Genomic DNA, 66,494 nt, shown 5'->3' with positions numbered 1-66,494 from the left:
TTCACTGCCGGGTTAAGTAAATGCAGAGAAGATAAATCTGCACACCCTAGGAATCGCCAGCAGAGCACGCTTTAGTACAAGTTCACAGTCAACTCGCCTGCCTGGGCCAGCTCGCCCAACAATTAGGGCTGTGTCTTTATTTTTAAATAAAGGGGGAAAAATGTCTCCAACTTCCATTCCCTGCTTTCCCCCATCTTCTTTTTCCTTTTGCTATTTGTGGGGCTCCCCCGCCCTGCTCCCAATTGTCCTTGTAAATGTAATGATGAGTGATTTGAAAATAATCTCTTTCCTATTTTAAGTGCTGACAAAAAGAAGTAGGAGGCTGGTTTGGCAGGAAATACAGTCACAAACACACACACACACACACACACATCTAGTGCACCCTCTTGTTCTAAAAGGCTGTGGCAGAAGTAGGGCATCCCTGAGATCCTGGGAGGGGGGCTTCCCCTGAGAGAAAGGGCGCAGCTTTGTATATCTTTGTGGTTAGTGCGTTGCAACTGCAGGTCAAAAAGTTGAGGGTCAAAAGTTTACGTTGTGCAGCACCCTTAGTCATCTGCCCAGACAGAGCTTGATGTCAATGTTAGCTGCGATCTTGACTATCAGCACAAAAGATAAAATGGCTTGGAGTGACGCGTGTATCACGGTATGGACTCCAGGTGAACCCTCGTGGTTGAATGACCTCAATTACGGAGAAAAGGATAGAAAATTCCTCTTTTCAAGAGTAATACATGCTGTATTTCATCTTGAATTATCGCTCCCATTCTGAGGGAATAGCAGCAGGTAAATAGGCTTAGATTACTGAAAAACCAACACCTTAGATTGCTGGAGAACCAGGAGTCTTCGGGTGTGTCCAAAAATAAAAAAGCTCAGAAGTCATCAGTGGACCTTTAAGAAATAACGTAGCAAGTTTCCAATGCCCCGTGGTACCTTCAAAGGCAAGAGAACCGGCAGGAAACTTCCTTTATTTGAAAACAGTGATTTTGATTTGCCATTTCTCTTTTTAGTGCCCATAATGATCCCTAAAGTGTGTGAGAGAAGGGCAAACACAGGCATTTCTTGCAAAATGTGTTCTTTGCAATTTTCAAACACAGAATGCTTTTTCTGAAATTGCCACTCACTAAATGCCAAGAGTTCTTAGAGCTGGGAAGGGGAGGGAGGAAACGGAAACCCTCCCCTGAAGGGACAGGGTTCTTCCACCCCTCCAGCAGTGAGAAAATGCTCATTGGTACCCTGAAAATGTTCCTGTTGTCGGACATTTTTCATTACGGTTATTGTTAACCCTACACTGAATGTAAGAGAAATGCTACAATCCATAAGTGAATAGCCACACTGTAAAGAATATGCCATTTGAGCAGGAAGGTGGAATCCAGAAATGTCAGAGCACCGTGACAGACTTCTGTTCTCCAGAAAATACTCTTTAAAAACACATTTGGAATAAAAGCTAAGGAGAGGAGAAGCGAGCTAAGGAGGAAGGGTGGGAGAGTGGGAAAGAAAGGGAACAGTGTGTTAAGGAAGCCGACTGGAACCATGCCTCCTGTGCGAGTTGCAACTGGAGAGCTAAACACTATTTTATTTCTCATGCACCTATATTAGCTGTAAGTGTTGGTGCCATTAGAATCTATTTTCTGGGAGACGTAATTTCCTTTTCCAGGTATTGATCTTTAAGTAATCATTGTAGGGAAGCAGAGAAGAGAAAGATGAAAAAATATTTCTAGGTTTTTCTTTTTTAACTATAGAGATAAGTTAATTTAACTACTCAGAATGCAGAGTCTTGTTAGGCATGTGTAAGATCATCCCCATATATTCTGGTTGATTGGATTTGCTGGTGCCAGGGCCATTCAGTGGTGAATATTTCCCAAACAGTGCCATAGTGGAAGTAATCAGATTGCTTCCACTGTTGGATGTGTAAAGTTTTCACTCTGGCCAAGAGCTTGAAGCCAAATGGGGGTGTGCCAGATGAAAACAAGAAAGGGAACAACTGTGGTGATTGCTGTTACAGCAGTGAACACTTCACCACATCTGGGCCAGCAAAATGGAGAAAACTGAAACCCCCGCTATTACTCACCAAGACAATTATGTGTCCCTTTGAGAAAAGCTTGTTATTGTATTATTGGTTAAAAATGTCCCACGCCTTAGAAACATGTCAGATTCAATAATCATAGACACCTCTTCGCCAGTTTTTAAAGTAAAAGAAAAAGTTACCTGAAGAAGTTATTGCTTTTAGAGTGCATACGTTTTTTATTTGGAGGATCTTGATTATTAGGCCTCTTACACAATCCTGGTGAAAATTCATATATAATGCAAGTATAAATTTCAGTCTTTATGCCTGGGTCATGCTCATCGCTATAAACTACTGCAAGGAAATTACCCCCAAACAATTAATGGTTCAAATGGATGATAAAGTATTGCTTGTCTAAAATCATGCGCCTAGAGTAGGTGGGGGAGAGCCCTCAAAGGCCACCATCAGGCATTCTGAAATTCAGCCATTCCCGCGTGCACTCAGAGATGAGCAGTCAGTCTGAGGGACTCATTCTAAAGAACAAAGGACAAATACAGTCAATGCATTCCATAACGTTTACATTTCCTTTGCCTCCCTCCCCCACCCCTCCCTGGTTTTCCCGGAGAAGGAGTGACCTGGGCCAGGACCCTGCTCTCTAAGAGACGCTGTGTAGACCTTTTAGAAGCGCAAAGTCCAAGGCCGAGGTGAACTTCAGGTCAGCGCGTCTAACAAATATGAAAATGTCGGCTGGTGAAGGGCGCGCCTTGTGATTTAACAAAGACTGTCAATGTGTAAGATTAATAAGAAACAAAATGCACACGGTGTCACTGTTCGGTCACTTTGAATCTTGGGACAGGGTTGCATTCAAGAGGGCAGGCTATTCCAAAGATATTCAAAATGATTCAAATCAGATTCAAACTAGGCTGCAAACCCTGCCTTCCTCTCGCCCTCCCTCTCCCTTGGACTCCCTTCGCTCTCCTTCTCCATCTGGGATTCGAGGACATGATGAAAAGTTGTTTCATTTAATGGGATTTTAAGAAAGCCTTTGTTGGGAATATATGTTATCCCTGCACGTGGAAATGGGCAAATGTGCTTACCGAGAAAAGGATACTGCTTCCACCCTGCTTGGAACTGGAGCCAGTTGGTGTGCGAAGATTAGCACACTCCCTCTCTGCTCCATTTCAGAGCATCCCATCTTTTTCTCGGGCGAGATGCTGCTGGTAAACTTCGGTTTATGTATTAATTGAGTTAGTTTCTTTCTGGCTTTACTTTGGTGTCTTGGATCTTATGCAAAGGCAAGGAGTGGTTTTTTAAAAATGTTTTTTCAAAAGATTATTTGATTCAGTGGAATGATGCTGTGGCTTGCACAGGGAGATTGTGGAAGGATCAGAAAAGGTACTGAGATTGTTTATTACAGCCATAAATCTTGCAGTAAAATGTCAAAATGTCGGTGTGTGAGATAACACTTGGTGGTCCTGGCTCCGTTTGTGTTTATGATAGGAACCACAAAGACAAGTTACAGGCCTTGGGGGATTCTGTGTAAGCCCATCTTCCTAAAGCAATATAACCACATGAAACACAGGGGCAGTTAACTCGTTTAGGCTAACCATATACAAAACAGTGCCCATGCCTTGTTAATACTTTAAAATAGAAACCTGGTAGAAGGTTCTGAGGCTAAACAACATGAACTTTGTGTTTTTGTGTCTGTAAATAACATTAAACAAACATGGTTAAGACCCTAGTACTCAAGGCTGATGCCATGAGAATGACGACAAAATTTCATTGTCATGTTCTACCCTCCTGCAAGCTTAGCGAGCCCAATTTTGTAAATTATATTATGTATATATTATTCAAGTTATATATTCAGCATATATATATATTTTTTCTTACTGTAGAGAGATATTGGTTTAGGCAGCTGTATCACAGGCTAGATTTCCCCGGGAATCTAGAGAGAATGTCTAAAGATTACCCTCAGCATTGATTTCTGTCTGTGGCTCAGATTTCATTAAAAAAAAAAAATCAGGGTACCCCATGTCGATGGACAGCACTCTTCACAGACACACAGCGAATGTGGAAAACCTCTTTGTACCACTTCAGGGTGATTCCAGTTAAAAAGCTAACATGATCCCCCTTTAAACCTCTTTTCCTAAATTAGTTTAAAGATTAGTCCCATATAATAGGCTTTATGTGGCTAAGCATTAAATGACTATCCATCAAATGGATATTCCAGCATTTAGTAACTCATATGAGTAACCGAAATAAATGAAGATAGAATTGACATTCCTTTTGAAGTGTCTCCAGGCTTAGGCTATAGCTTTCCTTGTCTGCCTTCCAGACTCAGTTGTGAGAAGGCTGTTTATACTGCTCTTTGAAAAATCAAGTAAGATGTACCAGCTGAAAAAAAAAGTCCTGGCTGTACATGCCAATATGAAAGTATTTCAGAAGAGTGACTATTCTGGCTTGTAGTGCTTTCATCTAGGCTGAAATGTAGAGGATCTAGGTGTGTCTGTGACCCAGAAAAGGAAAGTACACAACAGTGTTGAGTAAGGCATCAGTATTTAATGCAAAGATCAACATTAGGTGGAATTAATAAGTAATTTATTTGTTAATAATGGTGTAATTAGTTTACCCATCACATTTCAATTACCAAATGGCAGGCAGCAGCCCTCTCTCCCCCTTTTCCAGAGCTACTATTATCGTTAATATGCTAATTTCCCGCAATGCAGAAATGATAGGCTGCCCTGCAAACAGAACTTTACCCTGAGATTCAGTCTGAGAGAGCAGCGTCCAAAGTACAAGACATAATCTTCTTAGCGGGACAAGACTCGCCGGCCATCAGACGGGCAGGGCGCTCTCCCCGCCGCTTGTTCCTGCTTAGGAATTGTTCTGAAATGGGACGTTGCTGGTTTCAACGCTCAGTTCTGTGCAGGCGCCGCGCCTATCCACCCCCACCCGACCACCTCCTGTCTCCCAATCGCGCCTAGAAAATGCGAGTGTTTAACTCTCACATCAACACCTCCATCAGAGGAGGGGCTATTAGAAGGTTCTGAGTGTCCTTAGGCCCCCGGCCCCGCCGTCAGATTCTGTCTCTAAAAGAAAGGCAGCATGAAACGCGCCCGTCCGGCCACACCGGGATGGCCTAGCTGATCGTTTCCAGGCCGGTTTCTCTCGGCTGCTCAGCCACCCGCTCTCGCGGCTCCTGCCAGGCTTCTCGGAGCGGCGACCCGGGCGCGGGCGCCGCGAGAGGGTGGGCAAGGGGACCAGCTGGGGAGAAAACGGGTCTATCGACCTCATTCGTTTTATTCCGGGGACAGGATTAAAATGAGACTATTTCCTCGATCCCAACCCATTCCCTCCCCCAGCCGGCCTCGAACCCGGGAGGACACCGGGCCGGGCGAGGCGGGGCCCGAGGTCAGCGCTGGGCCGCGGGCGCCTGGCTGCTCCGAGGCCTAGGCCGGGACTGGGGCGCTCACGGGGCACGGCCGGGGCGTCCGAGGGGAATTGAAGCCTGGAGGGCCCCCCAATTCCCAGCGGGGCTCAAAGTTGGGGGGCTTGTGCGGGGGGAACCAAAGCGCCAGCTCCCTCCCTCCGCCGGGGACCCGACCGCAGCATCCATCACCTCCCGCGCGCTTCCTGATCCGGGTCCGCGCGCGCCGCGCTCCCATTGGCGGGGGCGGGTCACGTGGGGGCGCGCGGGCGCGGGCGGGGGAGGAGCGGCGCGAACTTTGGTGGCATTGGCGGCGGCGGCGGGAGGGGGAGGGGTGGGCGCTTGACAGCGGGGGAGGGGACGGGAGCGGGGGGGGGGGGGATGGGAAGCGAGGCAGGAGGGGGAGGGGCCTCGGCGAGCCCAGAAAAACGACAACGCGAGAAAAATTAGTATTTTTGCACTTCACAAATTAATGACCATGAGCTCGTTTTTGATAAACTCCAACTACATCGAGCCCAAGTTCCCTCCCTTCGAGGAGTACGCGCAGCACAGCGGCCCGGGCGGCGGAGACGGCGGCCCGGGCGGGGGCTCCAGCTACCAGCAGCCCCCCGCGCCCGCGGCCCAGCACCTGCCGCCGCCGCAGCCCCAGCTCCCCCACGCGGGCGGCGGCCGCGAGCCCCCCGCCTCCTACTACGCGCCGCGGGCCGCCCGCGAGCCCTCCTACCCCGCGGCCGCGCTCTACCCCGTGCCCGGGGCCGCCGACGCCGCCTACCCTTATGGCTACCGCGCTGGCGCCAGCCCCGGGCGGCCCCCGCAGCCCGAGCAGCCCCCCGCGCACGCCAAGGGCCCCGCGCACGGCCTGCACGCGAGCCACGTCCTGCCTCCCGGGCGGCAGCCCCCGCCGCCTCCCCCGGCGCCCCCGCGGCGCTGCGAGGCGGCTCCCGCCACCCCGGGCGTCCCGACAGGGGGCAGCGCCCCCGCGTGCCCGCTGCTCCTGGCCGACAAGAGCCCGCCGGGCCTGAAGGGCAAGGAGCCCGTGGTGTACCCCTGGATGAAGAAGATCCATGTCAGCGCCGGTACGTGGCGCCGCTGGGGAGGCGCGGGAGGGTCTGGGCCGGGGTCCGAGGCGAGGCCCCGGGGCAGGGCAGGGGCAGGGCAGGGCAGGGCAGGGCCGGGAGGGGCGCCCCGGCGGCCCAGCTGCAGTGGGTGCGGTGCGCGCGCCCGCAGCCCGGGCCCAGTGTGGGAACCCTTTTGTACCCAGGGCCCTTTACGGGGAGATTTACGAGACGCCGCACGGCTAGGGCCGCAATTACCGCCCCCATAAATTCCGCGGCCCTGGCAGCGGCTCCGGGCCATGTGTCTTTGAAGCTTCTCCGCAGCCCCGAGGCCCAGCTCCGTTCCGAGGGCTCCCGGGTGTCCCCCGCGGTCAATAGCCCGTGAAACACTTTCGGTGCCGTTTTATGTGTCTTGCGTGAACTTGGTGTCAGGTTATTATATAATGATGATGTCCCCTTGCTCTTCCCACCCCACCTTCTCTCTCCTCCTCCTTCCCCGCTCCTTCCACTCCCTCCGCCTCGGCTGGCTCCCCCCTCGGGGTTCTGGGCTCTCAGTGAACCCCGGGTATCACGGAGGGGAGCCCAAGCGCTCCCGGACCGCCTACACCCGGCAGCAGGTGCTGGAGCTGGAGAAGGAGTTCCACTTTAACCGCTACCTGACCCGGCGCCGCCGCATCGAGATCGCCCACGCGCTCTGCCTGTCCGAGCGGCAGGTCAAGATCTGGTTTCAGAACCGGAGGATGAAGTGGAAGAAAGATCACAAACTGCCCAACACTAAGATGCGGTCCTCCAGCTCGGCCTCGGCCTCCTCCTCCGCAGGCCCGCCGGGGAAAGCACAGACTCAGAGCCCCCACCCAAACCCGCTCCCGCACCCCCACCCCCACCAGGGTGCCTCCACGCCCATCCCCTCCTCCATATAATCCCCTGGCGATCTAGACCCGTTTCTTTCCCTCCTCTGCGTTTCTCCTCTCTTCTGCCCCTTTCCCCATCCACCCCATCCGTCCATCTGTCCGGACCACAGCAGACCCCAAAACAAAACCCAACTTGATGAAAAGTGTAATAAAAAGAAGAGGACATTCTCCTGGTAAGAGTGTGTGCTGGTTGCCACCCAAGAGAGGCCAGTGGCCAGGATGCTGGCTGGTGGAGCGACCTGCCGGCCTAAGGAAGGCTGCCAGGGTTGGGTACCTGAGAAGGACCACTTGGCATCACATACTTTTGAGACGGCTGAAGGACCTGTGTATGTATATTTGTTGCAAACAGAAGAAAACAGACCCTTTCCTACCTTCCTTGTCTCCCCTCCCTCATTAAGGCAGCTCATACAAGCTTGTCTTGAACTGAATACTACATGAGTAGACACTGTGGACCTCACAGGATTATTTAATTCTCCAAATGTATAGACCTCGATGGTAGATGTGACACAATAGTTTCCCTTCCTTGAATTTATTTAAAATATTGTTGTAGAGATATTGTTGTCTTATTCTGAGGCACAATCTTTGGGGAGAGGGGCGTGCATTTAGACCCATGTCCAACTGTGCACACTGTGGTATGGCTGTATAGAAAGCCTTGCTGAGAATAAACTCTGTTTCAAAAAACATTAAAGTTCTAAAACACATTTGTGTGTTTCCTACTTTTAATTAAAAAAAAAAAAGTGCTCTGGATTGAAGTGCTTGACCTTGCCCGGGAGGAAATCTTGTAGATGGCTTGAGTTGTGTTCACTTGGATTCTGACTGCTCATGTAATGTGTGTGAGTGTGTTCAACTTGAGCTGAACTCTTGTCAAGTTTGACCCACGGTGGGAAAAGCTCCAAAGGGCATGAAGGCTCTTGAGCTCTGAGAGGGCTCCTTCTTCTTCCCAAACTTGGCCAGGCTGTCAGGCTTCAAGTCTCTGTGCGGCACAGAAACGTGTCCTTCTGTGCAATGAAAGGTGAAACCGTGCAGTGCTGCGGGCCCAGGAGTTGCTGCAGCTGCTCTGCTGGCTGAACTCTGAGCACACTTGGAAAGCAGTGGTCCCTCTGGTATTTATGGCACCTTCGCACTTCATCTGCCTGTTTCCCTGGAGATGAAAAATAGTTTGTGTAAAGGGTTGAGGTTGCTTTTTGTTTCTTTGCTGTTTTGAAGGCTCTCTTCGCTAACCATAGCTTGGGAATTTTTATTTGTTTGCTTCTTTCTTATGTTCTTTCTTTTTTGAAGCAAGAAATTTTAAAGTAAACTGGATTTTCCCAGTATACCCTCCAGAGTTTCTTCTGAGGAAATAAAAGGCTTAATGACACCCTAAATTGCACCCCAAAGCAAGGTAGACCTGGGAGTATTCAACACTGGAAGAAAGCCAAACTCTGAACTAGGGTCACTTGCCTCAAATGCTCCCAGATTTTTCTGCCCAACCTAGAGACCTAGATTTAAAAGGTTGAAAATAAAATCTGCTTCATAATCTCCATAACTCTAGCATTTGTTTACTGATTTACTAATCAGTCAAGAGAATTTGGACTTGGTTGTCACTGAAGGGACAAGATACAAAAAAACCCCACAACAACACAGAATATTAGAATTATTAGAATTGTCACTTGGCCTTGACTGAGGGCAATGTTTAGTTCATGTAATAATTTTAGCAGAGATGGGAGGGGGCGCTCACCTACCTCTGCAATAACGGAGGAGTTTTAAACACATTTCCCCTCAGTGGTGACCCCTGGGCCAGTGGTCAGTGCTGTTACTCTACTGCTGTGTGTAACACAGGCAGGGGCAAGCTGCTGTCTACCTGTGAACAAACCAGATCTGAGAGGGAAGTGATGGATCCCAGTCTCAGAGGGGCCTCCATCTCTCCCCAAGAAAACTCAGGGGCAAACAAGTGCCCGCCTACCCCAGGCAGGCCAAGCCTGGCATAAAGTGCATTTTATAAGGTGTGAATGAGTGCCAGGGATCTCTAGAGTCACTGCATCTGCTGCAGAGACTTATTAACCCTTCCTCTACTACACGCACTTGTAAAACGAAATTAAATCACGCTGAAAATAGCAATTTTCCCAGGAATCATTAATCACCTCATACAATAAATACTTCTTTGTAATTCAACAGCAATTCTGAAAGGCATTCTCTGGGAAAAGTCTGTGGAGAAGCAAGGGATCTTCTTGCAAATAACGTGGTCTCGGGCAAAGACGCAGCATCTTGCCTGTCTGCTCAAAAAATGCCTAGACTCTTGGTGGAAATTGAGTGTCAAGCTGCAAAACCTCACATGGCAGATTGTCATCAATTAAGGTAAATTCTTATATTTCTCCTTTGTAGTAGAGGAAGGGGATGAGAGCATTAATTAGCTACATACTAGAGGCAGTTGTATGGGGCTAAAAGGGGTAATGAAGAGAAAGGATGGAGATGTGTGTGTGTGTGTGTGTGTGTGTGTGTGTGTTTATATTCCAGTGCAAAATTGTAATTTTTACCCAAATTGTGTTGATTATTAAGGTATTGGTAAGTTTTACCAAGTCAAAATGCTCCCAAATAATCCAGATGATTGTGCCATTTCTTTAGTGTTTTGCCTGTTTCAGATTTGGTCTTTTAAAGGAGCTTGTTATAACAGCTTAGAAAATCCCACTTTGTGCTTCAAAATCGTGCATTGTCTGTCCTTTGCTAGGGCAACCATAAGAGTTCACCCAGAGGACAAATTTTCTATCTCATTAATTGTTGTTTTTTTTAAAGCAAACTCTATTGGCCCCTCAAACCCTTGACCTTTAAAGACAGTAGTATTTTGTGTGAGCTCTATACTTCTGCTGCCAAGATGACCCTTACACAGGCTCTCCTCTTCTTTCCTTTCTCTCTTTCTCTCTCCTTCCCTCTAACACACACTCATCTGCTTTAGTCACATAGCCAAGCTGTGCATGACTCTGGAGAGATAAAAGTTTTGTCAACATCTGAAATCAACCTAAATCGGATAGGAGACACTTTAATGGTCACAGTTTGAATTAAGTACTTAAGAGTCTCCCCCCTGAAGAAAAATGGCACTTTGCAGGCTCTCTTTCCTAGTTTTGCTGAAATCTACGATATACCCGGTGTTTTATTACAGCAGGAATTCAACTGTGACAGGCAGAGTAGAGTACTTAATACCCAGGATGGAGCTCATGGGAAGATTACCTAGATATATGGGGAGTGGGCCCTCTGCACAGCATCTCTGACTTTATATTCAGTTGTCACAGGGTGTACATATCCTCCCCCACCTCTCAGCCCCTCCCCATGGGGTGGGTATCACCAAGCCTCCTCCTCTCTCTCCCTGCTTCCCTAAGCTACCAAACTGTGCTGTTCTCACCCACCACTGCCTTCCCTCCAGCATTTTAACATGGAAACAGATCAACCATTCTTTAGAATGGAAAGAAAGAAAAAAACTCAAAGAATCAATGTAGCAAACAGAGACCTGGGGCTTCCCATTTGAATGAGTGGATTCTGTGCAAGCAAAAAGCTGTTCGTGACACTCTGCATCCCTAGCCCAGGTGAGGTCCTCTATTGGAGGGCACAGGCTCACCCTGCCCAACCCCTGCCCCTCCAGTGGTTGCTCCTCTCTGTATTATATACGGACCCAAGACTAATGCTGCTTCTCTCAAAGAGTATGGGCTGGAAAAAATAGGAGGAAGAAGAGAGACCTGTGTTCTAACTCTTTGATAGCACCTAGGAGGCTGCCGGGGCTGTTGTGAAATATTCTCATCTGAAATTTCTGTCTTGGAACTCTGTCAAGTCTTATTCTCAAGGCCCCAAACCTATGGAGTAACCCCTGCCCCCTTTCAGGTCAGCCCCAGTCTCTCTGAAATTGATTTCTGGGAGTAAAGGAGATCCCAGATTGAAAGAATAACTTAGGAAAAAGAGATCTGGAGGCCATTTTGGTCCCATCTTAGTTTACTGATGATGAGGGAACTGAGGCAGCTAAATGCTCCCCCTCCCATTTTTGTTTATGTTAATGAGTTATAGATTTGGTCCCACCTTGGATAGAGGTAAGTGCACAGGCATCTTTCCTTGGCAGAAGGCCAATGAGTCTGGGTTCACACTGGACATGAAGGGCCACAGGTGTGCTTCTCCAGGTTAGAAGGGTGCTGAGATAGGTGGGCTGACCTCTGAGCTCAGGAGGTGACAGATGTCAGGTTCAGGGTGCCTGGGAGAGCAGTTGACACCCCACTGTCTACAATTCTCATAGTTCCAGACTGACTCATTCTGCTATGCTTGCCCTGGAATTTCCATGGAGGTTCCCTTTCCCCAGAGCTGCGCAAGGGGGTCTGCATTCTGGAGGTCTGGGAACTAAAAAGCCGACCAAGGACCCTGGTGGCAGCAGATAAAGGTATAAGGCCTGTTCCAGGGAGAAATTGAAATTGTAATCCTGGGGGGTCACGTGACTCATTAAATAATTAATGCCGATCGTCAAGAATGGATGGAGTCAGCAGGGCCTCACTAGGAATGACTCTCTCAGAAGTAAGACCCCCAACTTCCTATTTGATTTTTTAAAACACACACCGTCAGATTTATTTCTAAAGGCTTTTAACTCCTTCAGGAGGGTCGGAGAGAGCCCTTCACGGGGAGGACCCAGCTGGCGGGCCCATGCTGGGTCTGGGAGCTCTTTCTGCAGGGTTTCTGCGAGTCCTGGGAGTGCACCGCGGCCAGCCGGGGAAATGTGAGTTGGAGCTCGGGTTTTCTGCGGTCGTAGCCTGGCTTTGGTGATGAAGTGGGACGGATGCGCAGACAGTTGGTAATGTTCTGATTCACACCGGGGAAGGCTGCAGAGATACCACAGGACAGGCGCGCGGCTTTGTTCAATTTTCCCGGTGTTCATAAATCACCCGCGCCGGGGCTAGCGAGCGAGGGAGCAAGCGAGCGCCAAAAACACCACCGAGAGAGGCCACAGCAGCGGCGGCGGCCATTGCGAGGGAGAGACCTGGGCAACATCTCTTTGTGACTCATTAGCCTGAACGATTTATGGGGAACAGCAGTCATGAATATTTGACTTGGGGATAAGGAAATAGCAACAATAATAATAACCATAATAATTACAATACTCCTAAGCATCGCCGGGTGGGGGTGGCTTGGCAGATGGTGGCATAGCAGATCTTTCTGGGATGAAGTTGAGTGGCAACGTGCTGTATGGCTAAGCTCCACCTCACTCAGGGTCATGCCAGGAGCTCCAAGGCCACCGGGGCACTGCCTTTGTAGACACAGAGGGCGAGTTTGAACAAGAGAAAGGGGCCCAGCATGGGTTCTGAGTCCCCAGTGCCTGGAGGAGGGTGGGGGCTGCGGGTTGGGCGGTGGTGGCTGAGGGCAGCCAGCTTCAGGTGTGCGGCCACTTGTTCAGTGTGCTAGGGGGCTGGGAAGCCTGGGTGGGGGTCAGGGGACCTGTCAGGTATTTGGTAGCTGCTCCTGGTACTATCAGCAGGATTGCATGGATGCCAGACAGCCATTGAGGGCTGGTTTGGGGCAGGCCAGAGTGTGGGAGGCTATGCGGGTTTGGGTGAAAGGGTAGTGGGGCAGGGACAGGGCTGTGGAAGCAATCCACTTGGCAGAGTGCCAGCCCAGCGGAGAAGTTCTCCAAGCCAGGGCTCACTGACTAGGGCGATTCTCGCCTCTTCCCCAGCGTCTTCCCCAGACCCCTCAAGTTGGCTGACCTTTTGCTAGCTAGAGAGCAAGAGAGGGGTTGCAGATATCTTGAGGGACACGGTGGTAGCAGAATTAGGGCATCTAGGAGCTTGTCCCCACTGTGCAAGGTGAGGCTGGATAGGGCCCCTCGATTGGGTATTGTCCCAGCCCACATCCTTCCCAGTTTCCCCCTATTTCCAGCAGCCATAGCTGGCCTGCTGTGAGGGACTGGGCAGCCCACTGGGGCAGAGAAGTGACCCGCCCAGGGCTTGAATGAACCAAAATACAAAACCTCTCAAGGCTGCCCGTGGCCTATGGGCTGAGCTGGAGTTTGATTTCGCGCCAAACAGAAATGAACACTATTAGCGAGGTTTCGGGAGAGTCTGTGATTGAACGCTCCCAGACAAGGCTTCCCTTTGTTAGCAAAAGAAAATAAAGCGCGCATTCACATTCCCCAAGTTGAGGTGCGTGAGGAGCTCTCGGAGCAGAGCAGGCTCCCGCGGCAAAGCCCCTTCCACCTTCCCATCTCGCTCCGCCTCGTCCATTTTCTTCCCCCTTCCCCCTGCCCGCCCCCTATATAAAGAAAGAAAAGGAAGAGTGTGGGTGCGGAGATGGAGTATGTATTTATTTTACAAAAATAAATCACCATCTTCAGGCCATTTGTAGACGGGAACCTTTCGAGCAATGAGTGTGCCGCATGGACGAATGCCCTGGCGACTCCTCCGTGTCCGCGTCACCCCGGGGGCCACCCTGGCGCCCGGAACGGCCGCGCTTCCAACTCCGGTCCTCCGACTCCCTTCCTTCGCAGCCACCGTTCACCCTCTGCTGTTTATTTATCCGCAGAGCGCCCGGACACCGGAAAAGGCGATTCCCTGAGCGCTCCGGAGTTGGAGACAATTCGGGGTTCAGTCTTAAATATCTTTGGAGGTAAGCGCTGCGCCCACACTCGTCACCGCTTGGGGCTTTGCACCGGGCCTCTGGCGGGAGTTCGCTCTCCCAGGCAGCGGCAGCCCTGGGAACGAGGCTCTGGTCAATATTTAACTTCGGAGGAGTTCTGGAGCTGGGTTATTTTCAGCTGCAAGTTCCGCGAACGCAAGGCTTCAGGCAGACAAAGAGCCCGCAGAAGCCGGCGTTCTGCGGAAAGCGCGGTGGGTCGCAGAGACCAAAGATGTATGTGCTTGGGGGGCGGGGGTGTGAGAAGGATGTATTTGTTTCTTCCAGCAAGTTCCAAACAAATCGCTACATGGAACAGCAGGGCAAAAGCCAGTAGAGGCCACGGAGGCGGTGGCCGCTGCGTGGGCCGCTGTACTTGTCCACTGTTGGCGGCGCCTGCGGAGACTGTGAGTTCGGAAAGTGTGGTTAATCCAGCTCTGCATGGAGGAAACTGGGCTCACCGCCTCGCAGTGTCTCTGGTCCTTTTGCTTTTCCTTGGCGAGAGGGAAGTTGCTTTATTTCCAAAGTATAGACTGTCGCAGGTTCCTTTAGCCAGGCTGACCCGCTGTTCTTCCTACAGGAAAAGCACAGGTTTTCTATCTCAGCGTTTTATTTTCCTCTTTGGAACAAGGGAAAACTCTTTAAAATTCTTTTCCAGTTCTGGCTTAATTTGTTCTCTTAGTTTGGGATGCAGGGAGGTAATTACTGTGGTTTATTACCTTGTAAAAGATCCATAAATTTCTTGCCTATTTGGGGGAGGGGCTGCTGGAATAGCTTCCCTAAGCTTGGTATGAAGGAATGGGTTTGCTTTGTTCTTTGAGGAATTACTTGTTTTAAAAAGTTTTCTGAGATTTTGTTTTCTATTCCCTAGGCCTCAGTCTTGCCTAAAATTTTCTCTCCAAATAGAGACTAGGTTGCTAATTTATTGCAACATGCTGTTGGAGATGCTCTACGGCTGATATGGTGTTTTAGATACAATTCTTATTTTATTAGCTAGGAAGTAAACAGAGCAATAGTAAAGTTGGGTTACTTTCTCAGCTACTGTATGTCTATTTATATCAAGTATAGACAGAGCATTTCAGGAATTTGCCACTCAGTGTGAACATTTGATTTGCATCTCTGCACACAACACTATCATTGCGTGTATAAACAGTTGCAGGAGTTTGAGACCATGTGTATAAAGTGATATACACATTCGTGTGTGTCCAGAGAACTCGGAGCCCATTTGTAGTGCAGTTGCACCCACAGGAACTATCTCATGTTAAATAATGATCTATAACCTCCACCAAAGAAAAGTGGGCTAAGAGGGCCTAACTTGACGCTGAGTAGAAAAACCACTAGAGTTAACTAAGGGGAGAAACATGTTAAGTGTATTTTTGACAGAGAAATCAGATTGCAGTGTTTGAATACAGATATATCTAATCTGCCAACAGCCTTGCAAATATTGACTAAAGCTCTGCATCCTGAGTCACCTGCTCCTTCCTAGACAACTTTCTGCCTATTTTGGCTCTGGTGGCCTGGATCCAGGGCATGTGTCCCCAGCCCAGGCTTGCCAGGTTAGGGGCTGAGAGAGTGAATGGAGCGGTACTGGCAGCTGGACCTCCTAGCCTGTGCCTAGATACTTGAGCATCTTCGCTCTTGGTCTCTGGAATGGGAGTTTAAATGGCCCATAGCCTTGCTCCAGGAAAGCAGATTTCAGAGTGGGGAAGGAGGACTCTCAGCTGCGGGTTCTCTGGTGGCTTGCCCAGCCCAAGCTCTCTCTTGGGGAAGCTGTTTTCACCTCAAAAGTTAAATTTCTTGAGACTTCCTCAGATATGTTCCTTTATAACCCACAAAATCACTGTATCCTACCCCAGGTCAGTAATGTTAATTGTTAAACAGCAGTTGGAGCATTAACTGGGCTGTTAATAGCGGCATGGAGGCTCCTGGCTGGAGCTGAGATGCCTCTGGGCCTTGCTGATGTGAAGGCATTTCTCTGAAGCACCACCAAACACTTCTCCCATTGATTTATGGCCTTGGGAATTTCAGTTTGCTCCAGAGGGTTCTGCAAGTTCTGAAGGGGGCCCCTTCTCATCATTGAGTTGAAGCCCCCGCAAAAACTTTGGTTGGGGAGAGTGGAGTTTACCAACAACTAGGCAATACTTGCAGGTTCTTTCTAGGCTATCAGGAGAGCTCAGTGTAAAATATTTGGGTGTGACGGGTAAGAGGAGCAGAGGACAGTGTGTTTCTGGTCTGAGTCCTTGGAGAGTGCTTTGTGGAAACCAGCTTTTGGTCCTGTCCACCACCCCCAAACCTGAGAGAGCAGGTTTTCATGTTAGATGCATACTTTCCAGCTTGTGGCTTAGGTCAGAGCTGGGAAAGGTGACATAGAGGTTCTCTCCTAGCTATACTACAGGCTGAACCTCATTGGAATACTGACACTGCCACCAGCTTAGGGCAGGCTCCCTTCCAGGGGGTGTGAGGTCTCCTCCTTTTATTGCCGTTCCGATTTGGATACCCTCAAGAGCAGGCCCCCTTCCTGAGGCCCTTACAGTCTCCCTAGGCCTCTCTGTTTCCCTGCAGGCCAGGAGGGGAGGGGCGGGAAGAATCATGCACAGCCTCCTGCAGCTGCTACAAGTTTGTCCTCAAGCTTAGAGAGGCCTAGCTAACCGCAGAGCCGCTCTCCAGGAACAAAAGAATATCACATGGGGATCCCTCCACCTCAGAGCATTCCCAAGTTCAGAAACTAAGATCCAAAAAGAGGAAGTTTTTAGCTAGCTCCTGAGGGGGTGAAATGTTAAAGTCAGTGGAGACTGTCCCCAAGCAGAAGGCAGGACTGTGTGTGTGTGTGTGTGTGTGTGTGTGTGTGTGTGTGTGTGTGTGGTCTTATTTATTTCAGCCAGGTTACTCCTGAGAAGAGTTGGTCCAGTTCGTTTTCTGCTGGTGGACACAGAGTTGTCTTAGGGGAGGGTGAACAGAAAGGGCCCCAGATTACGTTGCAGTAGGTTAGTTCATTCAAGGGATGCTAGGAATTTTTTTTTCTCTTCTTGCAAAGACAATGAGATCCTTTCCCCTTACGTTTTTCATCATTAGAAGCCTATAATTTCATGTATCATTCCGCTTGGCACTGAGGAAAAGTGTAAGTTCAGGTTTGGCCCGGGCACTGGGTCCTTCCAGATTCTACAAAACTCTGACCCACCCACCACTCTAGAGCCAAGTACCTATTTCCTACGGGGCTCCCATCCAAAAGAACAAAAGCAACTGGACTTTAGCCTTTTGTCAGGTAATTATGGGCCTTTTGCATTTCTACAGTGGCTGTGGTGTAAGGCGTGGGTGTTAGCACATTCCATACAATGGCAGGCCATGAGAGAGTCAACTGACTACTAGGCCAACCATTACTGGGTTTTCTTCTGGAAACAGGGCCTGGGCCTTGACTTTTGATGTACTGGCCAGAGAGGCGAGTGCTTGGGTGTGCTGGGTTCGGCAGGTCTGTGAGTGGAAAACTGTAAGGAAAGTTACGTGGTCTCTACGAATGGGGACAGTATTGCTGTTTTCTTATGTTTGTATCAAGTGCAAAGAAATATAAGAGAGATAACTGGCCTTGTGTGGCACATGTTGGGGGGGGGCAGATGCCCCCAGCAACTAACTGCCCTAGACAAAACTCTTCCCTACTGCGGGTCACGGCCCCCCTCCTCCCCTCCCCCAAAGCTAAATGTGCTGCTTGGAAACCTAGTTCCTTCAGTGATTCCCTATTTCAAATAAAAGGATTTAAGTTGACGTATGACCACGTGAGCACATAATACAGCACATTATTGTGGCATTTGGAGCTGAGACCCGGGCGGCTTCGCCTGTGATTACGTTTTCTAGATTCTCTACAGAGAGGCTCCCCCCCCCCCCCCCATGCACCCACCTCCTCCTCTCCTTCCCCTTCTCCGGAGAGTGCTCTCCTAGCGGGTTGCAGTTTTCAGCACTCATGGAGCGGCTCTGGGCCAGCTAGCCGATGGGACTCGAAGCCACGCCAGGAGGATGGAATTTATTTTAAGGTATTTCCGTTGATTGTTCATATCTAGAGTGAGTTATGGCTGTGAGAGACAAAGGTCAGGCGAGGAGACCCTGGTTCAGGGACAGGACCCTCAGCCCATCTCTTCCTTTGTTTCTCCTTTAGAACCGAAACCATTTGAAAGATCCCCAGTAGCGCCTCAGACTGAGTTTAATTCCCTGAAAAGTGTCTGGGGGTGTAAAGGAAGGGGCACTTGGGTGCTAGTTGGTGGGCCTGGTAGCCTCCGGTGCTAGTGTGGCTTTGTCCACTACAGCGGGGCTTGAGACCCGGAGCGGAGCCCCAGGCGGAGGGAGGGTCCCGAAGTGCCCACGCAGGTTAAGGTGGCCAGCGCTGCTCTCCCAGGCGACACTGCCTGGAGGGGGTGGACGCTGAGTGAAGGAGAAAGAGAATCGCTGCTCCCCCCATTGCTGCTGTTTGCCGGTGAGGGATGGTGGGCTAGGGCTGACCAGGGCAGCAGGAGCAGCTGGGAGAAGGAAATCAATGAGTGTGCAGATGCGCTGCCATTTTATTGATGATGCTTCAGGCCACTTTGTTCAGTGCTGGGTTGCAGAATGCGATTTCTCACACACGGGATGGAAGGAGCTGGACCCCAGGACACGCCTTTGTTTCTCCGCACACCCTCTGCCCGGTAGGGGTGGAGAAGGACAGCTCGGATTTAGGAGAGGCTTGGGGTGGCCAGCGTGCTGGGTGCCCAAGAGCTCTGTTATTCGAATGTTGGGGAGACAGAGGGAAGAGGGAGTCTGAGCTGGGTTTGGGCTTGGTAATGAGGGTGGCCCGGCCACCCGCCGCGGGCCTGGAGAGTGGGAGAACTGGCTGGGGCACTGAGGGCTGGAGGGAGTCCGGAGGCAGAGTCCGCAGGAAGCAGAGGCAGACTTTTCTCCGGCCTCCGAGCCCCAGAAATGGTGCTGCAGCCGGAATGGAGGCAGATGAGAGCGAAACTGTGTGCTTCCAAATTACTGGGAAAGCCCTAACTAATTGGGCTTTGGGGACCCAGCGCTCCTGGGAGAGATGGGAACTCCAGGATAAGGTGAGGGAAACTTCGCTTTCCTCCCCTCCCAGAGCTCTCGGAGCAGAAGAAAGGGGTGCCTACCAAGTCAGGAAGGCGGTTTGCCCCGTGACTTTTTTAAAAAAAAAATCTTATTTTTTCTTTCTACTTGAAAAAAATCAAATGAAGCTTACCCTACTTGAGTGGGATTTATTCCCTAGAATGGAAGGGCTGCTCCACCCTCCCCCTCTGCCAGCCTCGGCAGTAACATGTTTAACTGAGGCCGTTTCAAGTGCTCTAAAACACCCCTTAGAAATAAAATGTAAGCTTTAATTGCTGTTCAATTACTTGTCAGCATTTCATTTGATTTATGACCCAGTTCTGGCGCATTTTTGACCCAGTTAAAGACTCATAAATAATATAGTTTCACTAGAAAGAACAAGAGAGGGAATAGAGGTTTGTTAAAGGCATCTTTTTATTGTTGCTTCAGTACTAGCGAGCAGAATAAGTATCTAAGGGAGGGCTCTCCAGCCGGTTCTGTACAAAAGTGTGCACAGTGCGAGGAAACCAGCAGCCACATACAGAGAGCACCGGCTTTTCCTCCAAGGAAAGAGCTAGGGCTACTGTTACAGCTAAACTGTAGCTATAAGAAAGCTTAGCCCCTTTTCACCCTCCCAGCGCCAGCCTCACCCTCACAGGCAAGTGTATTTCCTCATGAACTTTCCTCCCCATTTGGGGGTTTTGATGCCTCTTCTTGCCAACAGTCCTTCCTCACCTTGGTCCCTGGCTGCCCAGCCAGCGCTCCAGCCACGGTGGCCTCTCAGACACTTCACAAGAAGACCCCTGAGAAGGCAGCAGCGTGCCCTCGCTGATCCAAATATTCTTCTAGTGCTGAGAACAGGGTTTCTTCTGGTCCCCGTGGGCGGGAGGCTGGGAGCACGGGGACTTGGGGGGAATTTGGGGAGCCATGGAGTCTTCTTAGCAAAGAAAACCTCAGTGGTTTTGGTGGAGCCGGGTGCATGGCTGCGGGATTTGCCTGGAAAGGACACAGCAGCAGCAAAGGGTAGTTTCTGGCCATGAAACATTGACAGGAGGGATTTTCCTCTTTAAAAGAAATAAACAAAAAATGACCTTTAGCTGTTATAAATTAGTATCTTTTAATCACCTCACCTGCCTTGTTTCAAAAACCAACACTTTGGATTTCAGCAGAGAGGCCTGAACCCAAGGCGCCAGACTCCAGCCTTGAGGTCCGAACCCCGCTTCTGCCCGCGGCAGCCCGCGCCCAGAAGCCACCCGGGCCCCGTTCCTGTCCCAGCTCTCCCCGGCTGCCCGGCTGCCCGGCTCCCCAGCTTGGCGGGTCCAGCCCCGCATTTTGCCCAGCACAGTGTTGGCGCTGGTGGAAAGGTGTGCGCCCCGGGCGCTCCAGCCCTCACCTCGGTGCCCTCGATCCCGCGGCCGGGCCATCCCTTCCCTGGCAGGTCTCACAGAGATCTGGCCGTCCCTGCAGGCAGCTGGCTGAGTTGAGAAGCGTGAGAGTCGCGTCAGCAGTTTGGAGGAGAAAGTGCGGGTTGATTATTGACCCACGCCTTCTTTCTTCAAATGCCACATCGGACCTGGACAGTTTGAAGAGAAAATGCCGCCGAGCGGATTTCTGTGGCCGGCTCTCGCCTCCTACGCGGCCCGGCTCCCCCTTTCAAGTTGAGCTGCTGCAATATGCCATAAGGAGCAAGTGTTTGCTGTTTTGTGCTCTGTTTACAGCTTTGGGGCGCCGAGTCATAAATCTTGCCCAGCCATAAATGACAAAAACCATTGGTATGCATGAGGCCACCCTGGCCCGGAGTGCTTTTTGATTTCTCCCTTCTCCCTTGGCTTTGTTTTTGCTCTAAGGTGACACTTTGGCTCCCTGACAGTTTAAACATACTACTTATATTTTTAACACCTTCCTTTGAGAAGGACCGGCCGTTGACACCTTAGAATTGCACGAAAGCTCCATTTCTCCCTTTTTGTCACACACATACCCTTGCAGGGTTCACTTCTGAATCTGGGGAGTTGAGCGAGGAATGGGAGGGAGGGAGACTATCCTCCTTAAAGTTGTGGAAATATCGCGGGCACATTCAGGCCTTTCCTCAGCTCGGCTTCCCTGTGTGCCACTGACTAGGGTGGGGGTGGTACCGTGGATGTCGGTGGCTGTTGGGGTCAGAGCTTTATCAGTCCTCCCCTGTGAGTGGCCTGCATGTTTGTCCTGTGACCCCGCACACAAGGGCTGGAGGCCCAGGTTTCTGGAACCTTGTGCGTACCTGAGCCTGGGGCTGCCCATTTCCTGGCCCCCCACCGTGCATCTCCCGGCTCCTTCGCTCCCGGCTGCCAGGATTTCAGTGTTTCTGCCTAGAAACATAACCACGGGCAGCCCTGTAGGCTCGTGGGGAGGTCTCTCGAGAAAGGAGGCCCTATCCGAGCCCCCCAGAGACTGGCTTTGTGGTTCTTGGATTAGGGGTGGCAGGTGAGGGCAACCGCCCGAAGTCTGGGGGACTCTCTCTGGTTCTTGTTCTCCTCGCCCCTCAACTGGAAGTGTCTAGGGCAGAGGGTGACACGGTTTCTCAAACGGCTTCCTAAGAAATAGAACCCGGCGAGAGACCCCTTTGTGAGAGCCCGTTGTCCTCATTAGCATAATTTTCCTGGACTTTAGTGACGCCCAGGAGCGAGGAGAGGGAGGGCGTGGGGTTTGGGGGGGAGGCTGCCCTCCTCCCGCCGCCGCTGAGCTCCCCACCTCGCTCCCGGCCCTCCCCTCGCTCAGCCCCATCCCCCACGCGGGCCCGCCAGCCCCAGCCCCAGCCGCCTCGGTCTCCCCTCCCGCCCGCCCCCAAACCCCCCCGCCCCCCGCACCCCCTACCAGCCGCTGCTCCGCGTGTAATATTCATAAGAAACATACCCAAGTCGGTGCCACTAGCCCAGGCGGAGCCCCGCGCGGCTAGCGCTTATCTCCGGGCCACGGCTGCTGCCCTCGGGAAGGGCAGGGGGCGGGGGTGTGGGGGAGGGGAGGGTGGGTGGGGTGGGTGGGAGGGGGGGTCCAAGCCGCCCCAGTCCGCCCTGGGCGAGCGGTGCCGGAGCAGCGAGGCGGCCACGCTCTGCGCCTGGGCGCCTGGGCCTCGGGGTCTCCCTCCCGCCCGCCGTCTCGGCTGATGCCGAGGCTCGGTGCCCATCCCGCGCCGAGGGGACCCGGCCGGGCCGCCGAGCCGGGCCGGGGCCGGAGCCCGAGCCCAGCCTGCGCTCGCGGCGCTCGTCAGAAGTTAAGGTAAGCGGGGCCGCCGCCGGCGCTCTCGGCGCTGAATGGCGGAGTGTACGTCGCGGTGATTTATGGCCGCAGACTTAGATCTCGGTTCAAGAAGAGTTCACAAGCCCGAGCTTCCTTCCCGGCAGTGACTGATACCCTTACACTTCGAGTTCAGGCCGCGTTCCCGTCCCCGCCCCCACCTCTGCCCGCTCCCCTAGCCCAGCCGCAACTTTCCGGGGTTGGGAAGGGAGGGAGGGGTGGACAAGGGGCGCTGGGGGCTCGTACCCGCGTTCCCAGTCACACTCGGGGTGAGGGCAGGCTAAGGAAGGGGCGGGAGTGGAAAGAGAGAGCGGTGGCTGAAGGCAAGAGGTTGAAATTTGGGCAGATCTTCCGGAGAGACAATGGGGCTTGCTTCCCGCACTCAACTCAGCCTCTTCAACTCTCAGCTCTCGCACCTGGGGGCTACTGAGACAGATCTTCTCGGAGGAATCTGCTCCTTCCCCAGCCCTTGTTTGGGGGTGCAAAGCAAAGTTTCCTGGCTGGCAAATCTCCAACTTCTTTACTAGGTTGTAAACTTTGGGGGCTGGGTTGGGGGTGGTGGACTGTGTGGGCCCCAGCTGGTTATCTGCTGACCTTAAACAATAGGAAGCGCTTTAGTGAGGTCTGGGAGGTGAATTCATATTTTAAGTTTATGTGGGTTGTTGTTTGCTCTTTGATTTTAAAAGGTATTTTTGTTATTTTACAACTTGACAAAAAGACTTAGTAAACAGCAGGCCGGTGTAGCTTATGATAATGGGTTAGCAATTCACTTGAAATAGTGCACATTCAAAATCAACTTAATTTTGTTTTATCTAATATCTTGCTGTTCAAGTGTCTGGAGTAATTTTCTTAACCTGACGTTTTATTTTACACAAGCCTAGTATCTTAAAAATTTATGATGGCAGACATTAACACTGCCAAATGTAATAGGAACTGTTTTCAGTGAAAGAACAGGAAACAGACGTTAAAGGGCTATTCAGTTTTAAATTTTATTTGATCATTTATTTACTTTTGATTTTGGTATCTGTAGCTTTCTATCTCCAAAAGAGAAACAATACTCCAGGGCTCAAGATCATGCACAATGGCTCTGGATAAGGGATGCTGTAATTTTTAATTGAGGATCTGGAAAATTAATTGTGCTTGTTTTCCAGATGTTGGTCAGATTGTTGGTTTAATAATGAAATTCAAAGGAATTCGTTATTGAAGACAAAATTACAGTGTAATCATCACTAGTAGATGCTTATTACATTATTTTTTTTTTTGGTTAACAAAGTGCCTGCTATTCCTGGAAAACTTGAATAACTTCAGGACTCAAATACACAGAGTTGGGGGTGTGAAGTGTAAACCATTTTCTTCATGAATTTGTCATTGTAATTTTCTTTAAATGGTCAGATGCTAACATTCTGAGTGTGTCAGAGTGTGACTGTGAATATGTGAACTCACATGGAACTTTTCTGAGCAGAACCAGAGGTTGACCATGCAAATGTTGGGGGTGGGGGGGCGGGAACAGATTTCACTTCTGCAAACTGCTTTCTAAAACACAAAACAAAAAAAGGCTTGAGAGGGCTTTCCATTGCTTTTTAGATTTCCAGGGTTGCCCTTCACTTGGTGTTTCTGAAGCAGGTAAATAGGCCAAGTAACAAATATCAACAACAGCAGCACACAAAGATCAGGGAACTCTGGCAGGATTTTATGGCTTGTGCTCCCATCCCTCGTCCAGAGCCAAATGACCCCCATACATCAAATTACATAGCAGTTTCTAAGACAGAACCTATTATCGTTAAGTTGGAAGGAGAGTTCAAGCCGTGGTCATGGAGATGAACGCTGGTTTTTCAGGTTCCTGGTGGGTTGTTTTTTTCTCTAATCCATCATGTTTTAACAGGTAGAATTTGATAGTTGCTTGAGTAACAGCACCTCAGAAAACCCAAGGCAGGAGGGTCTGGGGACCTTCTTCAGCGGCGGAGGAGAGGTGGGAGTGGCTTGCTGGGACATGCCTGAGAAATAGGAAAAGGAGAGGAGTAAAAAGCTGTCCAGGATCTGAGTTTGATTTGCTGGAGTGGGTGTTGGTGGTGGTCCCTCCTCACACAGGATATCCCATCTAAAGTTTTCTCTCTCCCCTTCTCAGCCACAGGGGCTCCTTTGGAGGTGGGCCATATCCCTGCACAAGGGAGAATAACTGCCTAACAATCTCAGCTTCTGAAATTCAGTAGGGTCGAGTAGGGCAATTACCTGAACATTTTTTGTGCATACCTCTCTTTGGTTCTGGAACATCCAAAATGGGGGTGGATGGGACATCACTCCCTGTCAGGGCTCTTTTGGCAAATACAAGTGGTAATGCGAGAATTGGAGAAAGAAAAAAAATTGGTGACTCCCCTTGGCCTCCTTGCCCCTTCTCCAAAATTTCCAGAGGGAGGGGGACCTGGGGCTCGCTGGCGGAGGTGCCGGAGCACAGAGGAGGGGACACCCTGAATTTCTTCTTCCTTGGAAAAGAAGGATCCCAACCCCGTCCCTTTCTAACCCATCAGGCCTTTCTTCTTTTGGACTCCAGCTCCCAGCCCTCACTCACTCTCCTCCTCTCTCCCCGGAAAACCCCCCAACTCCAGACGCAAGTTAAGCAAATATTTGTAGCCGCCAGTAAATTCCAGCGGCTTTTTATAGCGCGACTCTCTGCGCCCGGGGCCAAGTCGTGCAGCTAAATATTGCTGACCACTTTTTCTTTTATGGCTTTCATGTCACTTAGCTATTGAGAGTAAGATGGATTTGCGCGGAGCCCTCACCGCGCGATTCTCACCCCCCCAGGTCTGCGCGGGGCAGCCATTGGCGGCGGAGCGTCACGTGACCGCGGGGGCGTGCCAATGTGCGCCCTCACGGGAGTCAAGCCCCTGTCAGAGTGTGTGATCAAGATCGTGAAACAACGCGATGCAAAAAGCGACCTACTACGACAGCTCCGCGCTCTACGGTGGCTACCCCTACCAGGCAGCCAACGGGTTCGCTTATAATGCCAGCCAGCAGCCATACTCGGCGTCCGCCGCTCTGGGCGCGGAGGGCGAGTACCACCGACCCGCCTGTTCACTCCAATCACCCGCCAGCGCTGGGGGCCACCCCAAGGCGCACGAGCTGAGTGAGGCATGTCTGCACACCTTGAGCGGGCCGCCCAGCCAGCCCCCAGGCCTGGGCGAGTCCCCCCTGGCCCCGCCACCGCCCCAGGCTGCGCCCCCTGCCCCTCAGCAGCCTCAACCACCTCAGCAGCCCCCTGCGCCAGCTCCTGCCGCGCCCCCAGCCCCATCTTCAGTCTCCCCACCTCAGAATGCCAGCAGCAACCCCACCCCTGCCAGTGCGGCCAAGAGCCCCCTACTCAACTCGCCCACCGTGGCCAAACAGATCTTCCCCTGGATGAAGGAGTCTCGGCAGAACACAAAGCAGAAAACCAGCGGCTCCAGCTCAGGTAAAGGGGTGCCTTCTGGAGGAGGGTCCTCTGGCCTGGCTCCAGGTTTCCCAAGCCAGCTCCAGGCACAGCCAGCACGGCTTGGAGCGCTGGAACATTTCCAAGGACCCACTGCTCCTCCACTCTATCCTACACAGGTTTCCAGAGTCTTTGCAACTAGGGAGGTGACAGGACTATGTATGTGTACAGAAACCCCCAGAGAGACCAATGGAAGTCTCTCTGGACTCCCCCAAGAGCGACTGGGCCTAGTGAGTTTGGAATCACTTCTTCTACTCTAGGAGTTAGGACCTTTGTGCAGAGCAAACATGAGCTCTACTTTCTTTTTCGTACAATTCCTTATTTTTAGTGCAATAGTGACACCCACCCCACACTGCAATGTGTCAGAGTAAAAGCAGGTCTAATCACCCTCCAATTCAGAATCAATGCTTTGCTTATAATCAGCCTATTTTTAATTTTTGCTCCAGTAGATGGAGTGGCTGCCTTGCCTTTGGGAAGGCCCCCCTCAGACTTAGCACAATGAAGGCAGCCAGGATCTCCTCTGGGAGGGGATTCAGACTTGTCATCCTAATGGGAACCACATGGGCATCCTGGAACCCGACTCCAGGGGATGATAGGCCCTAGGCCTTAGGGCTTCCCAGTATCCCAGTTACCTTTGCCCCTGCCTTCTCCAGTTGCCAGTGCTCTAGTCTGAGAATCTGGGACCTTCCTGCACTCGGATATGGGGGCCAGGGAGGACACTATTAGTAGGCAAAGCTGGGGCAGGCTGCTTGATGACATGAGAAACCTAATTAGTAGGACCCAGCATCAGGGGCCTGGGCCTCTCCACCAGAAATGGATACTGTTGATGGGTTCTCTTCCTTTGAGCAGAGAAGTCCTCCGGATTGGGGCTCCTGCTCCACCATCTCCACTGGGGAAGTTATGTGTCCAGTTGAGGCAGCTGTCCACGCAGACAGACAGTGACTGGAGGAAGGGTTTATTGAGTGTATATTAGGTGGCCCACATTCCAGTGAGTGTGAAGGGAATGAAGGTGGTGAGACCTGCCCACAGGGAGCTTGTAGTCATAGGCCTGCAGGCCCAAAAAGGAGTCGGAAAGTGAATAGCTCAGGAAGGAAGTACAGACCAGGAAGGCAAACTGGGGGTTCTGCTTTTCTGTCCTTGACCCCCTTGGAGACGCCTATGATTTGCAATTTGACTGAATGAGGGGCTACCTACCAGCACTGTTTCCCACTAGGATGGAGGAAGCATGCACTTCCTCCTCACCCTTTCTGGGCCCTGACAAATAGAGGGCACTTTGGGGTTCGTAGCAAGGAGGGGTCTGGTTGGGGAACAGCCCCTGACACCACTCTTCCTCTCTTCTGTCCCGGCAGGGGAGAGCTGCGCAGGCGACAAGAGTCCGCCTGGGCAGGCGTCCTCCAAGCGGGCGCGCACGGCCTACACCAGCGCGCAGCTGGTGGAGCTGGAGAAGGAGTTCCACTTCAACCGCTACCTGTGCCGGCCACGCCGCGTGGAGATGGCCAACCTGCTGAATCTCACCGAGCGCCAGATCAAGATCTGGTTCCAGAATCGCCGCATGAAGTACAAGAAGGATCAGAAGGGCAAGGGCATGCTGACGTCATCAGGGGGCCAGTCCCCAAGTCGCAGCCCAGTGCCTCCAGGCGCTGGCGGCTATCTGAACTCTATGCATTCGCTGGTCAACAGTGTCCCCTACGAGCCCCAGTCGCCCCCGCCTTTCTCCAAGCCCCCCCAAGGCACCTATGGGCTGCCCCCTGCCTCCTACCCCGCACCTCTGCCCAGCTGCGCGCCCCCGCCGCCCCCACAGAAGCGCTACCCAGCTGCAGGGGCAGGCGCAGGGGGCACACCCGACTATGACCCGCACGGGCATGGCCTCCAGGGCAACAGCAGCTATGGGACCCCACACTTACAGGGAAGCCCCGTCTTCGTGGGGGGCAGCTATGTGGAGCCCATGAGCAACTCTGGGCCGGCCCTCTTTGGCCTAACTCACCTCCCCCACGCTGCTTCGGCTGCCATGGACTACGGGGGTGCTGGGCCGCTGGGCAGCGGCCACCATCATGGGCCTGGGCCAGGGGAGCCGCACCCCACCTACACGGACCTTACCGCCCACCATCCTTCTCAGGGAAGAATTCAGGAAGCCCCCAAGCTCACCCACCTGTGATGGTGGACTCGGGGCTGCGCGCCAGGAGAGTCCCCCGCCCCCCCTACACCTTTCTTCTTCGTTTGCTTTTTTTGTTTTGTCTTAAGGTTCTCTCCCTGCACCTCCCTTTTCTCTCTCTTCCACCCCTTTCCATCCCCTCCCCCCGTTTTGTTTTCTTTGGTAACGCGTTTTTATAGTTTATGTGACGTAGCAATCTTGGTTGCTGGAATGGCTGTCAGTATCAGTAGCGATATTTATCTCCTCCCGCCCCAGGTCGGCCGCTGGCCCGCACCCTTTACCTTCTCTACTCTTTGATCAGAAACAGGGTATATGAACAAATTTTCTAGCCGAGTTCTTCAATGTGAATTTGTTCGTACATTATGGCTCCCGAGGGGAAGCAATTACTTTTTTTTTAAATTTTAGTTTTTTTATTGCACTTCTTGTAAAGAGCGAGAAAAAAAAATCAAAGGCGCTTTGAAACAGGGGCTCCCTGTGTGAGGATGACTAAGTGTACGTCTTTCCGTGTGTGTATGCTGGTGAACAGTCAGATTTATTTATATTTTTTTTGCAAGCATTGAATAATCTAAGTTTTAAATATTATTTATCCCCATCCGTTCGTATTTATATTAAAGAAATTCTGTACCCTGGTTGTTCAGAAGGTTTCTTGGGCCTTTTGTTCAATGGTGTATTGGCGTACATAGGAAATTTTTTATTTGAAAGGGAAATGTAATTTCTTTATAAAAAAAAACGGTAATGATGCAATAATACCAGAGAGGATCCAGCTTTCGAAAACAGTGATTTAAGTTTGTAACATCCGGCGAAACTGAAGAGAACAATCTGTAAACGCGAAAAATGCTAGATTTGTTTGGAGAGTTCTACATTCCTTGCTGCTCACACTCTGAGAAACAAAACAAAAAAAATAAATAAAAGTTTTTATTCTGAATAATATCCGCGTTCGGAAGGGGTTCTTTGGCCGAAGATGGGGTTCCTCGTGGAACCGAGGCGGAGGCGACGGCCGGGCAGGCCGAGGCCTCCCTGCAGCTCGGCGGGGGCCTGGCGGGGCCTGGCCCGGGAGCCCGGCGAACGCTCGGGCGGCTGCAGCCGCGGAGACGCCGGCGACGCCGGGGGCCAGCCCGCTGCGCTGCCTGGTTCCCAGCTGCCGCGGAGCCCGGGCGGGCGCGGGGGCTGCGGAGAGCCGAGTGCGGGAGAAACAAAGGCAGCCGACCCGGCGCGGCGGGGGGCGCACAGGTGTCGGGCAGCCCCGCCAGGGACCAGGCGGGCTGCCTTCCTGTCCCCGACCATCCTCCGGCCAGAGCGGACCAGCTAACGCCTTAACCTGGGAAATCGCCAGCCGCAGAGGGTGTCGAGCACTTTCGGGGAGCAACCGGACTCTCCGCGGATGCTTCGCGGTCCTTTATCCGGCGGAGGGAGAAAAGAAGCGCTTCTAAAATGGCCATGGGGAGCGAGGCGGCTCGGAAGAGACTGAGGGGCTCACCCAGTCTCCATCACCAGAAGGGCTGGGCCCTTCCCTGGATCCTGCAGCCCCAGCATCGGCTTCCTCTCGGAATGAAGGATTTGGCATTCCCTGGATTTATTTCCTCTCCTTCTTCCCTCCTCGCTTTTTTTTTCTGGCCTCAGGGGGAGGGGGGAGAGAAAAAGGAGATTAATATCTTTCTAATAAAAATGCATTTTAAAAAGAACTTCTTTCATTTGATGCTACAGGAGCTAAGCATTACATTTCTATTCCTGGGCTGCCTACTGGCTGGCTGGAAAGGCAGAGACAAGCGCAGGAAAGGGAAGCGTTTTCATCTTCAGAGTAAAGAATTGCTCAGAGAAGGAACCAAATTCAGAGAGTGCAAACCTCAGAACTGCATGCCCATCAGCATCCCACCTCCAAGCTGGAAGCCAGGAACCACCTGCGTCTGGCGATCAGGAGCATCTGCTGTGAGAAATAAATCCCCCTTCTCCTTGGATTCTATGTTTCTGAGGCAGAGGTGGGAGGTGTCGCCATTTTGTTTGCATCCAAAATATCCATCTTCTGGCCTCTGTCTCCCCCTCAGAAGCTCACTCAGATGGTCTGTAGAAACAGGCACTGGAGCCATGGCTGGGCCTGCAGGAGCTGCTTTTAGGAAACCGCCTCACGGTTTTTTAAGAAAAAGAAAAGGGTTCGGAAGATGCAAACCTGGGCAGCTGTAAAGATCTGGGTGTTTCTGTCACAGCCAGAGGTGCTTTCCCCACATCTGTCCTGAGTGCTTTCTAAGGAGTTTATGGAAGAAGTGGATCAGCACCCACCTCACACCGACCTCCGACCTCCGTGCTGAAATATGGCAAATCTCAGAAACATGGAGGCTGGAAAAGCAGTCTTTGTGAGGACTGGAGCTGCCGCCCTTCTGGTTGTTCATATCTAAGCTAAGCAGGATGAACAGCTGCAAGAGTCCTCTTTTAAGTAATAATTTAAGAGAAGTGCATACAATTAAAATTACCTGGGAAAATAAGGAACAGTGTGGAGAGGAGATGGGGAGGGAGAAGGAGAGGAAGAGAGAGAGAGAGAAAGAATGAGAGAGAGAGAGAGAGAGAGAGAGAGAGAGAGAGAGATCCTCAGAGAGGAATAGTGTTCTGAGATACCACCATTGGAACCCATTTCTAAAATCTACTCTTTAGCTGAGGGAGGACTGGTTTGGAGGCTTCCTCCTTCCTCCAGGGCAGAGATTTTTAAATGAGTCTCCAATATGATTTTCCACATCTTGCCAGAGACATTCATTGTGGCTTTCAAAGAAAAAATATCGATCTCACCCTTAGCTTCCTAGATATTAAAAAGAAATCCTTATTAAAATATCTCCTGAGTTAAAGTAATAGATTCGGAGAAGATTCTTGTGTTGAATGGCCAGAGAAAAGGGTTTTCTTCCAGATGGTATTTGAATTAAGGCCGCTGAGGCAGCAGAAACCTCTCACCCACGCAGCCCCTGACAAAGCCTCGGTGATGTGGGAGCAGCTACGCTCCCTCTTGGAGCTCCCCCTCCCCTTAAGTCCTCAATATTTTCTGGTAAAAGCAAATGCCAAAAGCTGCCACCCCAGAGTCCGAAAAGCACTTTCCTAAAAGCAGCCTTATAACTCCTTCCGCTGCCAAAAAATATCTTTTAAAAGACTAGTTTTCCTTGTTTACTTGCGTTTCCTGCTCTCCTCTTTGCTGGGCCACATTTGATCTTGGAAAGAGCTCGAAGCTGAAATGTGTTCTTAAGGGCCAGAAGCTGTCAAGGCTTTTGGTGAGCAAGATTGATCGCACCCAGACTTCCTTCAGAGCTTTGTTTGGAATAAAAGCAAGAAAACTGAAAAACCTCACATTTTCCAACATAGCATCTCTATCTGTAAGGCAATGCTCTGGGCTAGTCAACGATGGAGGGCACTTTATATCAATTTCCAACCCAAACCCCCTTTGATGCCGGCCTCAGAGATGGAATCCTCTCCCTGCGCCTCGCTCGGCCCTGCTTGTTTTCTACATTGGGTTTTCTCTCCCGCCAACCTCTCTCTCCCCAGCCATCAGAATGATTTATTTTCCTGCCACTGGTGCCTGCTGGCCTGGGGGAGCCTGATCACTGGGTCCATTTCAAAGGAAGCGAAGGCGAATCCTCCTCCTCAGGGTTTGGGGGAAAAGAGATACCCTCCAGTTTCCCTCAGCCTCCTCCCTTCTTTCTGGCTTGGTGGATTTCTAAAAAGTTATTGTTTGGTACCTAAGGGTGTTGTCTTTTGAACCCTCCAGCACAGTCCAAGATACGCTCAGTCTCACATCTCCAAATTCGGGGGGGGGTGGGGTGGGGGGGGGTGAAGAGAGAGAGAGAGAGAGAATGAACAGAGAAAGAGAACCTGTATAATTCTTCCTTGGGTCGCCCTGTCTCACCTGCGGTGCTGTTTCCCACAACAGAGCCCGAGTGCAAACATCCCTGGTGGCCAAGGAGTGGGAGACAATTCGGGCTGCTAGAGCACTCACTGCTTCTGAACCAACAAGCTCCCAATCAGAGCGCCAAGGAGAAGAAGGGAAGGAAAAGAAAGGAAAGAAAGAAAGAAAGAAAGAAAGAAAGAAAGAAAGAAAGAAAGAAAGAAAGAAAGAAAGAAAGAAAGAAAGAAAGAAAAGGAACAATCACCTTCTCCCTCGCTGCTGCTAACTTCCCACAGACTTCCTGGAAATACTCACCGCGCCCGAGCCCTATGGGTATGAAACCCAGAATGCCAGGAGCCGCACACCACTGCGCTGCTCTGCGCTGCTCTGCGCTGCTCGGGGCAGCATTTCCTTGGCTGGCCGCCGCCCTGGCTACAGGGATTTGAACACATGGACCTGGGGTTGTTGTCTCGCTTGGCACATGCATCTATCTCTCGAGCCACTCCTGAAAAGTTGATGGCGCAGGAAGCTCGGAGAGCAGCCTCGCGTTTTCCGCTTCCCCTGGAGCCAGACGCAAAGCTGCCGCGGAAAAGCCAGCTAACAATGGGCCGGGTCGGGTCTGGGGGCGCGGGACTCCGAGCTGGGCTTTTGGAGGGGGGCGAGGGCCTGCGAGGGTGGGGGGAGAGGAGAAGTGGACAGAGGAGAGACAGGGAGGGGGAGAGGAGAGGAGGGGGGGGGGAGAGGAAAAGAAGGAAAGAGGAAGGAAGACTAGGGCAGAGAGGAGATCAGTTCTGAGATCCAGGAAACGGTTTGGGAAAAGGCGGAGGAGTAAAAGGGAAATAAAAGAGGGGGGACCCCAAAATGGATCTCTCTCTCTCTCTCTCTCTCTCTCTCTCTCTCTCTCTCTCATCTCCTCTCCCTCTGCTCCTTCCTCCTGCCTTAGCAGAACTTATGTGGCTGGGATGGGGGCCCTCGGGTGTCAAAACTTTGAAGATTAATGGATTACTTTGTTAATGACTGCAGGCGTCAAACTGAGGCGCTTAAATGATTTGTGAGGTGCGAGGCGTCTTCCCGACAGTCCCAAACAATGCGCGGAGTGTGCGGGGGAGGCGGAGGGCGGCCGCCGGCGGGCCAGCAGCCGGCTCACACTCCACACTCGCACACTCACACGCAGCGCCAGGCGCACACACCAGGTCGCTGCGCCTGGGAAGGCAGGCAGGCACCCTCGCCCCCACGCACTCCCGGGCATCCCCACCCACACCCACATATATGTATTTTTGCCCAGAAAAAAGTGTAAATAAAGCCTCGCTGGCCCCCAATGAGGCGTTCCTTCCCGACTTTTTTGGATCAATCAAACAGACAGTGGCTTCTTTTGATTAAAGCCCAAATTGTCATTGGGCAGAAGCAATCATGTGACAGCCAATTCGGTCCAATTTCAACCTTGTCTCCATGAATTCAATAGTTTAATAGTAGCGCGGTCCCCATACGGCTGTAATCAGTGAATTAGAAAAAAAACACCCCAGCAGCGATCTTCTATGATAGATTTTTTTTCCCCTCCGCACTCGCCTTTTTCCCGGGCCTCGCCCCCCCAAAGCCCCTCCAGAAGAGGGAACTTTTTCTCCGAGGGGGCTCCAAGCAGAAGGCCATGAATTACGAATTTGAGCGAGAGATTGGTTTTATCAATAGCCAGCCGTCGCTCGCTGAGTGCCTGACATCTTTTCCCCCTGTCGCTGATACATTTCAAAGTTCATCAATCAAGACCTCGACGCTTTCACACTCGACACTGATTCCTCCTCCTTTTGAGCAGACCATTCCCAGCCTGAACTCGGGCAGTCACCCTCGCCACGGCGCCGGCGGCCGCCCCAAGCCGAGCCCCGCGGGCAGCCGCGGCAGCCCAGGGCCCGCCGGCGCCCTGCAGCCGCCCGAGTACCCCTGGATGAAGGAGAAGAAGGCGGCCAAGAAAACCGCGCTGCCGCCCGCCTCGGCCACCGCCGCCGCCGCCGCCGCCGGCCCTGCCTGCCTCGGCCACAAAGGTCAGTGCACAGACCTGGCCCCCAGTCCCGGGACCCCGCTCCCCGCCGGGGCTGCCCGGGGAGCGGTTCTGGGGGGAGGGGAACGTGGGCTGGGAGAGAAGGAGGAGATGCTTGGCTGCCTTCCCTTCCTCTGTGGGCTCAGGAGTGGGTTTGATGGAGAGAAGAGGCATCCTGCGCTCCGCAAGGAGACATATATATTTTTAAGAAGGGGGGAGGAACTTTCCCTAACTTGTGTAAATGTGGGATGATTTATTTGAGTTGGAACTGACCTCCTCTTGTCTAGTTGTCCTAGAGTTTGGCTTTTTGACAGTAATGAAGAGTGATAGATCGCTCTTGCTCAGCTAAGCAGCTGATGCATTAATTATAAATTGTGGTGTGGCTAATATAAAGTTTGCTCCCGGATGGAGAGGTTGGGGGGAGCTGCAGGCAGGAATCGGGCGGAGGTGGGAGAGATGGGGTGTCCCCGGGCTGGGCTCCCAGGAAAGGCAGCACAATAGCTCTGCTGCATCCAGGGGCGGCCATTTTGTTGCCGTTGATCTTTTCTGCTATATTTATTCTCCAGTGGACTAACCCCACTCGGACCCCTCCGCCTCCAACTGTGCGCGTGTCTCTCGTTGGTTTCCCTTTCCGCAGAGTCCCTGGAAGTGGCCGATGGCAGCGGAGGGGGCTCCCGGCGCCTGAGGACGGCGTACACCAACACGCAGCTTTTGGAACTGGAGAAAGAATTTCATTTCAACAAGTACCTCTGCAGACCCCGGAGGGTGGAAATCGCGGCGCTGCTGGATCTGACTGAGAGACAAGTGAAAGTGTGGTTTCAGAACCGCAGGATGAAGCACAAGAGGCAGACCCAGTGCAAGGAGAACCAGCACAGCGAGGGGAAATTCAAAAGCCTGGAGGACTCGGAGAAGGTGGAGGAGGACGAGGAGGAGAAGTCGCTCTTCGAGCAAGCCCTCGGCGTCTCGGGGGCCCTTCTGGAGAGGGAAGGCTACACTTTCCAGCAGAACGCCCTCTCCCAGCAGCAGGCTCCCAACGGACACAATGGCGACTCCCCGAGTTTCCCCGTTTCGCCTTTAACCAGCAATGAGAAAAATCTGAAACATTTTCAGCACCAGTCACCCACTGTTCCCAACTGCTTGTCAACAATGGGCCAGAACTGTGGCTCGGGCCTAAACAATGACAGTCCCGAGGCCCTCGAGGTCCCCTCTTTGCAGGACTTCAGCGTTTTCTCCACAGATTCCTGCCTGCAGCTTTCAGATGCAGTCTCGCCCAGCTTGCCGGGCTCCCTCGACAGCCCTGTAGATATTTCAGCTGACAGCTTTGACTTTTTCACAGACACACTCACCACAATTGACTTGCAGCATCTGAATTACTAAAAACATTAAAGCAAAACAAAGCATCACAAAACAAAAACCCCTTTGACCAGGTGGTTTGGCCTTCTTTTATTCTGAGAGTTGATTTTTATTTTATTTTTTACCCTCTTCCTCCTCTAAATGTTGGAGATTTTCTGTTTAGCGAGTCCCCCGACCCAGTCTCAGAGGCGTCTTTTACAGGTTACTTTGGAGTTTTAGTTGTTTTAAATCTAATCCAACACCCCCCTCTGTGATTTACTGAAAGCAATATATGAGGCCTGCAAGAAAGTGACCATACAACTGTATCTTCACTTTCTTTTTATTTTTGTATTACATTAGGATGCATTGTCATGCGTATTTTTGGTAGAATAAATTCTCCTTTGCTATAAGCAGCTTTCTTATTTTTTTTCTCCCCCTCCTTTCTCAAAGCTCCTAATGGTTTCTTTTTCTCCTTTTAGTCTAACTTGGTAAATAAAATTCTGGTCACAATTCATCTTCTTTTTCAATTTTAATATATTTATTAAGGGGGCATGTTCAAAATTTTCAATAGACGGCATCAGAAAAGAAATCCAGAAAATGGTTAGGGCATCTGAGAAGTCTTTCTTTCTTTCTTTCTTTCTTTCTTTCTTTCTTTCTTTCTTTCTTTCTTTCAGGGGAATGGATTTGTTTTTTCATTGTAGAGGTTCAAGCCATAGATGTAACTTGGTCAGAGAAACAGGATGAGGAAGCCTCAGAGTTGGGCCCAGCCCAAGCTTTAGAAAGTGGAGCAATAAAGTGCCTACAGAAACCCCCAACTCCAGGGACATGGACTTTCTTGAACAAGCTACCAATCTCCAGGTCAACAATTCATTTATTTATACACGTTTGTTTCAAACAGCTACATTCCCCCCTCCCCCACCCATGTCGAACATTTTCAGTATGGCTGATTAGTCTCCCAGCTGTGGATGGGTCCAGCAAACAGTCCTAAAAGACAGAGGGGGGAGAAAAAAACAACAACATAAAAACAATGATGGTCACTGGCTGGAAAATACACCTCAGAAAGGCTTCTTTCCAGCCCTCCGGTTCAGTCATTCGAGGATTCTTTTTATTACTTTTTCAGGGCCAGAAAAATCAATATTTCATTCTTAAATCTGTTTATATGGCAAATAATGGGGCATTAAAGCTTTGAAGTCAGGTTAGCCAGTTGAGATGGAAAACCAAGCGTTTCTGCACCCTAGGTTATCAATTAAGTAACCTAGAGAGAGAAAGCGTACAAGCACTTTCAATGAAATATCAATAAAATGTGAACGGGGGTATGTTCCCGGGTGGTTTTGTTGCCCCCCTGGCTCATGTCTCCCCACGTCTGTGCTTCTCTTCCCGAGCTCGGTGCCGGCGGCTCCTCACCGTGAGAAAACGCAGAGCAACATGTGTGGGGGCGGGTTGCTTTAAGAGCCCGGCTCCTAAGAGCGCAGGCTTGTAAGTTATGATGAAATCGGGATCCTTCTCCAGGGGTTTGCTCCCTACCTTCCCCCACCCTGTGGCCTCCTAAATCCCGGTGGCGGCGGCGGCTGGCGAGGACCCCGGCCGGTTTCCTGCCGTCCGCGCGGCGCGGCGCGGGGCTGCCCGGCAGCGGCCAGGGCTGAGCCTCTCTGCTGGTTGCGATTCGTCCTACGCTCATAAATCAAACGCTTTCTATGAATGAGAATGTCATCAAAGAGATCAATTGCAGGAACACATGCACAAATAAAAATCCTCTTACGTATTTGCCGGGGATCCCCGTCCGAAAGCATTAAGTTAGAAGGCGTTTAGTCATAATTCATTTTTATTGCTCGTTTAAAACAACGGCTTGGCTGAGCCGCGGGTGCCGTGCGCAGCTCGCGGCCTCGGCGGGCGGCGTTTGGCCTGCTCCTCGCTCCTTCCCTTCCGGGTGGAAGAGCCCGAAAGAGGCGCTTGGAGCCGCTGGCCGGCGGTCCTTTAAATAGCGACCAAACTCGCCTGGCACCCTCTCCCCCCGGGCGTTCACAGGGACCTGCGCTCGAGTCCGAGTCCGAGTCCGAGTCCGGGGGCGCCGGCTACTTGCCGGGAGGACTGAGGGTCTCGCCGGCGGCGGAAGGCGCCCCAGGACTTTGTGGGGGTGGGGAAGGGCCGGAGCTACGGAAGCCTGCGGGCTCGGGGCCAGGGAGGCCGTCTTTGTGAGCGGCTCCGGGGAGAGGAGCGCGCCGGGCGGCAGCCCGGGCGGAGCCGGCTGGGCTGCGGGAGCCGGGCCTGCGCGGGGCTGTGCGCGGAGGCGGGTGGGCCGCCCGCTCGCGTGCCTGCCCGTGTGCCAGTGCCAGCCTGCGGTGCCAAGACATGCACCCACCCCTGCTGGCCCTGAGAAGTGCCGCGCAGGGAGGGAGAGAGGGGCGTGGAGCAGAGAGCTCGCAGAAGGAGGAGACCGGTGGTGTCCCGGGATGGCTTTGTGGCACAAGCCCTGCGGCCCAGGGGGTCGCGTCAACCCGGGGCCTTGAAGCCCAGGAAAGGCGCAGAGAGGAGGCCAAGGGGCAGAAGGTACCCACGAGCTTGGAGCTTCGGCTGGGAGAGCAGATCGCCCGCGCAAAGCCAGCACAACCCCCCTCAGTCCCGCCTCCTCCCCCACCGGAGCCCCTTCCCTCCCCAGCGCTGCAGGCCTTGGCGCTACCAAGGAAGCCTCCTCCAGGAGGGCCGCCTTGCCTAGTCCCTCCTCCAGGATGACTTTCCCCTGGCGCTGAAATGGGGCAGGAGTGACTTCGCCTGCCTGAGCGCCCTCTTAACTGCGATTGGGGATGGGTCAAAGGCCACATGAAAATACCTTTCCCAAAGGAAATGTTTAGGGGAAATGTTTCTTTGCTACTGAAGGGAGTCCATAATCAAATGTCCGCAAGTGTTCCCTTCTGGGGGGACAGGTTTTGGGGAAACCTCTGTATGTGGAGAACAGAAGGCAGAAACCCGAAAGGTTCACTAACACCTTTGAAATGGGCCTGCCTTAAGCAAAACTTCCTTCTTCTAGCCGGGGAGGGGAAGCTAGAGGGGCGTGGGACCCCCACATCCATGCCTCAGGTAATTTTTATCTGTCGGGCTCTGATGAGGTAAACATGATCAGAGTAAAACCTGTACATCAGTGGCTGCAAAGCGTCCGGATACCCTCTGGATTTCTTTCGCCTAAGAATGCATCAGTTCGCGGCCTCTGCTTGGCCCTTTCTCTCTACAAGCCAAGGGTCGACGCGAAACCTAATAGTAAACAGCAATTAACGACCCGTCAGCATCCGCGTAGGATGGGGGTGATGGAGAACAGGACCCCTGGCCTGGGATGACGCTCAGATCTGCACTCGTCTCTCTAGGGAAAGACTCGGAGGTTCACACAAGGAACTAACTACGTCAGTTACAAAGCGGAGGAGGTGGTGTTGGGAGAAGAAAATGTCCCATTTACCATCAGCCATCTGTCCGCCGCCCCTCCCACCTGCCAGCCCACATCCCCACTACAGACGTGCTGTAGAATGGGGGGGGGGGGGGAAGGGGCTGAATAAAGGAAGCTCTACCAACTCCTAACGTCCCTCCCTAAGAAAGCGAGAAACGGAGGAGGGGGTGGTCAGCGTACTTTGTGGGACCTGTGGTCCCGCCTTTGAGGCCCCCACCCAAAGCGCAGGCTCCTGGGTCCAGCGGGGCCGGCAGATGGCCTGCAGCGCACGGCCCGGCCCCCACGCAGGCCACGTCTGCTCGCGTCATCTCTCTCCCCCGCCTCCTTCCCCTCAAAATCCAGCGGCCGCGCTGCTCGGGATCGCGTAGGGCTGGCTCCCAGAGCAGAGCAGAGTGGGGAGGAGAAAGGGGCGGAGAGCGAGGAGAGAGGGCGGGCGGCGAGCCCCGCCAGCCCCGGCCTTTTTCGGCCGCCTCGGCTCCGCGGGCTCCCCCGGCTGCGGGGCATCAAATTACAGAAGCTCCGGTGCGGCTCCGAGGCTCAGTGTGGGGGAGGTGGGTGGAGGGAGGGGGCTTCCCAGACCCTCACGGAGAAGGAAAGTTTCTTTTCTGGCCCATGTCTCCTCCACCCCCACCGGTTCCTCCAAGCCAGCCCCCTGGGAACGCTCCTCTTCACTGGGGCCTGGAGAGCTGGTGGCCCAGCCCAGTCCTCGCCACGGGCTCTGCGCCCCTCACCGCCCCGAGGCACCGCGGCAGGGACAGAGCTGTGCGCGCTCCCGGGGAGCCTGGCTGGGATCCTGCCCTTCCGGCTCGGCGCGACCCGAGCTCCCGCCCCCTGAGTCCCCACCCGGGAGGGCGCGGAGCCCTCTTCCCTTCTCACCTCTCGTCAGTTCCTTTTTCTGCGCGCGGCGGGGAGGGGGGCGGACACGGGGAGGGAGGGGGTGCTTCCCAGCCCCCACCTCCCGGAGGGGGGGCGAGCAAGCCGGCGCGCAGAAGGCAGCCTGTGCTCCCCTTCGCCCCAGCGCTCGGGATCTGCCCTCGCAGCCACCGCAGCTGCGGCCGCCGCCCGGGCTGCCTGGGGGGGCGACTGCGCGTCACCCGGACAGAGGAGCGCCGGGGATTTAAATGCCACTGAAACGGTGATCCATCACCGCGGGAGCCAGCAAACTTTCGCAGGAGGCTCCGCCATTGGCTGCCGCCGTCACGTGCCCCTCGCAGCGCCCTCCGCCCTCCCGCCCCCCCCCCCCTCGTGCGCACTGTACATTCATATCATTTTTCTTCTCCGGCCCCATGGAGGAAGTGAGAAAGTTGGCACGGTCACCTAGGGCTTCGCAGGACCCGGTCACTCAGTGACAGATGGACAATGCAAGAATGAGCTCCTTCCTGGAATACCCCATCCTCAGCGGGGGCGACTCGGGGACCTGCTCCGCGCGAGCCTATCCCGCAGACCATGGAATTACAACTTTCCAGTCGTGCGCGGTCAGTGCCAACAGCTGTGGCGGCGACGACCGCTTCCTAGTGGGCAGGGGGGTGCAGATCAGCTCGCCCCACCACCACCACCACCACCACCACCACCACCCCCAGCCGGCCACCTACCAGACTCCTGGGAACCTGGGGGTGTCCTACTCCCACTCGAGTTGTGGTCCAAGCTATGGCGCGCAGAACTTCGGCGCGCCTTACAGCCCGTACACGTTAAATCAGGAAGCAGAAGTAAGTGGGGGGTACCCCTCGTGCGCTCCCACTGTTTACTCTGGAAATCTCTCATCTCCCATGGTCCAACATCACCACCACCACCAGGGTTATGCCGGGGGCGCGGTGGGATCGCCTCAGTACATTCACCACTCATATGGACAAGAGCACCAGAGCCTGGCCCTGGCCACGTATAATAACTCCCTGTCCCCTCTCCACGCCAGCCACCAAGAAGCCTGTCGCTCCCCGGCACCAGAGACCTCTTCTCCAGCGCAGACCTTTGACTGGATGAAAGTAAAAAGAAACCCTCCCAAAACAGGTCAGTCTTGCCATTCCGCGGACGCTCCGTGATGATTCTGGAAGGAGTTAGTATGCTTAGTTTCCAAGGGCAATTAATAAATTGTCTTTTAAAAAATACTTGCTTCCCACCGGTGTTGTAGGGCATTGGGGGACTGCCCAGGTGTGTGTTGAGGCGAAGGAGCCCCTGGGACTGTGGTGTTTGCAGAGGGGCTGAGATGGAGAGATTCTGGAAGTAGGAAGTGGGTAGGTGTGCGTGCGTGGGGCTGTTCTGGTAATATCTCTGGGCTCCATTCATCACCGGTCTGACCACACTAATGGTTGACTTCAGATGAACACTTTACACCTCATCACTCACCCTCCCCAGCCCGGGGTGTGTGGAGAAATTCTCGATCCCCCCCTTACCTGAATATTGCTCTGAACCTACAGGGGCTCTCCTATGGATTGTTAAATATTTACCTTTTTCTCTCGTCGCTTCCCCCCCAGGGAAAGTTGGAGAGTACGGCTACGCCGCCGGTCAACCCAACGCAGTGCGCACCAACTTCACCACCAAGCAGCTCACGGAGCTGGAGAAGGAGTTTCACTTCAACAAGTACCTGACGCGCGCCCGCCGGGTGGAGATCGCCGCGTCCCTGCAACTCAACGAGACCCAGGTGAAGATCTGGTTCCAGAACCGCCGAATGAAGCAGAAGAAACGAGAGAAGGAGGGCCTCCTGCCCATCTCTCCCGCCACCCCGCCGGGAAGCGAGGAGAAGGCCGAGGAGTCCTCAGAGAAGTCCAGCTCGTCGCCCTGCGTTCCTTCCCCGGGGTCTTCTACCTCCGACACTCTGACTACCTCCCACTGAGGCCCGCCCAGCCCCAAACTCCACTCCGCCGCCCAGGCTTCTGACTCCTCGGGCTGGGACTTCTTACTCAAAGCACATTCTTAGCTTATCTTCCTTTTCATTTGCAGTCTCTCTCTTTCTTTCTGATCCTATCTGGGACGCTCCTGGGCAGGATAATGTGTTTACTGAGAATTCTGGACTAGATGCTTGATTGGGGAGGGAGGGGTGTGTATGTTAACTTCTTAATGCAGATGCGGTGCCCGCACCAATTTTCTGAGGGCCCCTACTTTTAGGAGATTTCCACAGATCCTACTGTTCCTTTTAGATGCCCTTTGGAGAATTGTCTCCTTTGCCAGCAGAAACATGCCAAAGGGAGGCCTCCCATCTTTTATCTATCTGTATATTTACAGAACTCCCCTACTTTGTCCTGAAAGTGGGGTAAAGAGAAAGGAGGGAGTCCAGGAGCTCCTGAGAAGAGATGCACTATGGGCGTGTTTACACAATGAATTCACCTTTTAATTTAATTCATTCTTGTGTGTGAGTTTGCTGGTTGTAAATACTTTGTCCTGAGAGATTTATCTTTATACAGATTTTCTAGAAATGTTTAGATTAAGTGATTCAAACAGGGTGGGCAAACTCTCAAAGCTGGTACAATTTTATATGTGATGATAGGTTAAAAATAAAAGCCCTCATTTAAACTCAATCAGATGCCTCGGAGGGTAGCCTCAATTTGTTCTTTCAGTGAGTTAAGAAGGCCTGCAGACCACAAGGTTCAGAAACCTTGCTGCCTGTGCTTCAGTCTCTCCCCATCCCCAAACCCTTTCTTGTTTCCCTGGCCACACTCTATTTAGAACCTAAAGGTATTAGTCAAACCAGCCTCTTCCTTCCTCAGTTATCTTAGCTGGATAGGATGTATTTTCAGCTCAATTGTTAATGTGATGGATGGCACAATGAATGTATATTTTGTGTGATTCGTGAATAGTCTTTTGCATGTCGCACAATGTTTTGGTGTCCCTGAAGTACCACACTGAGTTCTATCAGTTATCCTTTGTGAGCCTACAATATTCCCCCTTTCCTGTACAATCATGAGCAGCTCTGAGATCCTGGAGTGATGTGATCCAGAGCAGAGTTTACGGGTCTTAAGATGTCTGTAATAAATATATTCAAGTTTCAGGTATGCTTAAGGATCCGTGTATTTGGCTTGGCTACAGTTTGTTGGTTCTTACAAAGTTGAGTCATTTTGTGTGGGGAAGGAGAGAAGGACGGTGTGCATTTTCAAAAAGATGGGACTTTTCTTTTGAAAAAAAAAAAAAAAAGTGCTTTCCACTATGTAATTGAAGATTCCCCTAAGAGGGTAATTGCACCTAACCAATGTCTATAATAGGTTGATTTTCTTTAAAATAACAGTAGTCCCCTTATTATAATCAAAGTTTATGATGGAAAAACTGGTGAAGAATTTTATAAAGCAGTTCTATTTTTGAAACAAACATGGGTACTTCCTGGGTCAAGTGCTAACCTTTTCACCTCCAACTGAATGCTGACGTATATATAAACAGAACCCCCTTTAAAAGCTGAAACTCTTCAGTCAGTCTTTCCTCACATCAGTGAACCAAGAACTAAGAGATTCACATTTAATTAGCTCCAGTATAAAGCTATTTGAGGATGGGGACCCCAGCCCACCCTTCTTTCTTCTTTTTGGATTGTTGGCGCTCCGATATATTCCACCCTTTAAATTGAGTGTGGTCTGTTTTCAGTAAACCTTTACATCCCTCCTCCCATTCGTCCTGTCTATCTATCCCTTCCTGCCACCCTCCACCTCCTACCATCCCCTCTAAGTTATACATCTCATTCCCATCACATTAAGATTTGATTTCACAGCCATCTTGGCTGTAATGGGTCTTCAGTTCTTCATCCCATGTCACATAACCCTGGAAAACAGTAGTGATTTTCTTCTCTGGGCTCAACAGGTTCTTCCAGGATAACTTGTGGAAGCTGCCCTGAAGTCTTTCACTGTTCCAGTTGCTTCCAACCAAGACATGTGTTTCTCCAACAGAGGAAGCCAACAAATCAAAGAGTTCCAAGTGGCTCTCCTACACTGCTTACCAATTTTCCTTCACTTTCACACAATTTTAGAGACTTTAAGTAAGCCCCAGGGTAGAGCAGAACATTTGCAGCATCACAAACAAATAAAGACATATGACTTCCTTCCTCTCCAAAGGCTGTTTTACAAAGGATGGGCTGGGAGTCTGGGGGAGGGAATCCTACAAAAACGTGAAATTCACAGGCCTCCTAGAGCACCTATGAGATTTCCTGTGCCTCCCGGTCAAAGGGGGAAAGCCTGGCCTTTGCAGGCGTAGTTGCTGCGGCCATATCAAGGGCACCCTGTGCCCTCCCTCGGCTCCTGGGTTCTGGGGTTGCTTCTAAAAGATTCAAGTGGATGGGTGAGAACTTCAAAGTGAGCCAACTCTTTCTTTCATCCCCCCTCCCTTATACAGTATCTTTTGTTTATTAGTGTAAGGCCACACAGCAAAACAGATGGCTGGTTTCCAAATACTTTAATGTGTTAAAGTGTCATTTGCATGCCACTGCCGAGATTTCAATATCTAAAAGCTGGGCCCAACCGGCTGGAATCCTGGAGATTCCAATCTTTAAGGTGCTGGTTTTAATGTAGGAGAGAGAGAGAGAGAGAGAGAGGGAGAACGATAAATTATGGCTAAACATCCCAAGCCTTTTATAGGTCATGGAATAAATCAGTTAATAAGCAACACATTTAGGAAACATTAATATACCTTTCAACAAGAAAAACATTTGTATCTTTGTAGTTGTCCCAATCGATTAAATCAAAGGCGCTTAACACATTCTATTTCAAGGTCTCTCTTTTTCTGTTTTGGTCTCTGAGGAGCATAGCTAGCATCTTGAAAAGTGACAGCTATGGTAACTGAAATGACAAAAGAGGAAAAACAGAAAATAACATTTTATTGATAGATTTTAAAAGGACAAGGGTCTCAGTTAGGGACTTGGGATAAAGGCAATATCAAATTCCAGGTTTCAAATGCTTTTTTCCTCTCTTCGCTCGCGGCACACTTAAGGACTCCCCAAACTCTGGGAGCACCACACTAGGCTGTGTTGAGATCCTGCCGTGGCTCTGAAGTCTGTTCTCAGCTTCACCTTTGAAAGTTTACTTTTGGAAGCCATTCAGATGCTGTGGTGTTTTCCTCTGGGGCAATCAGATTCAAACCGATCAATATTTACTCAGTCTGAAAGGGTTGTTGAAAAGGCTGCTAACAACAAACTGCTTAGCTGCTCACCCCTGTTTAATCTCAGGTTCACCGAAAGTTCAAGAAGAGATGAATGCAGTGATGGGTCACTTTAGAATGAGTCCCAGCGGTTTATCTGAGCTCTCCGCTGAAGGCAACAATTATAGTTCCATCCCTCTTTGGGAAAGGGGCAACTTTCCTATTATTCTTTTGCTAAACAGTGTTTACTAGAAAGTTAAAGCACTTTCATCTCCCTTCCTGGCTCTTTTTTTTTTGGGGGGGGGGCGCGAGGAGGAGGGAGTGGAGCTTCCAGCTGCCCTTCTCCTGCCTCCTCCTGTTAGCTTTCTGCCAATCCACTAGGTTTCATTTGACTTAAAATAAATTACATTGAATATTTAAAAAACGTTAAATTAGCCTGACAGAAGGGATCCGATTTATTTCAGATGCCACAAGCTATGAAATGAAGCTCTTTGGGCCATTAGAGTTTATCTTCTTTGCGAAAGTACAGGGCAAGATTGAATTGAAATCCATTTGCGTTTGAGTAATATCGACAATCAGAGCCCCAATATCCATCTGAAATGGCTGTTTAGACAGGAGGGAGGTGAAGAGGGGGAATTGAACTGTGCTGAAGCAAATACCTCAGGTGGAAAGTCAACTTTAAAATTTTACGCTCTCCTAGCACACGAATTACTGAGATGAAAAAGGAAGACCCAAGGAAGCCAGCAGGGAATGGCGGGAGAAGATGCTGGACGCTGAAGCTAATTGCTACAGCTCTCCAGAGGTCAAAGTTCATGTAATCACTGCATAAATGCATACTAAATAGGGATTTATTAAGCTTTTCTGATGGCTGAGCACGTCTGGGAAAACAAAGCAAAACTGGTCATTGCTGTTCGTGTTTCTTCCTGAAGAATAATCATTTTTGCAGTAGAAGCTCTAGGAGTCTGAGGCTTTAATTTACTATTTTGAATGACAAACAAACCTTGTTTTAAAATTTTGAAATTGGCACATTACAACATCTTTCTTTATATCGGAAGGGACTGCGAAATATGTCTCTTAACTCTCAGAAATGCTGTGGCTTTTTCAATACACACAAGGACACAAGTTAACAAGTCCCTATCAGATAAGCTACTCACTAGATGGCTGAGTTTGGTGACCCTCTGCTGTAGATTAGCCTATATTTTGCCTGCCTTTTTTCCCCTCCTGAGTTCTGAGAGAACATAATAGTTCTTCCATCTTACACCTAGATGCTCAGTACTGAAAAGGACCCATTACCCAACCTCTTATTTTATCAGAAAGACAGGCACCCAGAGGTGGATGGCTCTGAATTGGAGCCCAGAGTAAAACCAGGGTGGCTTAGAACCGGAGGCCAATGCACTTCTTAATTCTGAATTCCTGGTTTGATTTTGCCCTCTCGCGTTTATTCTCTGTGATTTGTTTCAGGCTGGATATGGCTTCTGTTTTTCCTCTTCTGGTTTACTAGCCAAGACCTCTATTTTGAGGCCATCAGGATTACTGAATCCCATTTGAATGTTTCTGCCATCTTGTTTGAACAATCAAATGTTAGGCTACTTGCTGTTAAAGACATATGTCCTTAAAGTGTGAAGACAGAAATAGAGCAGGTAAGATTCAACACATACACTTGTTGTTTTTATCTATAAATGGGGGCGAATAAATGAGACAGAAGTTGCCTGCACCCAAGTTCAACCTCCATTAAATTGTCAAGAGGTATCAGCTGGAAAGGGCTTAGAGATGCAAGAAATAGTCCAGGAGATGCCTTAGCCCCGAATCTTCCCCCACCCCTTCTGTTTGTTTCTGGTTGGTTTGTGGCATAGCATAGCCTCCAGAATTGTTCTGGTCCATATTTGTTAATTTTCTCTACAACCCACTTATGTATCTAACACACACACACACACACACACACACACACACACACACCAGCCCAAACAAGGAAAATAAAGTTTCCTTGTCACACGACTTTCTACATTTCCTTTCCTCCGTGGGGTTCTACTGATCGCAGAAGACAGAAACAGCTGCCCAAAGGGGCATTTGTGGCTGTCAGTATTTGAAAAGCTGAACTGGAATCCCTGGAGTTTTAGATCCTTATTTTTAATAACACCAGTCATCAACTGTAGCTGACCTTCGATTGCAGAACTGCAAGCCAAATATCAATCAAGCAACTCTGCTCCGCAGGCTTTAGCCAATGGACACTGCGGCCTTTTTGGGGTGGGGGGGAGGGGGTGGGGGGGCGACGTCCCAACCCCCATTACATCCTGCAAACTATTCCCAAAGGACTGCATTTATGGGCAATAAATGAAAAGACCAACGTCTCTTTTTCAACATTTCCAGTCACAACCAAAATATGTTTCCAATCTTTTAAACCGTCCATGAACTTTTGTAGTATTGGAAATGTGTTCGTAAAATATCCAGTCCCAAAAGCTAATCTCTAGAAATCAGGTTGTTTTGCGTTTTCATTTTCGGCTGGAGTGATTCCTTGGTTAGGAGGAAAGCCATAACAAAAACGCAACTGCTTGCAACAGAAAATAAAGGGAAAATTATTGAGTGACTTTGTTTCTTTTCAGACTGGGATGCTCTTAGCTGTGCTGGCTGTTTACAAATGGTAACCTGCTTCCTTATGAAAGGGAGCTCGCCCCAGAACCGTAAGGACCATGCAGAAAGCGATGGTTTGAAAGGGCAGGGGCTTTGCTCCCTCCTGAATCCTGGCCACACGGTTCGGGGCACGGGTCACCCCGAGGAGCACGCGGGGAGCCGGGCTCACGCTCAGCTCGCGGGGGCCGCGCGGCCGCGGGAACTCGGCGTCGCGCGCGATTCAGCGCCGGCCTCTCGGCGGCCCGGCCGGTGCGCCCGCCCGGGAGGACGCGGGTCCTGTGGCGCCCGCAGGATGGAGGGAGCCGCGACGCCAAGGTGACGGCCGCTCTCCTCCCTCGGCTCCCGCCTTCTCTCTGAATTCTGCAGCGCACGCCGCTCCCTTTCGCGTCCCTCCCGGACCCGCGCGCAGCGGGGCGGGCGCAGCGCCAGGGCCTCCCCGGGGTGCGGGGTGCGGGCCCAGCGAGTCGGGTGGGACGGCAGTAAGTGGAGCCTGAATCGGGGCTCCTCCCCAGGGGCCGCGAGGCCTCAGGGCTCCCCAGTGTTTGCGGGGAAGGGGACGCCGGGCTGGGAGGGCCTCCGGCTTCCATGCGCGAGCCCAGCGCAGCGGACGAACGCCTCTCGCCCCCAGAGAAAGCATTCACGTCGGAAGCCTGGCCTCTAGTTCAAGTTCTTCAGACTTGAAAGCGGGAGGGAGGTGTTCCTTTCGGCCGGCTCCATCCTCCCAGATATTTTCAAAACCGGTGTAACTGAGTGCCATTCATTCCCCTCCTAGCTCCACGGAGGTGCTCGGGAGCGTGGCGGTGGGCGGCAGCGTGAGGAGTCGAAGTTTCTAAAGGCCGGGTGCCTCTGGAGACCAGGGCCCCCCCGGAGACCAGGGCCCCCCCAGTCTGGGCAGCATCCTCCTCACTGAGCTCTCCCTGTTCCCTCGCAGAGGCCAGCCCCGCCTTGCCCCAAGTCGCTTCTTCAGAAAGTTCTCTGTACTACTTCCCACTCTTTCAGCTGAGACCCTCCTGGGAACGCACCTTTCACACAGGGACCGGGAACCAGACTGTCCGCGGACCTATAGTCTTGACTCCCCCAAAGGATCTTAAGCTTCTTGAACGCAGGGCCCTGGACTTCCGGTAACAGAAAAAGACAATCCCGGTAGGACACTTATCCTTTCCACACGGAACCTTCCTATACCTTCCCCTACTTTCAGGTTCTTAAAGTACAAACTAAGGTAGTTGTTCTTCTTGACTTTTAAGCTTTAGCCTCTAAAATTTATGTGGTTCTTCAGGATGCTGAAAATCTGGTATTTACTCAGGACTACTCTGAGCCAAGTCATTTCCAATGCTACGTCAAATGCTTTACATACATGAAGTCATTTCATCTTTACTCCAAGAAGAAGGCATTTTTATTATTTTTGATTTTACAGATAAGGAAATGGAGAGGTGGCAAGATGTTAAGTAACTTGTCCACTGAACCCAGAGCCCAAACTCTTACCCACTTTGCGGTAGGGCTTCTCCACAGGGCCAGCCACACAGGAGTGACCGGGCTATCATTGTTGATAGAGGTCCTACGGTGGGTAATTGCTTGCTGGCAAAGAATTAGAGAGCTGGAGAAGCTGACTGTTGAATACCAGACTTACACGTAAACGGTGACTATGCATTCTTGGGGAAATAAGCAATTGACAAATATTTGAGTGAAAACAAAGCTAAATAAAGAGAGGTCAAATTTAACAATAAAGTCAATGAGGGGATTACTTTAACAATAAAAGGCTTTTTCCATATCTGACACTAATTGATTAAGCTAATTCTTTGCAGAGAGAAGGAAGAAACCATCTATATTCATTCACAAGTTATGTCTGTAGCACACCCAGTATGTGGATAAAAATGGAAATATTCATTTTTTTTAATTTGCCACATTTTATTTTATTTTATTTTATTCTCACCCAAGGATATTTTTTCATTAACTTTTAGAGAGAGTGGAAGAGAGGGAAAGACAGAGAGAAACACTGATGTGAGAGAAACACATCGATTAGTTGCCTCCAGCAGGAGCCCTGGCCAGGGCCCCAGGGCCAGAGAGGAGCCCGCAACCAAGGTACATGCCCTTGACTGGAATTGAGCCTGGGACCCTTAGGTCTGCAGGCCGACGCTCTATCCACCAAACCAAACCAGCTAGAGTGGAAATATCCAGTTTTAAATACAGATATTTTGTCTTTATGTAAGCTAACATCCATATGGCTGGAAACATCTGAGTGCATGATATTCAGCCCCACAATTTTCATTAGTTATTTTACGTACTGCAAACCTAGTCACAATCTACATTTAATGAGGAAAAACCCCCACAACAATTCATGTTCACCCAAAAGAGCTGGTCTTCAAAGTTCACTTCTTAGCACTTATCGACTAAAAATAAGCAGAGGAAGTAGGTTCACCAAGACATTGAAGAAATATATCACGAGGCCTAAAAAGGGCCAGTCTTTAGAAGCCAGTTATTCTCAGAACTCAATGGACACAAAATCAGATTAAGGGTGATATGTAGAAGAGCATAACTTTGCTTCCTTCTACTTTTCTAACTTTTATAAGTGAACAAGGACTTTGCATAATTATAAACATTACAATATTTCTAATATTCTTTAGTTACAGAATGACAGAAAGGAAGACAAAAAGGGACGTTAGAAGTCATCTAATATGGTTTTTCTATTTTACAGGTGAAGAAACTGAGTCCCAGCATGGTGCCAAGTGGCAATAGTGGTAAGAAAATATTTTCTTACATCTTTAATATAAATGTAAATGGGTATTAAAATTGTACCCAGCCCGGCTGGTGTGGCTCAGTGGTTGGGCATCAACCCATGCACCAAGAAGTCACTGGTTGAATTCATGGTCAGGCCACATACCTGGGTTGCTGGCTCAATCCCCAGTGTGGGGTGTGCAGGAGGTAGTGGATCAATGTTTCTCTCTAATCCATGTTTCTATTTCTCTCTCTCCCTTCCCCTTCCTCTCTCTCTAAAAATCAATAAGAAAAACATTTTAAAAAAGAATTGCAGGCAAAAATTAATCTCAGGCTAGATATATTAAGAACATTAATAATTAATTATTGTAATTACAGTAATTAATTACAATAACAATTAAATACTGAAGATCTAAAAGTTATTAAGAACAAGTAGGTTTGAATAATGAGATATATGGCCAGAGGGTTTCTTCCTTCCTGCTTGCCTCCATGAATTTTACAGACAGGGTAACTGACTGCTCAGACCCCTTTTATCCCATGGGTAAAGAGAAACTGGCCAATCCACTTTATTTCTCCCATTTCAGAAATTCTGTATATGGTTTGACAGATGAGGTAGAGACAAAACCAAGAAGAAAGCCAAGCTTCTTAATTGCCCTGCCCCAGCCACTCCGATGGCAGGTTAGCTACTTGTTGCTGCTTGATTCAGAAACCATGGAAGTTGAGGGGGCATTCTGGCTTCATTGGTGTGTTCTCTATGGACCACAGGATTTAACTTGCCATTCATTATCTTAGATAAAAAATATTCCTTCTGTGAGAGAGATCCAGACTTTATGTTAATTTCAGGTGTACAACATAGGGATTATACACTTATATACCTTATGAAGCAGTCACCCTGACACTCTAGTACTCACCTGACACACAAATAGTTATTAGAGTATTGCTGACTATATTCCCTATGCTGTACTTTACATCCACATGACTATTTTGATAAGTGACAATGTCTACTTCTTAATTCCTTTCATATGCCATATGATTTCACTTATGTGTGAAATCTAAAAAACAAAAGAAACGAATAAGCAAAACAGAAACAAACTCATTGATACACTTACGTTATATCATAAAGAATATCTGTGTTTTTATGGCATAATTTTTATTTAATGTTTCATTAAAACAGTAGATGTACCATGAGTTATTGCCTCAGATAGTTTTCTTCTTTATTTCTCTTTCGTTCTTCTTCTTTTTTTTTTTCCTGTAGGATTGGCCACATCTGAACTTTTATGTTCAGGGAATTTCTCACTGTGAGTCGGAACAGGCCGTGTCTTTGCTCTCAGTAGCCTCATCTGTCTCCAGCACAGCCATGGTGACGGTGCTGGAGATGGCGTCTGGCAGCAACCGGTTCGAGTGGTTTGGCAGGGCAGGTGGCAGAGTCAGGACTCGGGGCAGGGACAGTTGTCTACTCACCAGACTGGCTCTATGATTGACATTTAGCTCTGGCTGCCAAGCTTTCCATTTTCCAAGCTGGATTTCCAGTCTTCCTAGCCATTTTCAGAGTTACTCAAGCGTTCCTTTCTCAATCAAATCAACAGTAGTCAGTATCTTTTGTTTACAATTAAGACTCCTGATATGTGTGTTGTGTGTTACACCAAATGATGGTGCTTTGACATTTTTAGGGCCGCTGGGCTGTGCCCTGGAATTGTGCGATGAAAGTTGGGCTATGTGATTTAGCAAGTATCTGTATAAGATGGGCCAGAGGACAGGTTCTTCAAATTCCATTTTCTCTCCTTCCCCAGCCCTGGGCTCTTTTCATGCACACCCTTTTGCCTTGTTAAATCTAAACAAATACATAAAAGAGTTGAAGATGGCTCTTTTCTTTGCCCACGTAGAAAACACAAATTTATCTAACTGAGTTGTAGAAGGGAACTTATTTTTTATTTTATTTTACAGCTTTCCTATCTTATAATCATGAGTAGTTATTCTCCTGAAGCTGAGCCTATATGTACAAAAGTAGCTGAGGCTTGTTGATAGTTTATGTTGTGCTAGGCACTGGGCTAAGCATGTTTCATGGAATGGCTCTTTTGAATCCTCTCCACAACACTATGAAGTGTAGGGGCGATTATAATCTCCTTTTTATTTTTTATTTTTATTTTTTTATATTTTTTATTGATTTTTTACAGAGAGGAAGGGAGAGGGATAGAGCGTTAGAAACATCGATGAGAGAGAAACATCGATCAGGTGCCTCCTGCACACTCCCTGCTGGGGATGTGCCTGCAACCAAGGTACATACCCTTGATCGGAATCGAACCTGGGACCCTTGAGTCCGCAGGCCGACGCTCTATCCACTGAGCCAAACCGGTTTGGGCTATAATCTCCTTTTTAAAGAAGAGGAAACTGAAGGGAGAGGTCACCCAACTAGACAATGCTAAAGCTTACTTTTAAACCTAGCAGTCTGGCTCCTGAGCACTCATTCTTTCTTGTTTGTTTGTTTTATTTGCGGGTTATTTGATGTGAAATTTCAGTTAAGGTGGAATATCTTTTTTTAAGGTTAGTTGTTTGTTTTTATCTTTTTAAATGGAATTTATTGGGGTGACATTGGTTAATAAAACTATATAGGTTTCAGGTACCCAATTCTACAATACATCATCTGTATGTGGTATTATGTGTTTACCACCCCAAGTCAAATCTCCTTCCATTACCATTTATCCCCCCCTTTTACCCTCTTCTACCTCTTCCCACGCCATCTTCCCTTTGGCAATCACCATAGTGTTGTCTATGTCCATGAATCTTTCTTTTTTTTTTTTCTTTGCTTAATTCCTTCACCCTTCTTACCCAGCCCCCAACCCCCTTCTCTCTGAACAGCTGAGTACTCATCTTAATACATCATAATGTTGTATGTGTTCTTTCCTCTAACTTGTTTGACTGACCCAATTTTTCCTTTTCTTCTCTTTCTCTCTCTCTCTCACTCATTTTTTCTTTTTTATTTCAGAATGATAGGAAGGCATCCAGTCCAGATCCTGACTGAGCATCTAATTTGTGTGAGGTGGGTGATGCTTCAGTACCTATCAGCTGCAGGTGAACTTCAAAAGAACCTAGAGATTTGTTCTTCTGGCTCTAGGAATTCCTTCTGGCTTCACCTCTTCCTGACCTCCACTAACCTCATCCCTTCCCCCTCTTGGAACTTCTCTCTCATCTCCTTACTCTGGTTTCTTTCTTGCTGCCTTATATTTGAATCCTGTCTCATGACTTTGCTCCTTAATTAATGAAAACTTATTCAGGGATGATGTAAAATTTTGAAGAGAGAAGATACCATCCCTTTTGAAGGAGTGTACAAATAATTATGAAACATAATGATTACTAATTTCTGCCATATCACATTACTTATTAATATTTTTATTAGAACTTAGTTAGACATTTAGAATTTTATTATCAAAGTCCTATAGAGTAATTGGAGGCGATATTTCTTTCTCTCCAACTTACCTTGAGAGTAAGTCTTTACTTATGGTTGGGACAGTGATCAACATGTGACTTGGGTTTTATGATGACTTTTGCTGCAGAAGACGAAGTGTCTGGAAATGTCAACATAAAATTCATGCCCCCAGCTTTCCTGTGAAGATCAAGGGAATGAAAAGAGAAGAGGGTAAGAATTAGAGAAACTTGGGGGCTTTTCAAGTGTTTGTGATCAGAAATGATGAAAAAGGAGGACACAATAGATGGAAATGACCCTGGGGAGATTGTGTGCTTAGGAAAAAGGGGATCTGAAAGTCTAAGGGTGTTATAACTCAGACAGAGTTCTTATGGTCTCAAAATTTTTCCAGATTCAGTGCTGGTATAAGTGCAAGACTAGAGGAAGTTTCTGGTTCAGAAAAGAAAATAGAGCTAGCAGCAACTATAAAAGCAAAGATAATTTACCCATATTTAATTCAATGTGTCTATGCTATTATTATATACATGTATGTGTGTAACACACACACACACACATTTAGGAAGAGCCTTTCCTCATAATGCCACACAGCTCACATTGTTCACCTTGAGTTCCATCCAAAAGCCAAGCTCTTTTTTTGTCCCATTGACCTTGCAACCTGAGATGAGTCCCCATACCCCATTTTTCCCTATGACCTTGAGCTTAGCTACATGATGCTTCCTCAGAGAGGCCTTAACTTCGAACCCTCTTTGTTTCCTTTACATGTTTACCACGGTTTGCAAATGTAGTTTTACATTTTTGTAAAACTATGTCCAGAGACTTTTCTGTCTCTTCACATTTTATATTTCCCCCAGAAATGTGAAGTTCCTGTCACATAGTAAGTGCTTGATAGACATCGAATGAACGTTTACATTAACTAGGGTCTGGCTAAGTTTCTGTAACAAAGAAACTTAAAATTTAGTGACTCAAATATGGCTGAAGTTTCATTCTCTTGCATGTAGACTTTCAGAGGAATGTAAGAACCCAGACTGGCGGGCTGCCTTCACCATGAGGTCATTCATAATCTGGGTTTCTCCCATTTTTGCTTTTCCAACATTCCTTAGGTCTTGTCTGCATGGTTAAAGCTGTGTTACTTCCGTATGTCCACTCAAGTTTTTAGGAAGAGGGATAGACTGAGATCAAAGGACAAGCAATTTCCTATGAAGTAAACGACTTGTAAGTGGCATATATCACTTCCACTCACATTTTATTGTGGTAAACTTAGTCATATGGCCACACCCAGCTGCAGAGGATACTAGGATGTGCTGTCTCTCATGGCTGGCCATGAGCCATTTAAAATGGAAGGAGAAAATGGGTATTGGGAAATAACTAACCACCTGCTTCACTGCTGGATAAATGCTTGTTAAAAGAATAAATGTTCAGTCATGGCCGGTTTGGCTCAGTGGATAGCGTGTTGGCCTGTGGACTGAAGGATCCCGGGTTCGATTGTGGTCAAGGGCACACACCTCCGTTGTAGGATCCTCCCTGGCCCAGGCCCTGGTCAGGGCACGTGCAAGAGGCAACCAATTGATGTGTTTCTCTCGCATCGATATTTCTGTCTGTCTTTCCCTCTCTCTTCCACTCTCCCTAAAAATCAATGGAAAAATATCCTTTGGTGAGGGTAAAAAAAAAAAAAGAAAAGAAAAAAAGAAAGAATGAATATTCATTCTTACATTCTCAGAGATTAGAATAATAGGGGCTTGAGGGCTGTGTTTTAGAACCGCAGAAAATATGGGTGTGATATAAAACTATTAGTCACTAACTAAGATAAGATCAAATATGTTTCATGACACAACCTATTCACCTGCAAATTTTGGGACAAGGGGAGAGTTAAAAAAAATCTAATAAAGTTGCTTAGGCCCAAAAATTGAACAAAGGAGGTGCAGGGCAGCTCTGGGTATTGTGTATACACACCTGGCTTTGTTAGAATTCAGGGACAAAGTCTCTGCCTCCGGCAAGCTTCCAGAAGTAAGCCTTCAACTGCTACAGTGAGGCACAGACATTACTTGACTACCAATCTTTTCTATTTGCTATTCTAAATTTTACACTAACGAGTCTTCGAAATTTTAAGACCCCAATAGAGCAAAACCTAGTGATAAGTATTTCAATCGATACAGATAAAACGTACGTTCCACTGATGCATCCTGATACAAGTGTAGTCTGTGTGTGAAGTTGTATGACAGCTCTTGCACCTGTCCTCCCCTACAAGTGGCTAAGGACATCTTGGCAAGGCTTATCATCATCAACTGACCTCCCCATATGACTGCAGATGAAGAGAAGGGGGTCCAGCTGCTGCCACAGCTTAAGTTGTGCTTATGTTTGTGGCTGCAGGAGACACTGGCCATGCGTTAGCCTCTGCTGCCTTAAGTTCCCTCTGCGCAAGAAAGGTAATCATCCATCTCCCATTTGGCCAAAAGACTAGGGAACCCATTCTGGCCCCTTCTCTCAGGAAGAGAGAGAGTGAGTCCTGGCTCCTCTGTCCTCCATTAGCATTCCCTGTTTGTCAGAGCATCTCTCATTGTGGGACTTTAAATTCTATTAATTTTTGAATTCTATTTGTGACTCTTCTTTGTAAATATTTCAAGAAAGAGACCATATTATTAATAATTTATTCTTTCTGTTTGTAACAACTAGCACATGTAGGCACTTGATAAATGTTGAATGCATGAAGGAGTGAATGAGTGAGTGAATGAGGGAACAGTTCTTTGGTGTGTTTTTTTCTGTAGCCTGTCAGCTATTCTCCTGTGGCTCATGACTCCCCAGGGTTAGGAACACAAAGAGTGATTTCAAGTTCTTCCTTGTTTCCAAAATATTTTCTTACTTGCTTACTAGATTGAAGCTCAAAACTCTTCAATGGAGGATTGATCTTTCATTATACAATGAGGTGTAAAATGGTTTAAGTATAAATGTTGCTTGAATTAACATACTGACTAAAGCTCATTGAAGCTAAAGTGTAACCAATCAGTCAATCAAAAAGTGTAAATAACTGATACTAGAGTCTTTTCTGTTTTGACAGGGGGTGGAGGTCAGAGAAGAGTTGGTGCTTGGGGTTTAGTGGGGGTGAGAGAGGATGGGAGGTCAAAGGGTCATCTAGGTAGAAACAGAACACAGAAAGGGGAACTAGGGGCCACTGACTTAGCACTCCTTTACAGTCTCAATTTTAGAGAGAAGTATGGTACAGCTGCTCATGTTGGAAATTTTGTGAGAAAAATGTTTTGAACTATGTTGCACACCAACACTGCTTTATAGGATTTGTTAAGATCTGAGTGTTTTTACATGTGTGCACTTTATTTATTTATTTATTTATTTATTTTTTGTTAATCTTCACCCAAGGATATTTTTCCATTGATTTTTAGGGAGAGAGGGAAAGACAGAGAGAAACATTGATGTGGGAGAAACACACCAATTGGTTGTCTCCAGCAGGAGCCCTGACCAGGGCCTGGGCCAGGGAGGAGCCTGCAACCAAGATACATGGCCTTGACCAGAATCGAACCCCAGACCCTTCAGTATGCAGGCGGATGTTCTATCTACTGAGTCAAATTGGCTAGGGCCACTTTATTTATTTATTTATTTATTTATTTATTTATTTATTATTTTTTTTATATTTTATTGATTTTTTAAAGATAGGAAGGGAGAGAGATAGAGAGTTAGAAACATCGATGAGAGAGAAACATCGATCAGCTGCCTCCTGCACATCCCCTACTGGGGATATGCCCGCAACCCAGGTACATGCCCTTGACCGGAATCGAACCTGGGACCTTTCAGTCCGCAGACCGACGCTCTATCCACTGAGCCAAACTGGTTTCGGCTCTATTTATTTTTTAAAAATATTTTTTATTGACTTATTGAGAAAGGAAGGGAGAGGGAGGGAGAGATAGAAACATCAATGATCGGCTGCACACCCACACTGCATGCCCAGGATCAAGCCCACAATCTGGCATCTGCCTTGATTGGGAATTGAACCGTGACCTCCTGGTTCATAGGTGACACTCAGCTCCTGAGCTATGTCAGCCAGGCTATGTATGCACTTTAAAAAGTTGACTTCCCGCCCTAACCAGTTTGGCTCAGTGGATAGAGCATCGGTCTTCGGACTAAAGGGTCCCAGGTTCAATTCCTGCCAAGGGCATGTACCTTGGTTGTGGGCACATCCCCAGTGGGAGGTGTGCAGGAGGCAGCTGATCAATGTTTCTAACTCTCTATCCCTCTCCCTTCCTCTCTGTGAAAAATCATATATATATATATTTAAAAAAAGTTGACTTCCCTGCAGAGGGACTACATTTTTCAGGGAAGTTAATTAGATATAATCTAGATCTCCCACTTTCTGACTTCTACCATTGTTTAGTCTTATCTGTTTTGTATTTCATATCAATGGAATCATACAATAGCTACTGTATGGCTTTTCCCCCTTAATGTATATCTGTAAGATTCATTCCTGTTATGCCTAGTAATAATAATTTATTATTTTTAAAGTCACTGTACAGTATTTAATTGTATGAACATACCACATCTCATTTGTCCATCCTACTGTGATGGCATTTGGATTGCTTCTAATATTTGACTATTTTGAGTAAAGCTGCTATGAACATTCTTGTTGATGTTTTTTGACAATGTTCTTTCAAAAATATGCATTTATATCTTTTGATTCCTAATAGTAGAACTTCTGGATCATAGGCTAGGCATATGTTTAACTTTATTTATTTATTTATTTTTTTACTGTTGCAAAATGCTTTAGTGTTTTATTTGATTCAGTGCATGGGAGAGGGCTTTAGGATGGTTAAAACAATGCCTCGTTGTTTCAGGGAGAGGCTCAGGGAAAAGCCAGACACCAGGGGATGCAGAGAGGCCTCTCAAAGGCCTCTGGGCTCCAAAGGCTCCTAGTCGTGCTTGGGGTGAGCCTTTCCAAGAGATGCTCCTCGGCCAGCCTGGGGGCCGGCAGCCTGCAGAGGGGAGTCAGGTGTCGCCCATCTTCTTCATGAGTTTCACCTGCTCATCCCGGAAGTGGTTCTCCAGGAAGTCACAGAGAGGAGGGTCTGCGCAGGTAGAACCCGGGGCCGGCAGCTCCACCAGGGCCTGGTTCAGGCTCCTCTCCCAGGCCAGGGCGGCCTCCATGGCGTCCTGAGTTTTGCCCACTCGTCCTGGGGAGGCTCCAGCACATCCTGGAAGAGAACGCGGCCACCGCGCTTGTTTTGCAACTTGAGGAGACTCCCAGTGCCCTTGCGCTGCTTCTCCGCCAGCTCCTGGAAGAGGTGGCCCACGCCCTCGAGAGCCGCGTAGTTGCAGTTGAAATAGAAGCCCAGAGAGAGGTAGGTGTGGGAGGCCTGCAGATGCCGGTTGGCCAAGTGGTTGACTCTACCTTGGAATAATCCTGACAAATTTGGGAGCTCAGGGTTTACGGCAATAAGGAGTTAAGGTAGAAAAAACCACCACAACAAAAAACGGTGTGTTGGCTGGTTCTGGAGGCGGTTCTGAAGGTGGTGACTGGATAAGATGCAGGAGGGTGGCCGGAGGCTAGAAGAAGGGGCATCCCTGGGTCTGTTCCATCCAAACACTGTTGAAACAAGAGACAGATCTGGACGGACACTGCCTGTTTAGCTTTAATAGATGCTGCCAAACATTTTTCTAAATTGGTTGTACCAATTTATACTCTCACCATCAATGAGAGTTTCAATTTTTCCATATCCTTGCCAACACTTGTTATTGTCTGTTTTTTTTTTTTTTATAGTAATCATCCTAATGAGTGTGAAGTGTTCTCTTGTTGTAGTTTTGATTTTCCCTGATGATTAGTGATATTGAGCGTCTTTTCATGTGTTTATTGGTTATTTGTATGACATCTTTGGAGAAATGTCTATTCAAGTTTTCAACCATTTTTTAATTGGGCTATTTGTTTTACTGTTGTTGAGTCTTAGGATTTCTCTATATATTCTGAATATTAGTAATCTCTATTTTTAAAAAAATTTATTTTTAAAGAAGGGAGAAGGAGAGAGAGGGAACATCGATTGCGTGCCTCCCGTATGCCTCCTACTGGGGATCAAGTCTACAACCCAGGCATGTGCCCTGACCAGGAATCGAACCAGCAACCTTTTAGTGCATGTCACTACCCCCAACCAACTAAGTCACACTGGCCAGGGCAGTAACCTCTACTTTTAAATAGAGTGAAATTACATGTGCAATTCAACACTCATAGTGCAAATTAGAAGTGTAGAGAATCTGGAGTGATCAGTAACAAGACAACCGACAGGGGCAAGCAGTAGTGGAATCACCTTTTGTTGTAAAAAACACATGAGTTTTTGTTGTTGTTTTTTAATCCTCACCTGAGGAGTGAGGATATTTCTTCCATTGATTTTCAGAGAGAGTAGAATGGAGGGGGATGGGGAGTGGGAGAAGGAAGGGGAGAGAGAGAGAGAGAGAGAGAGAGAGAGAGAGAGAGAGAGAGAGAGAAACATTGATTGGTTGCCTCCTGCTTGAACCCTGACCAGGGCCAGGGATTGAACCTGCAACCGAGGTATGTGCCTTTGACCGGGAATTGAACCCACCACCCTTCAGTCCAGGGGCTGAGGCTCTAACCACTGAGCAAAGCCAGCCAGGGCAAGACATGAGTTTTAAAAATTTATCATTCCTGTATCACTAAGAAATAGTGGTGGTGGGGGGGGGGGAACCCTCGCTGATTCAATATTTATTTAATTCCAGTTTCCCTGGAAGAAAATCTCTAGGGCATGAATTGGTGAAGATCCTTCTCTTTCAGTCTCATCAGAAGAAATCCGTGCGTTTATTCTCTTTCATTTGAGACAGCCTTTGGAAGCCTGTAGGAAACTAATTCAAGAATGGCAAGGTGGCTGCAATCTACAAATGGAGTATGGGCCCATTTGCATGTCTGGAGCAAAAATGTGCTTTATATTGTCAGAGATAGTTTCCAGGAAACATAGTGAGGCCAACAGGTCCATTTGGGATTCGGCTATTATTCTCGATGTTGACAGAAGCAGGCAGGTTTGTGCTGGTGGGCTATGGGTGGGCCTTGCAATGTGGTTGTTCATCTAGGAACATGTCTATGAAACTACATCCAAAACTGCCAGATTTTTTTATACTCTAACCCTAATGTAGAATGTATAATGGAGTTTTTATGTGTACCCAAGAATCACTATGCCTTTATAGAGTATTTCTGGCCACTGTACAAGATACATGAATCAGGTTAAGGAATAGTCAGTCAGACTCGAATTAAATATATATTCCCATAATGGTGATTATCTTTCTTTCTTGGCTTGACATTATTATAGCAAGCTAAAATAATAGGAGATAAGTAGCTATTATAAATGAACCACTAAAAGCAACAGCAAGCCAAAGTTATCATTGATCTCTCTCTGCCGCTTACTTTATAAAAACGAATATAGTGAATTGCTGTGGAGTTACCTACTTTAATAATAAATCTGTTGTATCAGTGCAGTGACCTGATGTTTTCTTTTACATATAATTTATAATCTATTGATTTAATCCTCTATCTTACCCTGTTGGTATAGCATAAAACCATTTCTTAATTGAAAGACAAAGGAATCTTGGGATGAAGTCACATGGTATAATATTTTTATTGATGATTTCTACTTGATCAATAGACAAATAAATGTGAGCCTATTTTCAACGACAGTTTTAAGTTTAAAAGGCCGAAAAAGGAGATGCTTTGACTCATCATTTATTTGGGTAATCGAATTATAGATGTATTTAGAAATTTGGACTTTTTTCCATGGACAGAGGAGGGAGGCTTATGGAGATATTTTAAGAAGATACTAGCTTCTTTTATTAGTGAGTCATAAGCAAGAATGTGGAAAATGAACTCAAGTAGCAGACAGTTTAATGTGGCTACATAAAACATTGATGTTGTGCTGCTAAAGCTTTTCTTCCAACATGCATATATTCTAGCCAGTATCTGGCACCTTTCTATTCGGCAGCACATGCCAAGATACCAGGTGCTGCACGCCCCCCCTCCCCCCCTCACTTGAATAGAGCTGCTACTTCTCCTTACTGTGTTTAAAATTTCTGGCATACCCTGTCATACCTCCTATCTAACAACAAAAAAACACCCTTCAGTTTAGTGTCTAGAGTAGATCCTGAGCTTTTTTTTTTTTCACATGTCTCAGGCTAAAGTGTAATGAGTACCATCAAATATTGCTGAGAAAAAGCTGATGAATTGCAAATCTAATAGAGATTAAGTGCAGGATTAATCTGGCAAAGGCTATTCTCTATTTTTGTCCACTTGTCTACTTATTTATTTGTTTATTTTTCTTTAGAAGTCACAGATCTTACCTAGGTAAGCTAAGAAATAACTGACCATGCATCACTGTCATGTGACAGGCATAACTCAGTTTGGAAGGAAGCAATTCGAGGATGGCTATCCTATTACCATGCTTTATTTTTTTCTGCACCTAACGCAGAGAGCTGTACAGAATATGAAAGAACACCTTCATACTCACCCCTTGAAGAGAAGGCAGTGATTTTTTATGGGCTCATAACTCATGCCATCAATTTTATCTGTGGTAGGTCCGTGTCAGAATCAGAGTAATTAAATGGAATGACAATCCTGTTAAATGTGTTCATGCCATTGCATTGCAATAAAGCATGTGCAAATTTACAATTAAGGCTTGTCTTTCTCCTTAGCCATAGGGAGTTGTGACAAACATTAAGTTGCGCAGCCATAGGGATCCAAAAGGGTATTCATCAAAATACAAACACCAGGTGGATACTCTCAGGATCATAATGGCTTCTCATGCAATTACACTTTTCACTGCATATTTTTGACTGAGTAATAATTACCTTTGCATTGAGGAAAGGCAGGATCAGCTAGTTTCAACTTGTTTTATTACAACCCCCGTTTTTTTAAATTTGCAAGGCACCCATAGAACCATAACTGTTTATTCAGGTGAAAGTATATTTGTTCCAGTTCTTAGCTTTCAAAGGGTAACAGATTCTTTCAAACACAGCACACACCGAGCTTTTAATCCAGTCGCTTTGGTGCTATGAAGCACACCATTAAGGTGCATATGGATGGTGTGGTTGATTTCCTAAGCTATCAATAGGAATCAGCAATATAACAGAGATAAAGGAGACTTGAAACCTCGCTCAGGCAGTGAATTGACAGCCATCTTTAACCACCATGACCTAAGAATGACCCTGAGCTCTGCTGGGTGCGGGAGTTAGACATGTTGCAGAGCACAGGAATCAGATATCTAACAGGCCTGGAGGCCCCCACTGTGTGGCAACTGCAGAATCACTTGGGAGGGCTATACATGTAGGTGACGAACAGCGAGACCAGCTCCATGCTCTTTTATTTTATATTTCGAAATAGAGTTGTGAACATTTAATGTTTATTTCAGCTGCTCCCTGCTTTGTCAAGTTAAGATTTAGAAAAGAACAATGTATAAGTTGTTATACTATTTTCAGTATTTTAATTTGGTCATGTGTTGAAATATTGGTACTGTGCGTATATACATTTTGCCTATATGCACATCAAGAATTAATTTTACGGCAGTGGAACAACATATTCTTTTTTTTTGGAACAATATATTCTAGAGTAGTTAAAATCACACACATTTTATGATAAAATGTAACCTTTGTTTTGTTCTGGTAGCTCTTTATTTCTAAGTCTTGCTTACATTTTAAATTTCTTGCTTAAATCTTTATAATTTGGTCAGTAATGATAAGCTAAGGGAAGCACACATACAGAGTTGCAGATTACGGATTTAGGCTCATTGCCATGCTCTCTTGCTGCAGAAATACTATGTGAAGTGGTTATTTTAAAAAGCAGAATTGTTAATAAGGGGGTAGATACTTAGAGGAGCTAAGCAATAGGGATGCAGGTTACCTCATTAGCTTTCTGTGACTAAAATAGAGAGTTTTGGGTTGTTTTCTCTTTTGTAATACTTCTTTTCCTAAGATTTTCATGAATGAGAAATGGATATACTCACCTTTTAAAAAAGGTATAAATCAAAATCAAATTATTTGTACTTTTAGCATATGCATAATGGCTAAAATGTTTAGTCATTTAGTGAAAATGCAGATAAGACGATTTCTGTACAATCTCCTCCAAGTGTAAAATACATTTAAGAGGTTATTTATAAAGCCCTGGTTGGTGTGGTGGTTGAGCATCGTCCCATGCACCGAAGGGTCGCTGGTTCAATTCCCAGTCAGGACACATGCCCAGGTTGCGAGTTTGGTCCCTGGTCGGGGTGTGTGAGTAGGCAACTGATGTTTCTCTCTCACATTGATCTCTCTCTCTTCCTCTCCTTTCCTTTCTTTAAAATGAATAAAAACATATAAAAATGTTCTTTATAAACAATAAATAATCATAAAATCCTCTGTTTCTCTGAAGTCTCTGTGATTTTCAGTTTTTTAAAGACCACTACAGCTTGTAAATAGACCCTGCATTTGAAATATGTCAGCCACTTTGTTAGTTCCATAGGAACTGACTCCCTGGTCTTTTTTTTGGGGTGGGGGGTAGGGGGCTGGGGGGGCATTTATGACCCTGAGACAGTGCTAAACACAGGTTAGAGATGGAGCTCCCACGTTGACTTCATTGGGGGTGGGGGTGGGGAAGGAAGAATCCTTTGCCTCCTATTTGCCTTGCTGAAAAAACGGGAGTGCTTTTGAGTAAAATCGTTAAAAATACCAAATTTTAGCTGACTCACCTTCCCTCTAGGGCTGTTGCGGAGTGCTAGATTCAACTGCTGCATTTACTTTCAAGCCCATGCTTTTCCAGGGATGGCATTTCATGGTTGTTATTCCTTGCTGTGCTTTTTTTTTTTTTTTTTTTTTTTAAATATTTTTTTATTGATTTTTTACAGAGAGGAAGGGAGAGAGATAGAGAGTTAGAAACATCGATGAGAGAGAAACATCGATCAGCTGCCTCCTGCACATCTCCTACTGGGGATGTGCCCGCAACCCAGGTACATGCCCTTGACCGGAATCGAACCTGGGACCTTTCAGTCCGCAGGCCGATGCTCTATCCACTGAGCCAAACCGGTTTCGGCTCCTTGCTGTGCTTTTAATGAGAGAAACAGGTAGCCATCTGCATACACTAATTGGTAACGCTTTCTAATAATGTTGTAATCTGGGTTTATGTGATAGTCCTTCTCTGAAAAGCATGGAGGGATCCACGGCTAAGGGAAGAGGATTGCCTCTATGGCAAGTTGACAACTGAGGATTTTTAATCTGATTCATAACCTTTACAAATAGCTTCATTTCAACCAGACCACTGTATTTGGAGACCTATTCAATGTATTAACGTTTCACGTTGGGTCCAAGTGCCTACAATGGGGAAAAGACAATAAGTGAGTACCAGTGACCTCATTAACTTGGCTAACACTGCTAAACAGGTGGCTTGTCATGGTGGAAGTGTGTCCCATGGAAACCCTTCTACCTAAGGATAGACAGTAAGACTTACCAGCTGCGCAGAGATTTATCTGTTCTGCTGCTTTGCTTATTTGCATACACCCCAGTGTGTTTTCTTAAGTACCGTCTTTTGTGCCCCAAAGACACCTCCCTGTAAATGGGATTCATCTTTGGCTTGACTTGTGTGTCATCACAAATCTGTGATGCTTTAGGGAGTAGAATCTTTCATGGGCCACTTTCCGGGAGCAGAAACCATGCGAGCCCTTTTAAGAAGAGATTTAAATATAAGGAATGTTCTTATAAAATTGGAGTTGTGAGCTCAGGGTTGGGCCTGCAGGAGTAACTCCCAGAATAACACGGCTGAACTGGCCTGAAATGTTAGCTGCTACTTGACCAGGTACATGGGGAGATCAGGAGGTTGCCATGGAACTGTGGGATCCAAGAGCCCGTCACAGCAGCCTCACAAAGCTAGTGACTGGACACTGCTGCTGAAAAGCCCAACCTCTCCCCTCCCGGACCCTACATGCCAGCAGCAAGAGAGAGAGAACAGCAGGGAGATTGCTCTCATCTCCCTTCTAGCTTCCAGATCTCACGTGATTGCATCTACTAGTACTTGTTGGGTCCTGATTCCAGAACTCTTGCTGCAAGGAAATATAGGGAAGTGGTTGTTTTTTTGTTTGTTTGTTTTAGCATTTTAGTCTCTGCAGAACTGGAAGACACCCTGGAGGGGAGTTGGAATGGTGTTGATTGCTAATCCGCCAATTCCATCTCACAGCCTAAAGAAGCAAAATGTGTAATAGGATAGGAAATCCATGGGTTCTTTTTCTCTTCCCGATGCCCTTTGATTTCCATTTAGACAAGTGAATTTTTTTTTTTCACTAAAGCAGTAAAAATAATGACGATTCTACAATATTTTTCTTCTGTTTTTCTGAAATAGCCTGGTACGTTCACAGCCCTTTCCTAGGTGTTGATTGAAGATGTCATAACCTGAGTCTCTGAGATTCTCCGTCTTCTTAAATCTTCTGTTCCAACCAGTTGCTCCTGATTTCTCCATTGGCTCCACTTGTTTTTCTTTTACTCTGTACCCATTCCCCTCAAATTATTGCCTTAGAGAGATCGTTGGACTAGCCTCAGCTTTCTTTCTGGAAGTTACCTTTAGGATCTTCCTTGTTCTAAGCTCAGGACCCAGGGGAAACCTTAAGCCAGCCTGGGTATGTCACTGGACCTCCTAATTATCCAAGAGGGGGTTGGGCCAGTAACAGTTATGTTACTGAAATGCTCTGAAAACTTATTGTTATAAGAAGCTCAGACAGAGCTATATATGTCAATTGAGCAAATGGAAATGTTTAGGGACTGTGTGGATTCCCCATTGCTGACCTGCCCTGACCTTGCTGTAATTGGCACCTAGCACAATCACACAGTAGGCATGCAATATTGGTTGATTTAATCACAACATTTAATGGCCATGAAGCCACATTTTTCAGAACCCATTCATGTATTTTGATATATAAGAGTTATGCTTTAAGTTTATGCATCTTCCTTTGGAGTGCAAACCTTACAAAATGCTATGCTGTCAAGCCATCTGACGGTACAGTATAGCTTCATTATGAAAGGGAGCGATTAAGCTGCATTCAGGTAATTTATTGTACTCATACAACTAAAGGCCAGGGACAGGCTTCAAG

The 66,494-nt window shown here is 48.6% G+C and overlaps 4 protein-coding genes and 1 long non-coding RNA gene across 6 annotated transcripts; 4 read left to right on the top strand and 1 right to left on the bottom strand.

The window, feature by feature from the left end:
• Positions 1–5,898: 5,898 nt before the first annotated feature.
• Positions 5,899–8,079, top strand: HOXA4 (homeobox A4; the record flags this gene model as incomplete). The annotated part of the gene is made up of 2 exons (XM_081101678.1): positions 5,899–6,502; positions 7,037–8,079. The coding sequence occupies 2 exons, from the start codon at positions 5,899–5,901 to the stop codon at positions 7,399–7,401; spliced, it is 969 nt and encodes a 322-aa protein (XP_080957804.1). The 3' UTR covers positions 7,402–8,079.
• Positions 8,080–19,485: 11,406 nt separating this feature from the next.
• Positions 19,486–22,364, bottom strand: LOC308527451. The gene is made up of 3 exons (XR_013996611.1): positions 21,955–22,364; positions 20,459–20,638; positions 19,486–20,129 (listed from the first exon to the last, which is right to left on the bottom strand). It is a non-coding gene; the product is annotated as an uncharacterized lncRNA (long non-coding RNA).
• A 2,890-nt stretch (positions 22,365–25,254) lies between these two features.
• Positions 25,255–27,953, top strand: HOXA3 (homeobox A3; the record flags this gene model as incomplete). The annotated part of the gene is made up of 2 exons (XM_081102752.1): positions 25,255–25,780; positions 27,148–27,953. 2 exons carry the CDS (start codon positions 25,255–25,257, stop codon positions 27,951–27,953), a joined length of 1,332 nt encoding a protein of 443 aa, XP_080958878.1.
• A 4,868-nt stretch (positions 27,954–32,821) lies between these two features.
• On the top strand, positions 32,822–35,290 carry HOXA2 (homeobox A2). Its single transcript, XM_081101659.1, has 2 exons — positions 32,822–33,839; positions 34,473–35,290. Exons 1-2 carry the CDS (start codon positions 33,452–33,454, stop codon positions 35,210–35,212), a joined length of 1,128 nt encoding a protein of 375 aa, XP_080957785.1. The 5' UTR covers positions 32,822–33,451; the 3' UTR covers positions 35,213–35,290.
• A 4,662-nt stretch (positions 35,291–39,952) lies between these two features.
• HOXA1 (homeobox A1) lies at positions 39,953–41,427 on the top strand (the record flags this gene model as incomplete). 2 transcript variants are annotated; one of them, XM_081102550.1, is made up of 2 exons in its annotated part: positions 39,953–40,604; positions 41,069–41,427. In XM_081102550.1, the coding sequence occupies 2 exons, from the start codon at positions 39,953–39,955 to the stop codon at positions 41,425–41,427; spliced, it is 1,011 nt and encodes a 336-aa protein (XP_080958676.1). The 2 variants fall into 2 exon arrangements, with proteins under 2 accessions (XP_080958676.1, XP_080958677.1); XM_081102551.1 differs by lacking the exon at positions 41,069–41,427 and having other exon boundaries at positions 39,953–40,306; positions 40,510–40,569.
• Between the last annotated feature and the right edge of the window lie 25,067 nt (positions 41,428–66,494).

This window comes from Myotis nattereri, assembly GCF_964212035.1.
Source record: "Myotis nattereri genome assembly, chromosome: 11".
NCBI classification, from domain to species: Eukaryota; Metazoa; Chordata; class Mammalia; order Chiroptera; family Vespertilionidae; genus Myotis; species Myotis nattereri.
This window is presented reverse-complemented; position numbering and strand designations above follow the sequence as displayed.

Bases quoted from the DNA above. Each gene is read 5' to 3' on its own strand.
- HOXA2 (XM_081101659.1), top strand. From the start codon at position 33,452: ATGAATTACGAATTTGAGCGAGAGATTGGTTTTATCAATAGCCAGCCG. The intron at 33,840-34,472 runs GTCAGTGCACAG...CCCTTTCCGCAG, and splicing joins TGCCTGCCTCGGCCACAAAG to AGTCCCTGGAAGTGGCCGAT.